The sequence below is a fragment of the Tenebrio molitor genome, chromosome 8, assembly GCF_963966145.1.
Source record: "Tenebrio molitor chromosome 8, icTenMoli1.1, whole genome shotgun sequence".
Taxonomy (NCBI): Eukaryota; Metazoa; Arthropoda; class Insecta; order Coleoptera; family Tenebrionidae; genus Tenebrio; species Tenebrio molitor.
In genome coordinates this window covers 8019796-8091884 of record NC_091053.1, presented here as the reverse complement: position 1 = coordinate 8091884, position 72089 = coordinate 8019796, and the positions used below count along the sequence as shown (strand labels likewise).

The 72089-nt window shown below is 37.8% G+C and overlaps 4 protein-coding genes and 2 long non-coding RNA genes across 6 annotated transcripts in view; all 6 read left to right on the top strand.

Moving 5' to 3' along the window:
* The first annotated feature begins 11747 nt into the window (after positions 1–11747).
* Positions 11748–14548, top strand: LOC138137017 (golgin subfamily A member 6-like protein 22). Its single transcript, XM_069056318.1, has 4 exons — positions 11748–12359; positions 12584–13510; positions 13569–14176; positions 14230–14548. The coding sequence occupies exons 1-4, from the start codon at positions 11748–11750 to the stop codon at positions 14546–14548; spliced, it is 2466 nt and encodes an 821-aa protein (XP_068912419.1).
* Positions 14549–14589: 41 nt separating this feature from the next.
* Positions 14590–18148, top strand: LOC138137016 (RNA-binding protein 25-like). The gene is made up of 2 exons (XM_069056317.1): positions 14590–15645; positions 18047–18148. Exons 1-2 carry the CDS (start codon positions 14590–14592, stop codon positions 18146–18148), a joined length of 1158 nt encoding a protein of 385 aa, XP_068912418.1.
* A 16776-nt stretch (positions 18149–34924) lies between these two features.
* Positions 34925–35770, top strand: LOC138136191 (uncharacterized). Its single transcript, XR_011161201.1, has 4 exons — positions 34925–35281; positions 35334–35433; positions 35487–35597; positions 35649–35770. It is a non-coding gene; the product is annotated as an uncharacterized lncRNA (long non-coding RNA).
* Positions 35771–53055: 17285 nt separating this feature from the next.
* LOC138137014 (uncharacterized) lies at positions 53056–54542 on the top strand. The gene is made up of 4 exons (XM_069056315.1): positions 53056–53095; positions 53144–53337; positions 54280–54432; positions 54483–54542. Exons 1-4 carry the CDS (start codon positions 53056–53058, stop codon positions 54540–54542), a joined length of 447 nt encoding a protein of 148 aa, XP_068912416.1.
* Positions 54543–65975: 11433 nt separating this feature from the next.
* On the top strand, positions 65976–67475 carry LOC138137464 (uncharacterized). Its single transcript, XR_011161752.1, has 5 exons — positions 65976–66418; positions 66471–66570; positions 66624–66734; positions 66786–66938; positions 66988–67475. It is a non-coding gene; the product is annotated as an uncharacterized lncRNA (long non-coding RNA).
* A 3567-nt stretch (positions 67476–71042) lies between these two features.
* Positions 71043–72089, top strand: part of LOC138137013 (uncharacterized) — a 1220-nt gene continuing 173 nt past the window's right edge. The window contains exons 1-2 of the mRNA XM_069056314.1: positions 71043–71056; positions 71701–72089. The exon at positions 71701–72089 is cut by the window's right edge and continues 173 nt beyond it. Coding sequence (XP_068912415.1) covers positions 71043–71056; positions 71701–72089 — 403 coding nt within the window. The remainder of the gene's footprint in view (positions 71057–71700) is intronic.

Genomic DNA, 72089 nt, shown 5'->3' with positions numbered 1-72089 from the left:
TCGCAGGGCGATTCGTAGCCAGATCGTTCGCAGGGCGATTCGTAGCCAGATCGTTCGCAGGGCGATTCGTAGCCAGATCGTTCGCAGGGCGATTCGTAGCCAGATCGTTCGCAGGGCGATTCGTAGCCAGATCGTTCGCAGGGCGATTCGTAGCCAGATCGTTCGCAGGGCGATTCGTAGCCAGATCGTTCGCAGAGGCGACCATTTTGGAGAACATCGTTCGCAGAGGCGATCGTTTATTTTGAGCACCGTATCGCCAAGGTCACACCGCAAGTCAAAAGGACGCTATTCGAGGAGACAACAGACCCGTCATAAAGCTAAGTCGCCATATTTTTTTTACCGCGGCATTGCAAAATTTAGGAACGCCTCGAATTTCTCGCTTCTCGCTTTCATAATTTTTGTATGTTCACTAAATTTTTTTGAAACTTTGCAAATGTTTAGAATTTTTTTGTAAGAACCTTTTCATTCAATCTCCAGTGTCAACTTAAAGAAATTTCAGTCAAATTTAACGTTTCGGAACTTCACCGATTTAAACTTTCCTATCAGGATCAATTTTAATTTTTTGTCAAGGTGACACCCCAATCTTGACCTTGGGTTTCATTAAGTTTACATTTAATAATTAGCTCGATCAGAAGGAAGTCTAAGTTCGGGAGGTTCCTCATCAGGAATCAAAACATCTTTTATTTCGTCGAAGAATATCATGTTTAGTTTAAGATTCGGTCACATGTGAAAGAAAAGCTTTTCTGGTTACGACCAAAGTAGATATTAAGGCCACCAAAAAGTACTGGTTCCGCATCTTTCAATTTTCATCTAGTAGTTACAAGCGAACCATTATCGCATTCGTGTGAACCAGTACCGAACCACCAAATACTGTTCTGTGGATAATTTTGCAGTAACCGAATAAACCAAAATTTGTTTAACGATCAGAAAGCGTTTGCTTTTACTTACCTTCGACGAGTAAGATCTGAGCACTTGTCCCGGCAGCTGGGCAAGCAACAACCAGCTCAAGACAATAGCTGCCTGGCGCCCATTTTTTAAAAATCCGAACCCACGCCCTCTGCCCCGAAAAACCCCCTGGGAGCCCGGAGCTGTCACTGGCCAACTTTTGGTCACACAAATTTTGACGCCCAGAACGTGGGGCTCGATTTTTTGGAGCAACCACAAATTTTCGTTTATCGTTCATCTTCATTGAGGCTCAGTCACTTTTTTCAATCGGAGCAAAGGGAGTTGGTAAAGGTTTATTGAAAGTTGAATTTTTTGATTGTGTGTTAATGAGAAGCGGAAATTTAGCGGCGAATTCATTGTTTGAGTAGCGGTCTTATCTTGTACCCTCGACGACAAAAACCTTTTCTCGGAATCGACTATCGTGTTGCGCGCTGTTTTTTGGTAGTGTTTTGACCGGCGTTTTTATTGCGTTACCGACCCGTGGAATCGCGGTGAGTCTTCGTCAAAATGGACGAACAATTCAAGGTCAAGCATTTACTAGCTGACGAGCTGACGTATGAATTGCGTATACGCGGCATCACGACTAGCCGAAACCAGGACGATAAGAGGAAACTGTTAGCGAGAGCTCTGTCCAAAGAACTAGGTCGACCGGACGAATACTTTCTGTCACTTCATGACGCAGAGTATGATCACGACACCGAGGTCCAGGCCATTGAGGACACCCTTGAGAGCATACGCACGATTTTGACAGAATTTGAAGGAACGGCGGAAGACATGATCTTCAAACGGTTGAAGACCCGTCTAACGCACCTTTCATTTCGCATTCGGCGAATGAGACGCGAGCGAGATGCGGAGTATAGAAATGAGGCGTACGCGACATGTTTGTTGCTCGAAGCTGATCTTCACGACAAGGCAGCAGAAGCGAGCCCGGTTACGGTGGAAGCGCCACCAGTCGTCGCGACTACTCCCATTTACGTGCACCCTCACGCGAGATCTCCGGAACCGAAACTAGTGCCAATTCACACCTGGGGCGTATCTTTCAACGGGGAGGAAAATGGAATGACGGTGAACCAGTTCTTGGAACGGGTAGAGGAACTGTCGGTAGCGCGAAACGCAACCAACAGGGACCTTTTTAACGCGGCCATTGATCTCTTTAGCGGCAAAGCGCTGATTTGGTATCGTTCTGTTCGGAGCAGATTGAGCGATTGGGACGAAGTGGTTCAGTTGTTGAAACAGGAATTTCTTCCACCGGATTTCGATGAATTGTTGTGGGACGAAATCAAGGGCAGGCTTCAGGGCAAAAGCGAGTCGATAACCATTTACGTTGCGGTTATGGAGACGCTTTTTGCTAGACTTAGTCGACCACCGGCGGAGATAACCAAGGTAAAGACGATTCGGAGGAATTTGCTTCCATGTTACCTTAACCAGCTTAGCATCACCGAAGTTGTCACCGTACCGGAGTTGATTAAGTTGTGCAAAAAAGTGGAGGAGTTATCGGCTTTGCGGCAGAAACATCGCGCTGCACCCAAGTCATCTTGCGTGTTGGAGCCAGAGTTGGCATATGTTCGGGCGAGCGAACCCGCGAAAGCGAGTCCACGCGCCATCGTCGTGAAGGAACCCTCAGGCAATTCAGCCAGACGGAGTGAACCCGCGAGTTCGTCCTCCAGGTCGTTCAAGTGCTGGAATTGTCAACAGCCGAATCATTCGTTCATGAACTGTCGACTGAAAAGAAAGCAGTTTTGCTACCGTTGTGGGGAGCCAGACGTCACCTTGGCGACCTGCAAAAAGTGTAATCCGTCGGGAAACGCGCAGTAGGGACGCGGCAGACTTGCGGCCGTGCTACGTTCCTAAAACATCCCAAGGCCGATGTAAACGCATCGATCATCGCGAAACGTACGGACACCCAGTGGAACGCTTGGTTAGACGAAGTCAAAGAGTTTTGCAAGCCTTCTCGGGCAAATTCCGCTTCCATTTTCGTCAGCAAAACCAATGACAATAGGCCATTTATCAGACTGCGTCTAAACAATAAGGAAACTGAAGGACTCGTGGATTCCGGTTCGAATTGCACTATAGTTGGTGGAAAAGGAGCCGATTTAATTCATTTTTGCGCAGGTGGAAAAACTTTCCCATCTCGGCTGAAAACCATCAGAACTGCCGACGGAAAACAACATCCGGTAACCAAAGCTATCGAACTAGAAGCAGTGTTAGACTCGTCGAGACGGCGAATTCGTGTCTACTACGTGCCAGATCTTCAGCATAGCGTCATATTAGGGTGCGACTTTTGTAGATTATTCGGACTCAAGATAGATTTCGCGGGTCACAAAATTGAAGTTGCGTCGGATATCGTAAGAGTACCAGAATGTGACGCGGTGACGGAGTGTGGCGCGGATCGGCATGAGATCACCGAGATCATCCGGAAAAATTTAGATTTGTTGAGCAACGACGGAAAGTTAGGGAGGACACACAAAATGACAGTCACAATCGACACGGGAGAAGCATTGCCGATCAAACAACGTCCGTATTGGTGGTCTCCGTACATGCTTGCGGAAGTCAACAAAGAAATTGACCGCATGCTCGAGAACAATGTCATATCGCCTTCTGACAGTCCGTGGTCTTCTCCAATTTTGTTAGTAAAGAAATCTTCCGGTGAATACCGACTTTGCTTTGACGGTCGCAGGCTCAATGCCGTGACAAAACGTGACAGTTACCCATTACCGCGTGTCGACAGGATTCTCAGTATGTTGCGAGGAGCAAAGTACATCAGTTCGATCGATCTCAAGAACGCTTTTTGGCAAATCCCGTTAGATTCAGAGTCTAGACCGAAGACAGCTTTTGCGATTCCCGGCAGAGGTCTTTTTCATTTTAACGTATTACCGTTCGGACTGACAAACGCAGCCCAGAGGCAGCAGTGTCTCATGGACAGAATTTTCGGACCTGAACTAGAACCTCACGTCTTTGTTTACCTGGACGATCTAATCATTATCGCCCCGACATTCGAGAAACACGTACAAGTTTTGAGGGAGGTGATACGACGTCTTCGAGACGCGAAACTCACCGTGAATGCGAAAAAGTGTCAACTTTTCCGCTCAAGTTTGAAATATTTGGGTTTCACTGTCGATGAACATGGTCTAGGTACCGATCCAGACAAAGTAGCGGCCATGGTGAGCTATCCAGTCCCGAAGACTAGTACCGAAATCAAACGTTTCGTAGGCATGTGTTCTTGGTATAGGCGTTTCATCCCTCATTTTTCGACCCTCATGTCCCCGATAAACGCGTTACTTACCGGAAAGCGAAAGCGACAGAAAACGGAGTGGACTCCTGAAGCTCAGGAAGCTTTTCAGAAAATCAAGGATGCACTTGTTTCAGCACCCGTATTGTCAAGTCCTGATTTCTCGAAACCTTTCGTGATCCAAACTGACGCTTCAAACACCGGTCTAGGAGCAGTTTTAACGCAAGATTTAGACGGAGATGAGAGAGTGATCGCGTACGCCAGCCGTTCGCTAACAAAAGCCGAGCGAAATTATAGCGTTACGGAACGAGAATGTTTAGCCGTTTTGTTCGCGTTGGAAAAGTTCAGACCTTACGTTGAGGGCACCCATTTCACGATCGTGACGGACCATTATTCATTGCTCTGGTTAAACCGAATGAAGGACCCAGCAGGCAAGTTAGCGCGATGGAGTGTCAAGCTCAATCAATTTTCATTCGATTTGGTCCATCGTAAGGGCAAGCTCAATGTAGTACCGGACGCACTATCGAGACTACCTGCAGAAATTGCTGCGGTAGACATTGACAGCTTTCTCGGCGTGAACTTGAATGATTTGGACGAGTCGTACACGCGACTTCGCGACAACATAATCGCCAATCCTCAAAGAAATCCATCATGGAAAGTCGAGAACGGTTTCGTGTATCGATTCGTACCGAACAAAATTGTACTACCCGGCAACGTCCCGGAGTGGAAGCTTTTAGTACCGCGAAATCAAAGAACAAAAATTTTAGAATCATGTCATGATGCACCGACATCAGCTCATTTCGGGTACTACAAGACACTTTCAAGGTTATCCATCAATCACTTTTGGCCGAAAATGCGTCGTTCCGTCATTCGTTACGTTCGAAACTGCAAGGTTTGCAATGAGCAAAAAGCACCGAACACCGCTCGCGCAGGGCTTATGGGAAAAGAAAAAAAGGTTCAGTTTCCGTGGCAAATGATTTCCGTTGATTTGATTGGTCCATTACCGACGTCCACGAAAGGATATTCGTATCTCTTAGTGATCGTAGATTGGTTCACGAAGTACGTTGTACTATTTCCGTTACGAAAAGCTACGAGCTCAAAAGTTACAGAATGTATCGAGAACGGAATTTTTCTTGTGTATGGTGTACCGCAATTCATTTTGGTCGACAACGGCAAGCAGTTTGTCGGAAACGAATTTGTAAAGACTTGCGAGAACTACAAAGTTCAAAAGATCTGGTTCACAGCCAAGTATCACCCTCAGAGCAACCCTGTGGAGCGATACAACCGCACAGTTGGCACTGCCATACGAAGTTACGTCAAAGGCGCTCACAAAAAGTGGGATGCCGAGGTGGCAAAGATCGGGTACGCGATTCGCACAGCGGTCAACGAAGTAACCGGATTCAGTCCAGCATTTCTCAATTTTGGTAGGGTAGTACCCTGTACCGGTGAATTTTACGGCAAAGTAGCGGAAAATCCGGAAACCTTGACGACAGCTGATCGCGAAGATCACGCGAAAAATTTAGAACACCTCAAGACCATCTTGCAGGATGTAACCCAGCACCTTCACAAAGCGCACGAACGCAACGAACGCTCGTACAATCTTCGGAAGCGCGACGCTGAATTTTTTGTAGGCGACAAAGTTTGGAAACGCAACAAAGTACTTTCCAGCGCTGCGAAAGACTTTGCGCAAAAATTAGCGCCACGCTACGTGCTGTGCACGATAACGAGAAAACTATCGAAACTCGCGTACGCTCTCGAAGATGAGAACCGCGCAGATCTAGGTGTTTGGCACATGAAAGATTTGAAAGAATTCAGAGGATCTCTGGCAGAAGCCGAAGAACCGTAGCGAGCTTTGCATTTCACTTTTTCGTACCGTTCAATTTTTCGATTAATTCTTTTGTCCTCTTTTGGAATGTTGACGACAGTAAAATTTTACCGTGGAGTTTGTTCAGGAAAAGTTTATTTAAGAACCCCAAATTATGACATTTAACCGGACTTGACTTACATCATACCGCAGTACTCAAGTACTAATTGACATTGAGATTCAGTTTTCAATCGTTTGATACGCGCAGATATCGACAAGCCATTTTCGTGGCGAAACCAAAACTTTTCCAGTGATCAAATTTTGACGTTTTTTTTTGTGAAGACTTCATCTTCGTTTTTTTGTAAAAAGTAAAAGGCAACTGAGTTACCTTTTCCTTTTTCTTTTTGAGGAGGGGGGTAGTGTAGCGTTACGAAACGCCACAATGGCGATTGGCCGGAGTAGGAGGCCACGAGGTCCTACTTATGCTCGCGGGGCTAATAGATCGCAGTTCGAAGACCCGGAACTAGCAGTTAACGCACGGCATTTGGCAGCGCGACGCGCCCACCCTGCCTTCAAGTTTTTTACGTCGCTCATTCCGGAAGCGGAAAGTTTCAAATCAGAGTCATTTGTGCCAGCCACCACGGGGGGGCTGGAAGAACACATGTTACCCCCGCAAATGTCAGGCTGAGGTGGCCTCACGCCTCTAGGTTGGCGAGCTGCAACCTATCTTTCAGAACCCCACTTTCACTTTCTCTTTCTCTTCACTTTCTCTTCTTCTCTTCTCAGCGATAGGTGACCGTACGGCAATGTTGGGTCCCTTTTCCTCTTTAGTAACTTGCCGGAAAGTCATCTCCTTCTTTTCAACCCCATCTTTCTTCCTGTCCTTTTTTTGACCTGCGAGTTACGGCAATTAACATCAGGATAGACGTGCACGACTTACCGACACAATACCGTCCAAAATCTGAATTCTCCCGCTCGGTATAATTTCGAGGTAAACAAACCGACGCCATGACGGTCCACCTGTCATGACACGCGCACGTGTAGTACCACCGGAAATGCACATTTTTGATTGCGCAGTACCACGCAAGCGCAGCCCGCCTTATAGCACAACTGAATAAGGTCGAGAATCGCGCGCGTGACGATTTTCGCGATTTATGGGACTGCGGTACCGAGATTAAAAATGCGGAAGTCGGACACTTCGTCGAGAGCCGTCGAAGCGACGCCAGCGAAGCGCCTTTTAGAGTTCGTGGTCGAGTGACCCCTCGCACTATAGAGGTAATTATCGTTCAATTTTGAATTCATTTCACTAAGACCATGTATTAGGGGTGGTTCGATCCAGTTTAGAGTCAATCCCGTTTGGATGAATTGATCCAGTACCGTATCGCAACTTTAGAGTACCGAAAATTTTTGAGTAAAGGAGTGCCGGAAGGACTTCGATTTAGCGCCAAGAACCCCCTTTTCCGCTGAAAGGTAATTACCGAATCTTCCGATTTTCACAACACTAACGACAATTCGTTAGGGGTCGTTCGCAGGGCGATTCGTAGCCAGATCGTTCGCAGGGCGATTCGTAGCCAGATCGTTCGCAGGGCGATTCGTAGCCAGATCGTTCGCAGGGCGATTCGTAGCCAGATCGTTCGCAGGGCGATTCGTAGCCAGATCGTTCGCAGGGCGATTCGTAGCCAGATCGTTCGCAGGGCGATTCGTAGCCAGATCGTTCGCAGAGGCGACCATTTTGGAGAACATCGTTCGCAGAGGCGATCGTTTATTTTGAGCACCGTATCGCCAAGGTCACACCGCAAGTCAAAAGGACGCTATTCGAGGAGACAACAGACCCGTCATAAAGCTAAGTCGCCATATTTTTTTACCGCGGCATTGCAAAATTTAGGAACGCCTCGAATTTCTCGCTTCTCGCTTTCATAATTTTTGTATGTTCACTAAATTTTTTTGAAACTTTGCAAATGTTTAGAATTTTTTTGTAAGAACCTTTTCATTCAATCTCCAGTGTCAACTTAAAGAAATTTCAGTCAAATTTAACGTTTCGGAACTTCACCGATTTAAACTTTCCTATCAGGATCAATTTTAATTTTTTGTCAAGGTGACACCCCAATCTTGACCTTGGGTTTCATTAAGTTTACATTTAATAATTAGCTCGATCAGAAGGAAGTCTAAGTTCGGGAGGTTCCTCATCAGGAATCAAAACATCTTTTATTTCGTCGAAGAATATCATGTTTAGTTTAAGATTCGGTCACATGTGAAAGAAAAGCTTTTCTGGTTACGACCAAAGTAGATATTAAGGCCACCAAAAAGTACTGGTTCCGCATCTTTCAATTTTCATCTAGTAGTTACAAGCGAACCATTATCGCATTCGTGTGAACCAGTACCGAACCACCAAATACTGTTCTGTGGATAATTTTGCAGTAACCGAATAAACCAAAATTTGTTTAACGATCAGAAAGCGTTTGCTTTTACTTACCTTCGACGAGTAAGATCTGAGCACTTGTCCCGGCAGCTGGGCAAGCAACAACCAGCTCAAGACAATAGCTGCCTGGCGCCCATTTTTTAAAAATCCGAACCCACGCCCTCTGCCCCGAAAAACCCCCTGGGAGCCCGGAGCTGTCACTGGCCAACTTTTGGTCACAATACTTTGTTTTTTCTTTAACATATTTGCTTGAATTTGAACTTTTTGTTAATTTAAAACGCTTTAAAATTTTCAACACAACTGTGTGTAAATTTTCAGTTTTTTAGTTTCTTTTAAAATACTAAACATTCGTTTAGAATTTAAAAAAGTAGGTAAGTATTTTATGAAAATAAAAATATATTTTATGTCATGTTAAGAAGACACAAAAATGATTGAAAAACAAAAACTACTTCTTCCTAATAGATAAAAAGCTTAATAATCGTTTTCCACAATGATCTTTATTAAAGTTTTAGATGTTTCATTGTCATAATTTACTTATTTATTGTCATAATCCATTTCTTCATTGTCAGCAGCTACGTAAATGAAATCAGACAACCCAACATAACCTCATCTCATCAGTCAAACAGTCATCATATCCTATAATCTTCAACATTATAAGCGGGAAATTTAAATTTTAAAAATGACTGGTCAAATTCGTCAAGTCATTGACAATTATTGACCGGTCAAATGGGTCATTGACTAAGTCAATTACCGGACCTCACAACACTATTTATCATTATAAAGTAGCGTTTGAGACTACAAATTGTCTACGCCCATGCATTGAATGCCTATTTGTATAGAATTCCGCTACGACATGACCGATAATTTGTTTTCTTTTTGATCACCTTATACAGGTGATTTATAATAGGTGTAAAAAAACTTTGACATCGTGTTCAGGAAGTCATTTTAAGAAAAAAATGTTACTTGAATATAGGTCCTATTTTGTTTATTTACTTAGAGAACTATATCAGATTTAAATTTTATTGAAATAATTATGATTCCGGTCAACAGGCGATAAGTTTTTTCTTTGCTATTTTTTATTGCGATTATTTTGAAATGTAAAGTTAAAACAACATGGAAAGTGATTTCAATGGGTGTGAAATAGGGTGTTAGAAAATTGTAAAAAAAAATAATGCTTTTAGAAAAATTATAAATAAATTCTGGGAGTTTACTCCGAACTGTGCTAGTGATTAAAGTTTCTACATGGACTTCCATAACACCCTGTATCTTGAAATCAAATAGCCAGTGTGACAGTAGAGGAAGATCAAATGGACATCGTTAAGATTATACGAGGAGTGAGACAGGGTTGCCTATTATCGCCACTATCTTTTAATATTTATTCAGAAAACATATTCAGACAAATCCTGGACAATGCACAAGAAGGAATTCTGGTAGGTGGACAGCAAAAAAAAACATACCGAAAGGAAAAGAGTAAAAATGTATTCATTAAAATGGCATCAATCTTTAAAAGTCGAGATTTAACCATGAATACAATACTTAGAATGTTACGCTGCTATGTGTTTTCCTTTTTACTGTTATACAAACATGAACGCTAATAGAAGGAACGATAAAAAGATTGAAGCACTTGAGATGTGGCTTTACAGACGAATACTGAGGGTATCATGGATAGAGCATGTAACTAATGCTGAAATCCTTAGACTCCTTAGAGAATGTTAAAAAAAAAGCTTAATATTGGGTGGTTTTTTTAAATTTCACCTCGTAGTAGGCGTTGAAGAGTCGATTGTGAACACACTACTCATGCAAAACGTAAGATTTAAAAAGCTGATCCGTGATCTGTAACCTGTATAGTGCGTTCACAATCGACTCTTCAACGCCTACTATGAGGGCGAAATTTAAAAATACACCCGATACAATGAAAACAGATAAAATCTCTTAAAGTGCATATTACAAAAAAAGTAAAAAGAAAGAGAAGCGTCGGAAGGAGAAAAATTTCATGGCTGAAAAAAGAACCTGGTTTTCCATGACAACCACAGAACTCTTCTGAGCAGTTGTAAACAAAGTTACATTAGCCAATACAGTCGCCAACGTCTGGAACAGATGAAGAAGAAAAATCTGCAGCTCATATCTCATGCTCGAAAAAATGCCTATTTAACTTAAGGTCACTAAATCAACACACTACGTGTTAAGGTAGGGCCATTACATTCCTGGCGTGAGTTTATTGTGGAACAAAGATAATAAATGGAAATGTCGTAAATGCGACGAGGAACACATCAGTTTCAGGGAATTTAGTTTGGCAAAATGACAACAGTCTTTAGTGACACTTCAAAATTTTCAAACGTGACTCTGTTTTGTTTATTCCCAGATTGAGTTTATTGTGCGACAAGGATAGATATATAAAATCACTAATGGCGCTACCTTAACACGTAGCGTATTGATTTAGTGACGTTAATTTAACTAGTTTCCGTCATTGTTTTTAAAAATTATGCGCATGAGAGTAATTCATAGTAATAAATTAACTCATCCAGGGTTATGTGATTCCCCAATGGAAATTTTATTTTCGTTTCCTTCACCACTAGAAGATATTTCCTGTTCATTCTTGTTAATTTCACTTCTGCTTCATTACACCTCATTTTTTGAAACCAAAATGTCGATTTTATCGCCTGAAATGGAAATGTTTACTTTTCTCATTCTGAGGTACTGGCGACAGAGACCCTCGACAAATACAAATACAACAAATAAACCAGGTGGTTTGAGGGTGCGACAAAAATATGCACAAATATTGGAGAATAAATGCGGGTTCATACTATGCCGATCGGCATACTGTTCTAGTATACTTTAGTAAAATATCATCTGGACAAAGCAAATATCGACAGTACATTAAAATTTCTCAACTTAAAAGGAACAAAAACGTTTGTTTAGAAAAGTAATGACATTTTCACATGTTGGACGTTAAACCTGACAACAGTGATAGCTACAAAGTTTTATAAGTTGCAACATGCATAAAATAAAACAAAATTTGATCAGCGAAGCAAGCAAGCAAGAGATCAGCGAAGCAAGGTAGGAAGAGGCGGAGCGGTGTGGGGAGGAAGGAAACACCCAAGAAGAGAAGGTTAAACAAACGGAAAACGGCGACATCTAGGAGGTAAAGAGCAAGCCTATGAGCGAGGGAAGCAGAAACCGTTCTTTTAGCCAAGGAAGGGGGGAGGCGTCCCAGGAAGACAAGAAAAAAAAGGAAAAGAACGGGAAAAGGAAAGACAGGAAGACAAGAAGAGGAGGAGGAGGAAGAGGTATTTGGGACAAGTAAAAAAACCGCAAGGTCACCGGAAGTGGAGAAGAAATTAGGCAGGGAAATGGAAAAGATATTGGAAAAGCTGGAGGAAGTGAAAAGGGAAATTACAGAGGAAATAAAGGAGCTGAGAAAAGAGAATCAAGATGTCAAGAGAGAAATAGAACAACTAAGGGAAGAATTTAAGAATAAAGAAAAGAAATGGGAGGAGGAGAAAAACAGCATGTCGGAGAGAGTAGCATGGCTGGAAACGAAAATGGAGAATGAAGAAAGAAGAAGAAGGAAAAATAACATAGTGATAACGGGATGGAGAAGTGAGGGAAGTAGCAAGCAACAGAGCAGAGAGGAAGTAGAAAAGTTTATAAAAGAAAACATAGGGGAAGCGAAAGTTAAAGATTGCTACAACATAAACAAGGACCAAATACTAGTGCAAATGGAAGAGTGGAGTGGGAAAGAGAAGGTAATGAAGCAGAAAGGAAAATTGAGAGGAAATAGGGCAACAGAGAAAATATTTATTGACAACGACCTCACAAAGAAGGAGAGGGAAATACAGAAAAAAATACGAGCCATCGCCAGAGAAGAAAGGAGACAAGGGAAAGATCTAAAAGTTGGGTACATGAAAATAACCATAGAGGGGGTGCAGATGAGATGGAATGAAGAAAAGGGGAGACTGGAGGTTTTTCAGTAGATGTAGGAAGAGGAGATGGAGGAAAGGGAGACAACGGAAATGGACAAAGGATAAAGAAAAGGGTAGATGGACAAAAAAAAGGGAAAACGGAAGGAAAGCACAAAGGGGAACAAGAGAAACAAGGTACGAAAGGAGCAAAAGTATTATATTGGAACGTAGCGGGATTAAGAAAAAGAGGGGATGAATTTTGGGACTATGTACGACAATTCGAGGTAGTGGGACTGGTGGAGACTTGGGTGGAGAAACAGAGCTGGGAAAAAGTAGAAAGGACGCTACCGAAAGAATACAAATGGGAAGGACAATGGGCAAAAAGAGGAAGAAAAAGAGGAAGAGCGGCAGGGGGAATAATAACAGGGGTGAAGTTGGGAATTGAAGAGAAACAAAAAGAAAAGGGGGAAGAAGAAGGATACATGGAAAGAAACGTTCATATAGATAACGAATGGTGGAAAATAGTAACAGTATATAGCAAGGAGATGAGGAAAACAACAAGACGGGTCGAGAACACAATGAAGATGGACAGGGAAGAATGCATGCTGTTAGGGGGTGATTTTAACGGGAGAATTGGAGAGAGAGGAGCCAGAAATTGGGAAGAAGAGAAAGGGGATGGGAGAAGAAAAACGAAAGACAAAGTGGAAAATGCAGAGGGGAAGAGGCTGATAGAGTGGATAGAAGAAAATGGATGGGAAGTGCTGAACGGGAATAAACGAGGGGATGAGGAAGGGGAAGTGACATACGTAGGCAGCAGGGGGGAAACAGTCATAGACTACGCAATAGTAAATGAGGCAGCATGGGAGAGAGTGAAAGAGTTCAAAGTGGGAGAAAGAGTGGACTCCGACCATCTCCCTCTAGAAATTACCATAGAGGGATCGAACCAAGAAGAAAAGGAAAAGGGAGAAATGAGAGAGGAGGAGAAGAAGGTGATAGTAAAAGTGTGGAGTGAACATGGAGTGAAAGAGTACAGGAGGAGACTGGAGGAAGCAACATTTAAGGAGCAGGAAATAGAGAAGATGGTGACAGAGCTAAAGGAAGTGATCGAGAAAGCGACGAAGAAAAAGGAGGTGATAGTGAGGGGAGCAAAAGGGGCAGGAAAGAAAAATGGATGGTGGGACAGAGAATGTGAGCAAGCAAAGAGGGAAGTGGTAAAGGCGTTGAGAGGATGGAGGAGGAACAAAATTGAGAGAAGCAGATTCCTAGAAGCGAAAAGAAGATACAGAGAGAGAGAGATGTAGAGAGAAGAAGAAGCAGAAGAGGGAAAGGGAGGAGAAAGAGATAAAAGAAATAAGAACAAAGAGGGAGGTGTGGAAATACATAAACAGAGAGAGGAAGAAAAAGGAACCAGTGAGCGAGAAAATAACAATACAAGAATGGGAAGAGTACTTCATGAAACTGCTGGAAGGGAGGAAAGAAGAAGGAAAGGTGGGAACACAAAGGAAAGAGAAGCAGACGGTGATGGAGGAAACAGAAATCACAGCGGAGGAGGTGGGAAAACACATAAGATACTTGAAAAAGAGAAAGGCACCGGGATGGGACGGGGTGCAAAATGAAGCGTGGATGTATGGGACTGAAAGAATGGTAGAGAGAATGGTGGAACTGATGAATGGGGTATGGAGAGGAGAGGGATTCCCGGAGGACTGGAGAGAAGGCGTAATCTGCCCAATTTTTAAAAAAGGCGAGAAAAATAGAGCGGAAAACTACCGAGGAATAACTCTCCTGAACACGGGGTATAAGTTGTATGCGTCTGTTTTGAGCGAAAGGATGAAGAGGGAAATCGAGGAAAAGGGAGTGTTGCCGGATAGTCAGGCAGGGTTCAGAAAGGGAAGGGGTACTGTGGACAATGTGTACATCCTGGACCATTTAGCAAGGAACGAATTGAGGAAGAAAGGGGGAGGATGTACGCATTGTTCATAGACTTCAAGGCGGCGTTCGACAAGGTTGACAGAGTGAAAATGTTTGAATGTATGAGAGAAAGAGGAATAAGTGAATGGCTGGTGCGCAAGGTCGAGGAGATATATGCGAGAACGAGGAACAAGGTGAAGGTGGGAGAGAAAGAGGGCGAATGGTTTGAGACAACAAAGGGAGTGAGACAGGGCTGCCCGCTCAGTCCCCTGCTGTTCACGATATACGTAGCGGATGTGGACGAAATGTTGAAGAAAGCGCAGGCGGGGGGGGGGTTGTAGTGGGTAGGGAGAAAGTATGGAGCCTGGCGTTTGCGGACGACATGGTTATTGTGGCAAAGAGTGAGAGAGAGATGAAAGAAATGATGAGGAACCTGGAAAAGTATGTGAGAAAGAAAAAGCTGGAAGTGAATGTAGAGAAGACAAAAATGATGGTGTTCAGCAAGAGAAAGAGGAAGAATGAGGAGAGCGAGTGGAAGTGGGAAGAAAGCAAGATAGAAAGAGTGAGCGAGTTTAAGTACCTGGGCTACACCTTCAACGAGAGAGCCACAGTCAGGGCGCAAGTGAGAGAGGTAGTGAGGAAGGCGAACAAGGTAGTTGGATGTGTGTGGGGAATAGGAGAGAGAATGTGGGGAGGCGAGTTCGGGAGGAGAATGATGATGTTCGAGAGCATGGTGGAGAGCGTGCTGATGTACGGAGCAGAGATATGGGGATGGAAGGAACGGGAGGAGGTGGAGAGGGTGCAAGAGAAATATTTGAGATGGGTGCTAGGAGTGGACAGAGAAACACCAGGGTACATAGTGAGGGAAGAGTGCAAGAGGAGCAAGCTGAGAGTAAAAGCGGGAAAGAGAGCGGCAAAGTTCGAGGACAGAATGGGCGGAAGGGAAGAATGCAGGATACTGACTGAGTGCTATAGAGAAAAGAAAAAGAACGCGGATGAGAAGGAGAGAGAGAAGTACTGTAGGAGGAACGGGTATGCCAGAGAGAAAGTGGAAAGAATGAGAGCGGAAGGAAGATGGATGTGTGCGGAGCTGAGCGAGAGGGACAGAGATACGGACAAGCAAGAGAGAAGGGAGAGAATCAGAGAAGCGAGGTACAACAGGGAGTATGAAAGGTGCCTGACAGAGGATGTTCCGGTGTATCTGGGGAGAGAGAGCACGAAAGAAAGGAAAATGATGGCGAGATTTAGATGTGGGAACGAAGAGAGAGAAAACAAGTACTGGATGGAGGAGGAGGAAAGAATGTGCAGGATGTGCCGTGAGGAGAGAGAGACGATCGAGCACATGTGGAGAGGATGCGGTGAAATGAGAGAAAGGGAGGAAAAGGAACGGGGAGAAATACTGAACGAAGACGGAAGAGAGATAGGATGGATGAAAGAGGTATGGAAGAGGAGGGAAAGGATAGAGAAGGAGAGGGGTGGGGAATAAAAGAAAATGTGGTTAATTTAAAAAAAAAAAGAAAAAAGAATGATTTTGGAATTGTAAGTTTATTTAGAACTGTGTAAAGTATAGGAATCCTTTAAAGCCCGTAGGGTAAAATAAAGTAAAGTAGTAGTAGTAATAGTAAAACAAAATTTGTCACAAAACATTTTTCATCAGATTCTTATTTAGAGACCCAATATTTTCTAGAGCAGCTTAATGTCGGCAGTAAATTAATTAATGAATAATAAATATCCTTACGTGCATAATTTAAGTAGCGTTACCAAATTATTAAGTGTAATTCTTTTTTGGCAAATCAATATTCAACAAAATGTATATATTTAGCTGAATCGAATTGCGAGTAAACATGTCTGCTTAGCAATAGACATCAGTTCTAGACCCAATAAGTCTCAAAATCACCAAACATTCTTTGCTTCGAAAGTAAATATATATTTTATTTATAGTGAACAATTTAAGACGAGTTAAAGGTGGCAAGCTAACAATATTAATCATTTTCACGTCATTTGTAGAAACGATCAAAATGTCTGGCTTCAAAGGTAAAAGCTTTAAATCTTTTAAATAGAAATTTGACTTTCTTAACCAGCACTAAATTTCAGACCTTGATGATCCTTTTGCCAACATAAGAAGGATATGTATTGACTTTGGTTACAGTAAAGTTATAAAATGTGTCAACGTTTTTTGTACAATTTTTCACACTTTGGTCATATTGCTTGAAATTTACTACACAGTCGATAATTTTAGTGTAAAGTTGGTAGCAACATATGGACTATCAATAGCTGTTTTTGTTTATGTAACCTTTCACACCTCAATCACCTTTGTTAAAATCTCATTATTAAATTTCCAGATGATATCTACGATAATTCTGTCAGAAATGATCGAAAGCAACCTTTTGGACGTTATTCAATTCGTCGATTCATTTCCGTTGAGAGACGTTCTCGGTCCAGAGGTACGATCATTTGTAACTCCTTTCAAAAATTCTACAAGAATAAACCTTCGCTTTCACATTATTTGTGGAACCGCTACAGTCATTGGCGTTTTATTCTGTCACTGCTTCTCTATCATATCTTTTATTGGTCACTCCCTTTCTTGATTTATAACACGATCCGTCCTTGTCTTATACTTTTATATACAACAACGGAGATGTGCCTTCAAGTCTCATTGATTAATCAACGGATTTTGCAAGACTGTGTTGACGAAGTAGATTTTGACAAATTGAAAATTGTACAGCAAATTTCTTGTCAAAATAAAATTTTCAGAACGTTATGCTCTTGCATCGACCATCATGTCTTAATAACTAGGTATAGCACTAACACAATCGAGATATTTTTAACTAACTGTCATTTATTCAGGATGTTCAAGAAATTACTTGCTACTCTAAAGTTGCCTATGGTAATACTTTTATGGTTAACCGTTCCCGTTTTCATTATTATGATATTCGTCGATCTGTACGTATATTATCTGTTAAATGAAAACAACAAGTAGAATCACAAACGATGTTTTAGGCTTTCGAAGCTGCAAGCACCATCTGGAAGTTACGTCTAAGTATGTTGAATGTCTTTGTCACTATGATTGCTTTCACTATTTCTCAAGCTGGACAGAATTTGTTTGATGAGGTATGGGTAAGAATAAACTTTAAAAAATCTATCACCGACAAACCAAATTGTGAAATCTATAAAATTAACAGACGGTTAAAAGTACAAACCGCCTAAGATTTGTTTTTTGATTTTGAACTGACCATAAAATTTAATAATCCTGTTAACACATAAACGGGACTCCAACAAATATTTTTTCCTTTACGGTTTTAGCCTAGTGGCACTTTTGATATCTTAACTCAATGTTCGTGGTTCAACTGGAATGCTAAAAATAAGCAAATTTTGCTAATTTTTATGACAAATTGTCTGAAACCTTTTTCGCTGGCGTTTGCTGGAATCGTTATAAACTACAATTGAACTCTTTTTGTAAGAATGATAAAGATAATTTTGTATACCTAACAGTATCATGTTTTGTTACAGATATTACGCCCTAGTTTTGTATAACTTACAAAACTTTAATTGATCACTTTCAATGAAGAATTCCTACTAATTGTCACGTTTTTGTTTGCAATTAAATTATATTACTAATTATTATCACAATTTACAGATGTAATTAGTTAAAAATTAAATTAGAAAAATAGTTTAAAAAATGTGTTAAATGCTATAAGGGTATAAGGTCTATAATAAAGAAACCGAAAAATTATCGAACCGATCTCTTGATAATAAATAACTATTTTTAGTAAAATACCTGCTACAAAATACCATCCTTCTATATTATGTGATGAACTGATGAAGCAGTTTATCCGCAGGACCGAACTAAGACTAGGTTTCCGACGCAAGGATTACTGGCGCCAGAAACATACCAGTTTAACGGCACCAATACTGGTGGAACAGTACGCGTCTTCAAATAAATTCGGAAATAGAGGAGGCTGTGGATTTTATTATGAAGTTGGCAACATCCAATTTTTAAAGACAGTACAGCAGTGACATTTCACAACACAAGACACGTGTTTATTCTGATCGTGACATAAAAATTTACAAAGGAAACGCAAAATTCTAAATGTTGTTCTTCAGTTTGAATGCACAAATGAACTCGGCGCTTATGTCAGCGGACACACCTCTAATAGCCTCAGTTCTTTGATAATATGACGTGTGTTTCTAAAAATTGTATTTTTGAGGTGTGGATAAATAGAATATTCCATTATTGTAAAATCTGGAGACCTTGCAAGAAATTACACGACTCGGGTGTCAAATAATTCTTTCACGTAAGTAATTATTTCACGACCGGAATGTACTGTAGCATTATCTTGCTGAAAACATCCTTTGGTTTATCGTCATGTAACTTATTGAGAAAAGGTTCTAATAAGTCATTGCGATATCTTGCAGCAATTACGGTTTGGCTAAAAAATATTGGTCCGATGATTCGCCTTCTTCAAACCGCTAACCCAACACCAATATTATGTGGATATAAAAGAGTTTCTGCAAGTTCATGGGGACTTTCTGCGGAAGATATTTTCATGTTTTGTTTATTCAAACATCGTGAAAGGTGAAACCACATCTCATCTGAAGACATTCAACAATTGGGAAAACGCATTCTCGCCAAGACAATCTTCTTTAAAATAACTTTCAAAAGTTTTCTTATTTATTATTCGTTCCTAGGAGTTGTCGCGGAGGCCTCACCCGTATCCACCGTACTCAGTAGCTGTGGTCCGGGACAGAGCACAAAATGAATCCACGCCACCCACTAATGGGGATATGGATTGTTGACAAGACAATTAACACGTGGAAAGAGTTCCTCATGACTTTGATGGCAACTTTCTTTTTCACCATTCTTAATATTATTCCAGGCTTGACTGAGAGATTTCATGAGCATTCACGAGGTACCAATTTAACAGGGGAGACAATTCAAATCTTAATAGAATCACATAGTTTGCATCTCAACTCCTTTTAATGTTGTTCATGTTTATAAATTTATTTATTTGTTCAGCTTACTCATTTATATTGGGTGCCCCAAAATTCGCGGAACAACTTAGCAGTACGTTGTTGAGTAGTCATTAAAATATCAGGTAAAAATGTTTAAAAATATCAATCTTCTTTTTGGTAGAAGATATGGACCGATTCGTTACACTAAATATGGCAACATTTGATAACATTCTATGTATCTCAATAGTCTGCAAATATTTCCTTTTTGTTGTATCCATGGAAATGAGAGGGAAAAATCAAAGCCATGTTGCCATACGCTATTTGAGGTAAATCGAACATAAAATTACTATAGTTGGAAATGTTGGAAATAATGAAGAAAATAATTGCAAACCTGATCACAATTGTTCACAATTATTATGCCACTGGCTAATTAAAGACAAATAGTCAAAATCTTTTTTAATATTTAAAATAAATGAGATCAAAGGTGTACCCTTTGAACCCCCATATTTTCAAATTTAAGAGAGGTAGAATTTTTTAATTATTTTTGTCATTGTTTTCTAACATGAATTGACAAAGCCTCATTGAGTTGTTCCGCGAATTTTGGGGCACCCAGTAACTCGTATTAGTCAAATTTCAATTCACGGACCTCAAGTGAAATTTCCTACACTGGGGATATTAATTATAAGTTCACTAAAAGTAACTAACATTCATTAGAAGTGCAACAGACACCACACTAATCACAACATCTCTAAAACTAACCAATTTTTACTTTTTTTCAAGTTGAATCTGTTTTTTGATATTTGTTTGACATTTTTTTCGTCTTTTGATAAAGGATAACATTGCATATAGTAATTGGTGAAATCAGAAAAAAATAAACTTTTCAAAAACGCTACGTTTAACGTGCTATTAAAAAATAACAAGTTGTTCCTATGTCTCAAAAACAAATGAAGATACAAAATTGAAAAAATACAAATAACGCAAACTTGTCGTTCTCTATTACGTTGAAGTATTCGTGATTATTATAGTGGAACCAGAAATATAGTGATTTTATGAGGGATGGAGTACATTAACTTGAGAGGATCAGTTATGGCACGGCAATAAACTTCTGGGACTCGTCGCGCGACTGGGCTCTACCTACCTTTGTCTCCGATGGTCCATTTTCAGACAGCTCAAAAATATCTATTATAGAAGATTTATAACTCTCTTCAAGTAGGTAATAAAAGTGACCCCAAAATTGTAAAAGAAATTATCGACCAGAGTCCATAAAATCACTATATTTCTGGTTCCACTATAACTAAGTTACGAAGTTAAGCAGTATTTATCTTGAATATTATATTTTCTAGGTCAGTTTTTACCAACAGTAAACGATCGCAATAATAAATTATCAATGAATTGGTCTTGTCTGTGTTTTAAAAGATTAATGGCTAATAACTCTGCCTATATCTATATACAGGTGCGTCCTAAAAAACGCCGCAAGCCATATCTCCATTATTTATGGCTCGAATTAAATGAAACAAAAACTGAAATAAATCATTTTAAAAACACTATATGGACGATGTAGACATTTTTTTTTTCAATAAGTCATTCAAGGTCAGATGATAGTCAACTTTGTTTTTTCAAATAGCTTGGTATATTTTTTTATTCTGATTTTGAAAGAGATTATTTTTATGAATCCAACGATGTGGCAAAGACAGTTTTTTCGAGTTGGAAATACCCTCACCTTCGCAGCTTCACCCCTATTTCATCCTCTGAGTATATCGTCACCTTCGCAGCTTGACACCCACAAAAAGCAACCCCTATTATCATTTTTAAGCCTGTTAAGCACAAAAAAAGTTTTTTCGAGTTGGAAATCGCGTTTGCATGATATGTTCAGGTGTCATAGTTACATTTGGTTGTTTATAAAAGTAGCAATTTCGCAAAATGTGTTTGAATGATTGTGTTTTACGGGAAGATGTCTTAAATGAAGCAGGACAAGCTTCAAATACCTTAATACCAGAAAAATCAAAAGGCAGGTATCTGAAATCAAACGAGACAATCAAACACTAGGAGGATCTAAATAAGGTTACAACTGAAAATAAAAGTGTTATGTTGGCGTATTTTCATGAATTGGTAAGTGATCATAGTGTTAGTTTCTTATCGTATTGATCTTTTTGTTTATATCGGGTGTCCCAGAACTCGCGCGTCAGCCGTAAACCACAAATTCTGTTCTTCCATCTGATATAAGATTTTCAAGATTTTTTTTCTTAAACCATTTAGTTTTTAAATTACAGCAATTTTAAGATAGCCAATCACAGAAGAATGATTAGTAAAGTGTATCAGGTGAATTATTCCGTGTACTGTTGTTGCCAGGTAACAAAATTAATGTTAAAAAGTCAATATTTGTCTGGTCAACTATGCAAACGTTTTATACTAACGTCAAAGTGACATTAATTAGTACATTTGAAAAGTGTCGATTTTTGGACGGCAACACAGTAAGAAATATTCACTCCCGAAGAATACACCGAAATGATGATAATCTACGGGGAAAGTGGCAGGAATTCTAAAGCGGCCCCAAGGTTGTATCGTGAACGCTTTCCACATCGTCGGCATCCTAGTTCGGATATATTTTTAGGTTTAGTGAACAGAACAAGAACCATTGGTTTTTTGGTTCCCGATAGAAAACGAGTTGGTGGTGTTGACCGCACTCCTGATACGGAAGGAGTCGTACTTCAATCATTTACGGAAGATGGAACGAGAAGTATTAGAAATGTGGCCGACATCCTGAATCAATCAAAAAATACTGTTGAAAACATTTTAAAAGGTAACCACATGCACCCGAATCATTACACCAAAGTTCAACGTCTATTATCGGAAGATTATGCACCTCGATTGGAACTCCAGGAACACGAAAAGAATACAGGCTTTCTTGCAAATGTGTTACTTACGGATGAATCCTATTTTTGCCACAAAGGGACTTTTAATAGTCACAATCTTCACGTATGGTCAGGAGAAAATCCACAATTTGAACATTTACATTAAAAATGTACTTTTCGTTTAATGTTGTCTCCGTTTTCTGTTAAATGTCAAAGTGACAGAATTTCATAAAAGTTGTCCAAACATTTCATCACAGTTTTTTAGCAGCAACATCTAAAGTCATTTCCTCGGAAACGCATACATTTAGTAGAGTTACCTTCGGGAAGGCGTGTGTGATTGGTTATCTTAAAATCGTTTTCATTTCGAAACTAACATGCTTTTGGCGTTTTTTGTTGTGGAATCCTTGTCGGATTAAATATTACAATTAGCAGTTAACGGCTGACGCGCGAGTTCTGGGACACGTTGTATAGTCGAAGAAAAAAGTAGTCTACAGTAAAGTTTTAATTATTCTTCGTAAAAAGACAAACTTCATTATGAAATTACTGCGTTCATCACAATACATGAAAGTAGAAACATAATTTTAAAACATTCTGAAACTTGCGGGCGAAGCCGCGGATAAAAGCTAGTTAAATATAAATTAAAGTTGAAGTACAGAGCCGTTAACAAACGAAGATTTTCTATTTTAAATCAATAACAAATGTATTAAATATCTAGTTGAAACGAAGTAAGGTAAGAAGTACATGTCTGGTTAGCAACAAACATCAGTAAGTACCATGTTAAATCTCAAGATAACTGAAACAACTTGCTATAATGGTAAAAAAATTAATGCTGATTCGAATTTCTCAATCCCTTAAATTTCAGATTCTGATGATCCTTTCGTTCTTATGAGAAAACTATTTCTTGACTTTGGCTACAATAAAGTCGTAAAATGTGCCAACGTCTTTTATGTTCGTATCCCACCTCCATCCGGCGGCACGGCAATTTTGCCGGAGTACATAGTGCAGTGCTTATCAACATAATTACCGGCGTCTCGCCTCCACATTTTGACTTTTTTGTGTTTTATGTTCTGTGTCAATGTTAAGGAATTTCCTCACGATGTGACATGAGTATAATAATATACCTTTTTGAATTTCAACCACCAATGTGTTCTCTAAGTCCAAAATTTTTAAATTTTTAAAAAGAGATTGCGGTACTATTCCTGTTGCTGAAATTATAAATGGTAAAATCGAAATTTTTTCTAAACACCAAAGATTTCTCATAGCAACGGAGAGTTCTAAATATTTATTAATTTTTGTATTATATGTCTGTGTTATATTGTGTGAATTTGGAACAGCCATATCGAAAAGATATGCTTGCTTTTGTTGTTTATTTAAAATAATAATGTCTGGTCTGTTATGCTGAATGTGAATGTCAGTTAAAACTGTGCGATCAAAATATAATTTGTAATTGTCATTTTCTAAACAACTTTCTGGTTTATAAATGTAATGTGGTTGTGTATCCTTTAATAAATTGAATTTAACTGCTAAATTCATGTGTATAATTTTTGCGAATATATCATGACGTTTTTTATATTCGCTTTGAGCCAAAACGGTGCAAGAAGAAATGATGTGTTCAATGGTTTCCCCTTCGGTTCCGCAAATCCTACATTTATCGATGATCGATTGTAAACCGCATATGTGTTTTTTATAATTTCTTTTATTTATAACACGATCTTGTATTGCAAAAATAAAACCCTCAGTCTCAGGATGAATATTTGATTTTTTAAGCCATGCCTGAGAAGCTTGAATATTAATTTCTGGCTGTTCTAGCTCTTTAAAATATCTCCCATGTAAAGACTTTTGTTTTATATTTGCTATAGTGTCAGGTATATTTGGCTCAACAATATCTGAAATTATATTATCACTTAAATTTAAAGGTGTGTAACCTTTATCCGCTGAAACCAAAGCATTAAAAAAAGTGTTATCACGAGCTCTATTGAGAAAATAATTTTTTAGTGAAGCAATTTGATTTTGTTGTAGAATTTCGAGATTTGAAAAACCCCTACCACCATTTTCGCGTGGTAAATTAAATCTTTCAATAGCAGATTTGGGGTGATGTTTACAGAATTTTGTAAAGAGAACTCTAGTTTGAATATTTATATTCTGTAAATTAGTTTTGGACCATTTTATAACACCAAAAGAATAGGTCAACAATGGGACAGCATATGTATTAACTGCTTTAATTAAATTATTACCGTTTAATTTTGATTTTAAAATAGATTTAATTCTTAAATAAAATTGTTTTTCTAAATTTTCTTTTATATAATTGTTTATTCTTTTATCGGTGTTATGTCCATTGTGCAACTATTTTAGTAGTGTGTTTCACAATGTGTCCATTTGGTGGTACCCATGACGAATGGAGCCTGGCCGAAAATACTTTCTATGAATATTTAAAACCGTGTTCGAAAATGTTCTACCATCTGCACTACTGATCTATGTTTTTCTTGGTGTTCAGCTCGTTTCGTCTCTGTTCTACTATTTTCTACGACGCAGCTGTCATACACTCTCAAATCATTTTAATTAATCGTCGAATTTTGCAAGTGTGTGGCGATAATCCCGGTTTTGACAAGTTTAATATTGAAGAACGAATTCATTATCAAAATGAAATTTTCAAAACGTTGTGTTGTTGCATCGAACATCACGTCACCGTAACAAGGTTAGGTGGTGTAAATTTTGAAGATTTATTAATCTCGTACAATTTTACAGAGTGTTTAACAAACTGCTCGATAATGTGAAGATGGCTATAATTATGTTTTCCTTTTTGAGTACCTTCGTTACCATTTCTATCTTGTTTTTCATCTTGTGTGTAAGTTGTCTGAAAATAAAGCAGAACAACAAAAACCATGAAAATGTTTCAGACATTTGAAAATACAAGCGCCATTTTGAAATTGCGCCTAAGTGTTTTGACTATCGTCAACGTTCTCATTATTGCAACCTATTGTCAAGCCGGTCAGAAAATATTTAATGAGGTATGGTTAAGATACAGGATTCTACCCAGTAACTTTCAGATTATTTTAGAGTGGTCGCGTTTTTGATACGTTAACCCAATGTTCGTGGTACAACTGGGATGCCAGAAATAAACAGATCTTACTCATTTTTATGGCTAATTCTCTAAAACCTTCTACTTTAGTGTTTGCTGGAATTGTTGTTGACTACAAATTAGCTGTTTCCGTAAGTAACAAAACATTTCAAAATAAGATACGTAGGTAATATAATCTTCTTACAGATATTTCGATCAGCTTGTAGTTATGCTCTTGTTTTGTATAACTTAAGAAAATTAAGGTAATTTATTACCAGGTTTTGCTTGTTATTAACATTATTATTTATTATTATTAAGCTGCACATACCTGGTTAAGTAGTAAGGTCCCACCACTGGTGGTGTAATTAACATTTAACTATTTAATGACACTTATTTAATTACCCTTCACTTCACTGTGTAAGATTATCTATAGATACTGTTATGTTTTAAATTTCATTTAAAACCTAATCCATGTGCAATATTCAACCACTGCGGGCACGTCCCGGAGACGTAGTTTTTTCAAAAATCTCACGTGAGAGGAGCGAAAGTCAAAAAGGGGAGTTTGGGGTTCAGAGAAAGTGGAAGACGGGCGATAGGCAGTGAAGACGTGGTGGGGTCCTAAGAAAGCGGCCCAGTCAAGAGGGTTGACGCCAGGAAGACCGTTGTCCTCACACTCAACACTTCCGGGAAGCCAAACGCACTAGTGGCGGATTTTGTTTCGGTCAGCCCCAACCACCCGAGCACCATTGCTCCGAAAAGCCGCCCTACTACCAAGAAAGGAAAGGGACTGCAGCCTCCATCCGGACGTCGAGACGCCGCTGGTGAGATCTTTTCGTTGAGGAACGTTAAGGGATTCGCCCAGAGACACCGGCCTTGTAGCAGCAGTTCATCCGTACTAGTACCCATTCCTTTATTTTTACTTTCCTTGCTAACGAGTAATCTTAAGATTTTAAATCGTACTTCGAACGTAACACTACATATCACCCTAGATGTATTGCTGAATTTCTATAATTGCATCTGAAGTAGTGGTTTATCTAGGTAGAAAAGCACAACCTATTTTATTAAAGGAGCCTCTCTTCGTCCTCATCTTCATTTTCGGCTACCACAATTTCTCATTCTTGTGTTTAGTTCAACAGATATTAAACTTTTTACAAATTTTTTTAACTTTTTTGGCCTGCTTTTAATCTTAAAGAGCCAAAGCTTTGTAGTGTTTCACTTATTTATTAGTCAAATTTCAATTCACTGGCCGCAAGTTATATTTCATTGAATCAAAACTTAAATATCTACTGCAAAGTATATTAAATTGCACAATTTACAGACTTATTCATAAGTTTTGTTTGGTACTAAACACCACCAATGAACGATCACTTGTTAAATAAAATTTAAGTGAAGTGTGTTCAATCGTTTCATTTAAAACTCTTCTAAAGGTGCGACCTCTCGTAGTATCCCTGTTACGGTAAGAGTGCAAAAAGGGTCAATGTGAACATCCACCGGCTTATGTGTACATTGACCATAGTCCAGTCAATAGAGACATAAAAATGGCTCCACCTTGCAAAAGGTACAGAAAAGTTTATACTTGACAGGTATTTTCTATTAGGCATATTATTAATATTGCCGAGTTTGCGACCTTCGGGGTTGCCGCTCGCCTCGCCATACTGGAGAATAGGTGTGGAAAATCACATTTCTGCGATTATTTCATTATCCGTGCGAGATATGTCTATCTAAGTTATTACAGAAAATGTAGAGCATACAATTATCAACATTTTTTGTTCTTTATGTTTTTTTGTCAGATCAATAGTTTCGTAGTTGCAGCGAATAGAATTTGTGTACTTTTTATTCTTTTGCACACCACCACAGAGGTAGAGCAATTGGGTGCGTTTTTTTTTTACGTAGTGGTGGGCATAGTCCACGATGCAGTAGAAGTTTACTGTTTTACTCTTTTTGATCTCTTTGTAACGTAGACAGATTCCAATGATCTGGATCGATCGGTATAGATGAGCTGAATTCATCAGAGTTTATGAATTCGGGAATTCCTCTTGAGAATTTTCCTCTTGTTCCTTGTTCCTCTTGATCCTCATCAGGATCATTTGGCGTTTACCTGTTTAATTAATCATTAGTATACACGTTGGAGTCCGATATGCCCGTAGACAGAGAAACAATAAATGCTCCATTTCTACAGGCTGTAACTACGAAACTATTGATCTGACAAAAAAAAACGTAAAGAACAAAAATTTTAGAGAATTGTATTTTCTACATTTTTTGTAAGTAGTTAGATATACGTATCTCACACGGATAATGAAATAATCACAGGCGTTCCAGAATCTGAAGATCAAGACGAACAAATACCTGAAATCTATGAATTTCTATTTTGGCAAACGCCAGATGATCCTGATGATGATGATGAAGACCCTGAGGAACAAGAGGAAACCTCTCAAGAGGAATTCCCGAATTCATAAACTTTGATGAATTCAGCTCATCTATACCGTTCGATCCAGATCATTCGGGTCCATCTACGTTACAAAGAGATCAAAAAGAGTAAACCAGTAAACTTCTACTGCATCGTGGACTATGCCCAATGGGGACACCACGTCAAAAAAAAAACGCACCCTATTGCTCTACCTCTGTGGTGGTGTGGAAAAGAATAGAAAGTACAAAAATAAAAGAAATTCTCGATTTCTACACGCTGTAACTACGAAACTATTGATCTGACAAAAAAAACATAAAGAACAAAAAATGTAGAGAATTGCATGCTCTATATTTTCTATAATAACTTAGATAGAGGTATCTCGCACGGATAATGAAATAATCGCAAAAATGTGATTTTGCACCTCTATTCTCCAATATGGCGGGGCGAGCGGCAACCCCCCAAGGTCGCAAACTCAACAATATTAACAATATGCCTGATAGAAGATACCTGCCAAGTATAAACTTTTCTGTACCTTTTGCAAGGTAAAACTCCCTATTGATTGGACTACCAGCCGAACCGGCGTGCGTAAATTATCTCTTATATGCACTTTGACCGGTAAAGGTGTTCAGTGTCCTAGTACTTCTGGGAAATGTTTATTCCACTATTTAGTGAACTGTAGCAGGCTTCCGCAGGTTGATTAATTTTAAGTACTCAAATAAAAATGTCATTGTTACTAAGATGATATAGGTTTATACCGTGCGATCGAATAAAAAAAAATCAGAGTAGGCGAAAATGGTGGTTTGGACCAATCCAAGCATCAGAATAGCACAATCCACGTAACTCGATTTTTTTTTATTCGATCGCACGTTACCTTCAATGTATGTAATTAGATATAAAATATGGTTTCTTAAAAAACAACAGAATAACAAATTAAAATAGAAAACAAACTAAACACAAGAAACAACAATATATTTAGTCCTTATTGCGACAGGGATTGCTACCGTGCCATTTAGAATTGTATAGTACCAGTGAAGTTTTACAGTGGCACTTATTTGTTTCGCATTTTCCCCTGCAACTGCATTTCTTAAAACCCTGCTCACCCGTTAACGAAATCATTAATACGATTTCCCAGTTAGTCTGGGTTGGAACAATAGGTTTTTCTTTTGACACTATGTTTCTTGTTTTCTAATTTTTACAAAAATTTCATACAAAGAGGAGTCGGAAAGGAGATGAACACCCAAACATCATACTCAACCTGAGAAATGTTACAATACCAACAGTAAATGAAGCCAATCCAGTTTTAATATTGTTTGTATTTTAAAATATGTATTAACGTCTAATAATTAAGTATGAATCAACGTTAGAGTGCAAAGTCGTTAACAGATGAAGATATTCTTTTCTGCAAATCAATAACAAATGCATTTATCATTTTATAAAAAGGATATTTCTGGGGTTGGAACGTAATATATTAATTAATTATTATCAATTAAGGTATTGTAATCTTTCGACTTCCTTGACTTTCCTCGATGATTTTTTTTTCTCCCTCATTTGGTGTATTGTTGGTTGCCGCATTCCCTCGGATGTTAGTTTTGCGGAAAAATACGAAACAAAAATAATGAGAAAAGGAATATTTATGGATCCTACGTTGTGTTTTATTTTTCATTTGGTTTAATTAGGTTCTAACGAGAGGCAGTACCTTCGGAAGGTTTTTCCAAATAGAATTAAAACGATTGAGCACACTTCACTTAAATTTTATTTAACAAATAATCGAGTGTGGTGGTAGAAATTTGACCCAATGAAATTTGACTCGCGGCCCACGAATTGAGATCTGACGCATGAATAAATGACTAAGCTGGGCAAATAAAGGAGTTTATGGCGCGAACAGCATTATACGAGTTTGAGGTGCGAACTATGTGATCCGATTTAGCTTACAATTATTTCCCCAATTAAATTTAACCCGACGCGATGCCCTGGAATCTCATAGATCACCCCGGTCTACTCCGGTGGTCGAAAATAAAAGGGAAAAAAGGTTCTAACAGGGCCAAAGGGTACCTCTCTTCACGTGTCAGCTGGCCTAGTTTGGTCGCTGGCCCCCTTGGGGGTGACGCGGCTAATTTTGTGCTCTTACGCCGGACCACAGCTTATTGAGTGCGACGGACACTGGCGGTAGCTTCCCGAACTCGAGACTCCAAAACATACATTATGAATGAAAATGTTTTATAATGATTTTATACTAGTTCCCCTTGACGAGAGCACGTTTCTCCAATCGGTAAATGCGGAAGACACTCGCGCCTTCTGGAGCGAGGTTTTTTGGAGGGCACGACCGTCGCAAAAGGAGACTGAGGAGTCAGTGGTAGACGGGCAGTTCCAGTGTGAAGGTGTGAAGACGTGATGGGGTCCCAGAAGTAGGTCGGGGTCCTGTGTGGACCGACGCCTAGCGCCGAGGGCGGATTGGGGGGCCCCTCAATGAAAAAAGGGACACAGTGGTTGTCGCCGTCGCCTAGTGCGGATAGTTTCTTCCCCTGATCGCTGGGACGCCGTCCCTACTCACCGAGGAAGCGCCTCCACAACCCCACACCGAAGGGAGGATCTTCGTCTCCTGCTTTCCAGTGGGATAAGGAGGAACTCGGTAAATGTTACCCCTAGACATTCATTTTTTGAACATGTGTTGTTCGTCCCGATGATATCGTGACCTCGGCAGGAATCGAGTCGTTATCGGGAAGGACAACTTTTTGTGTCCTTATCTTGCTTCGCCTCTGCTGTTTTTCGTTTTTGTAACAGGACGGCGGCGGCGAGGGTCGGGGCCTGAAGAAGATCTCCCGGAGTAGTCCGGTTGGATCCTCCGCGGATCGCGGCCGGGGTCGAGGTCAGAGCCGGCGGGCCAGGGTACAGGATCCAGCTCGGCAGGTGGTGCGGTGGTGGTCCCCCTTTCCGGGACCTACTTCGAAGACGAGGACAAGGGGTGACTAGTGGAGAGACGCGAGTGAAAAAGGACCACCGTGAGGTGCAGTGTAGATTTAATGGTAGTGTAATGTGTAGGTTAAGGCTAGGTTGTAAGTTAGGGTAAGTTTTAGGTTTAAGTTTAGTGGTCTAAGTCTTTGTAAATAGCTCTCGACGAGAGAAATGTAACCCAGAAATTAATAAAGAATTTTATTAACGTAACAGTACTGTTATGTTTTAAATTTCAACCAAAACCTAATCCATGTGCAATATTCAAACACCGCGCGCACGTCTCGGAAAAGTAGTTTTTTCAAAAACCCCACGTGAGAGGAGCGAAGGCCAAAAAGGGGCGGTCAGAGTTTGGAGCTTAGAGAGAGTGGAAGACGGAAGACTATCTTGTCTTGTGTGTTTCCCTTGTATTTTTATTTTTTCTTCGAAGACAGGGCGAAGATCATAAAAACCTCCCGCGGATCGCGGCCGCCGTAATCGATGTTTTTGTCGGCACAATAATTCTTAAAAGTTACTGCATTACTCAAGTAAAATTTGCCGGCATTTTTGGAAAACGGTACGCGTCCGGGACAAACCTTAGCTCAAGGGCAACATGTGTTCAGGGAAAAAGAAACATTGCAAAAATCACTAGTTCGACAATTTGGGGAGTCCAGATAAAATCAGGGAGAGAAGCACCAATTTAATGGTTAATTAACTGTATTTAGCATTTTCAAATTTGTGTCATATTTGTAATAAAAGGGCGAGAATTTCAAATTAGAAACAGAGTGCTTTATGGTAGAAAATAACTAAAATCGTTTGCACTTGTAGTTAGAAACGTAACAAAGCAAAGTAGAAAGGGAGTCGGTAGGAAAACAGGGACAACACGGTAACGGTAAAGCCAGGTAGTTGTAGAAATCAGAGGTGTGAGTGAAAGAGAGAGAATGAAAATTACGAAGTAATTATTAATTAGAACAGTTTTGGGGAATCAAACCAATGTAGAGCAATTTTTAGAAGTAGCAGAACAACGGAACTTAGTTGCACGAAATGGCACTTGCGTAACAGCGTTTCAAGCCCAACTTAGGTTTCAAAATAAGGTTAATTTGTTGGTTTGTTTTGTCTGTTTGTTTCATTTTAATTCTGTTCGTTTCATTTTAATTCTGTTTGTTTCATTTTAATTATGTTTGTTTCATTTTAATTCTGTTTGTTTCATTTTAATTCTGTTTGTTTCATTTAAATTCTGTTTAATTCTTTGTGCTGATTTTTATTATTGTATAGAGTCGGTAATTCACTGTTCCTGTTAATTCTGTTTGTTCCATTTTTTAGATTGTGTTTGTTTCTTGATGTTGAGGTTTATTATTGTATAGAGTCAGTAATTTAGTGTTCTTTTTCACAGTTCTAATTCAACAACCAATTATGTACATTCGGTCTGGTCCTAACAAAAGTCTAAATTTAAACATTTAAAATAATGGTGGAAAACGAAAACTGTAATGTCAAAAGTTCTAGAGATATCGAAAGGGTGTCGCGGTCGGCGTAAAGTAGAACCGAGCGGATTGGTCACTTTGGTCAAGTAGGGGTTGCGAAAGTGGGGTGCGCCAGAAATGATAAAACCGAATGCGGAACGGGAAAGAAGGCTTTTTTGATTCACTCGGGGTTTGATCTCCAAAGTAGCCGAAGGTACGTTCAGTACTTCCAGCAGCCATTTTGTGACCACGTGCTTTACATTTACAAGGTAAATTATCTCTCTAATTCTTATACATTATTTGTAGTCGCGATTTAATTAGTCAAACAGCATTTAGTCCTTTATCGTTCTAAAGTAAAGATTATATAATTTTCTTTGAGTTTTTGATGACCACGTGACTCTTTAGAATCTTCTTGTGTATGTATGTGACCTTTTTGCATTTATCGATTGGGGAAACGTGCTCTCGTCAAGGGGAACTAGTATAAAATAATTATAAAGCATTTTCATTCATTATGTATGTGTTGGAGTCTCGGGTTCGGGAAGCTACCGCCAGTGTCCGTCGCACTCAATTAGCTGTGGTCTAGCGTAAGAGCACAAAATTAGCCGCGTCACCCCCAAGGGGGCCAGCGACCAAACTAGGCCAGCTGACACGTGAAGAGAGGTACCCTTTGGCCCTGTTAGAACCTTTTACCCTTTTATTTTCGACCACCGGAGTAGACCAGGGTGATCTATGAGATTCCAGGGCATCGCGTCGGGTTCAATTTAGTTGTGGAAACAAATCAAATCTAAATCGGATCACATAGTTCGCATCTCAAACTCTTAAAATGCTATTCGCGCCATAGACTCCTATATTTGCCCAGCATAGTAATTTAATCGAGAGTCAGATCTCAATTCATGGGCCGCGAGTCAAATTTCATAGGGTCAAATTTCCACCAATTTCTGTTATTAAACTTATTTATTTATTTCTAGAATTTGTTGGGGCCAAACACCACCACACTCGATTATTTGTTCAATAAAATTTAAGTCATCGTTTTAATTCTATTTGGAAAACACCTTCCGAAGGTACGGCCTCTCGTTAGAACCTAATTAAACAAAATAAAAAATAAAACACAACGTAGGACCATAAATATTTCTTTTCTCATAATTTTTGTTTCGTATTTCTCCGCAAAAACTTAATCCGAGGGAATGCGGCAACCAACAATACACCAAATGAGGGAGGAAAATTTCATCGAGGATTATCAAGGAAGTCAAAACGTTTCAATATTTATTATTTTTGTGTTATATGTCTGTGTTATATTATGTGAATTTGGAATAGCTATATCTAAAAGATATGCTTGCTTTTGTTGTTTATTTAAAATAATAATGTCTGGTCTGTTGTGGTTAATATGAATGTCAGTTAAAACTGTGCGATGAAAATATAATTTGTAATTTTCAATTTCCAAACAACTTTCTGGTTTATAACTATAGTGTGGTTGTGTATTCTTTAATAAATTGAATTTAACAGCTAAATTCATGTGTATAATTTTAGCGAATATGTCGTGACGTTTCTTATATTCGCTTTGAGCCAAAACGGTGCAAGAAGAAATGATGTGTTCAATTGTTTCCCCTTCAGTTCCGCAAATCCTACATTTATCAATGATCGATTGCAAACCGGATATGTGTTTTTTATAATTTCTTGTATTTATAACACGATCTTGTATTGCAAATATAAAACCCTCCGTCTCAGGGTGAATATTTGATTTCTTAAACCATGCATGAGAAGCCTGAATGTTAATTTCTGGTTGTTCCAGTTCTTTAAAGTATCTCCCATGTAAAGACTTCTGTTTTATATTTGCTATAGTGTTAGGTATATTTGGCTCAACAATATCTGAAATTATATTATTACTAGTAATATCCCGAGTGCATGTCAAATTGTCGATAATTTGCTCGAGTGCGCGGAGGCCGCGGAGCGCACGAAAGAAAATTATCGACAATTTGACATGCACGAGTGGATATTTTGGCAGACTATTTCCTGAGAAAAATTTACATGATAAGTAAGTACAAATAAACGTAATTCTTTTTAAAATATAAAATTAATACCAAATGATTTTTTAATTAGGACTACGCGAAAATTTGGCATTAGTGCAAATTATGGATAATTGCACTAGTGCAGTATTATCGCTGTAATTCGATAGCTATTGGCTAAAATATTCGAGCTTTTTGATTGGCTTAAATTTTTCGAAGGAAATAGTCACTTAAATTTAACCTTTATCGTCTGAAACCAAAGCATTAAAAAAGCTGTTATCACGAGCTCTATTGAGGAAATAATTTTTTAGTGAAGCAATTTGATTGTGTTGCAGTATTTCTGGATTTGAAAAACCCCTACCACCGGTTAAGGTCGTCTGTAGTTTATATTCAAGTCATATTTGCTCTGGTCTGGTCTTCTATTAAAAATTTAACACTTCGTGAACTCATCTTTAAAACACATCAAGGTTTAGGTCATGATCATTATCGCCATGAGCAAATCAATACCTGTTAAATACATAAAAGATCTCAAACGCCAACAGCAAATAGAGTTGCTTTCAGTTGTCAGTAAAATGTCTCAAGTAACTGGGTCTAGTGGTAAATTTTCCTGATAAATCGATCTAGTTTCTTATATCGTGCTCAAATTTTAGGCTATGATGATCCATTTCTTTACTTGGGAAAAATATTTATTCATTTTGGTTATCATAAAATTACAAAATGGGTTGGCGGGTTTTTCTTTATGTTTTATTCGTTCACCTTCCTGCTTCAGATTTGCTTCATCGTTAACAGCTTCAGTATAGATATGATGACAACGTACGGACCCTTTCTTCTAATATTAGCTGATGTAAGTAAGATCACTCAAGAGTTCAGCTTTTCTAACATTCGCAAATAGGTGTTAATGTTAATGGCGTCTGCCATTGTTATGGAAGATGAGATCTTGAAAATATTCGACGAATCGGTTAGTGCAGTGTGGTCAACAGATAGCGTCGGTCCTGAAGTGCAACACTTCATTAAGAAAAAATCTGCTCAAATAAACTATATGTATTTTTCAATTTACGCGGTTGTGTTGCTCTTCAGTACATGTATGTTTCCAATTTTTGGCGATCACCACGAGTGGATTGTTTGTGAAGACGCTTTCGACCACTACTTGGGAGTTTCGTCAAAAATGTTCAATCAGCTGTTCTTTTGGTCCTCACCAGTAATGTCTTACGTAACGTTACGATTCACCGGAGCCTTGTTGTGCGGAATAGAAGGACTGAGTTTGCAAATCTTTTTAATTAATCAACGGATTTTGCAAATTTCTGATGATCATCCCGATTATGACAAACTCAAAGTTGGACAAAAAATTCTCTGGCAAAATAAGATTTTCCACACTTTGCTTTCTTGCATCAAACACCACATCTTCGTAGTAACGTGTGATGATGATAAACATTCATAATTATTTTACAAACTATTATTATTACAGGACTTTTAAAAAACTGCTAGGAATTGTGAAATCAATATTCATCAGAGTTATGATAACAGGTGTACTTGCTGCCATCGCATTGATTTTCGTCATCATGCTTGTGCGTCAACTTATGGTAGTCCAGAAACAAATAAATTAATAACGGTGTTTCAGGTTTTTGAAAATGCGAGTACCATTATGAAATTGCGTTTATGTGCGTTCTCCACTATTGCAACTATTATCATTGTTCTTTATTGTCAAGCCGGCCAGAAAATTTCTGATCAGGTACCATTAGCAGATTTATATAGGAATACGTCTTATTCTTATTATTTCCAGATGGAAGGAATCTTTGATACTTTAATCCAATGTTCGTGGCACAACTGGAATGCCAAAAATAAACAGATTTTACTAATTTTTATGGAGAATTCTTTGAAACCTTCTTCATTAGGATTTGCTGGATACACTGCCGACTATAAACTAGCTGTTTCTGTAAGTAGCACTAACAAATTTTCAAGAGATAATTTAAATATTGTTGCAGATAATGCGCACTAGTTTCAGTTACGCAGTTGTCATGCATAATTTAGGAATACTGAGTGACCGCTCTAATTAACGTTAAATTAACAGAACACGTCGCTCACTGCAATATTCCGTTGGATATAGAATGCAATATATTAGGCATTTATTAAATTTCACAGATATAGCTCACATAATTCAGTATTTATGCACTTGCTAGTTCCTTTATTAGCGTGTGGTAGGCGCTGCTGAATAAGTCGCGACACCAGAAGTTTCCGTCATCGCTTCTGATTGGTTCCACATAGTTTGGGTGTATTTCGGTAAATCGCGTTTTGTTATACATTGTGAAAACCACGATTATAAATAAGGCTTAAATGGAACCTGACGCGATAACCCTGGAATCTCGTATATCAGCCTGATCTACTCTGGTGGTTGAAAATAAAAGAAAAAAAAGAAAAAAAACAGGCCTAAAGGGTACCTCTCTTCACGTGTCAGCTGGCCTAGTTTGGTCAGTGTCCCACTAATGGTTGACGCGGCTAATTTTGTGCTCCTACGCCGGACCACAGCTAATTAAGAGCGATGGACACTGGCGGTAGCTTCCCGAACTCGAGGGCCCCAAGGAACGAATAATGAATGAAAATGTTTTATAATCTGATAATTATTAAAATGAAAGAAATTTGTAATTCACATTTGCCGCGAAAAGTTTCTGCCAATTTTGTCAATTGTTAACCTAACTAAGAAACTTTGTCTGTCGTGTTCGTATCGTGTTAGTGTGCACACGTGTTTTGTTGTCATCTTGTCATTGTTGAAATTGTAAAACGGCAAACATTAAATTTCCCATTATTTTCGGTAATCTGTGATTATTTATCGATCCCGGATCCTCATCTCAACAAGAATTATAAATTATTATTGTGGGTTAGGTATCTGCGTAGAGTTACGAGTATGTCTGACCGGAGCTTGTGATGCGATGAATTCACCAATTTGTCAATGAGAGATATCGAAGATTTGGGCTCTGCTATCGTAGGAAAAGTGCAGGATATTAGAAATTACAAATCGCGATCATTCACCATTTTGGGAAAGTTTTACATTAAAATTTGCTGAAAGTACATCGGATAGAATGGATAGCATTATAGACTTTACTAATATTATCGAAACTTCAAGTACCAATAACAAGGGAAATAGAAATTACTAGTGCCTTAAAATTTGAAGATTATGACTGCAGGAAAAGAAAAATAAATAAGTAAGTTTTTGTTCGATTTTTTTTTTGTGATCCGCTTGAAGATAGTAGTTTCTTTGACGAGTTTGTGTGTAAATTGGGCCACGTTTCACTCGCGTTTTAAAATGGCCCACGCGTGCCAAAAAGGGCCCAATTTACACACGATTTGAATACAACGTTTTTTTGTTCGACGAGCCCCTTAAAGGCTCCAAATCGCTTAAAACCTTACGAATATTACTACCAAGTAATAGTGCAGTGCTAATCAACATAATTACTGGCGTCTCGTCTCCACATTTTGACTTTGTTGTGTTTTATTATGTTCTGTGTCAATGTTGAGGAACTTCCTCACGATATGACATGAGTATAATAATATTCCTTTTTGAATTTCAACTACCAATGTGTTCCCTAAATCCAGAATTTTTAAATTTTTAAAAAGAGATTGCGGTACTATTCCCGTTGCTGAAATTATAAGTGGTAAAATCGAATTTTTTTCTAAACACCAAAGATTTCTCATAGCAACGGAGACCTCTAAATATTTATTAATTTTTGTATTTGTATTTTTTCTTTATACCATACTGTTATTAGGATTTATCAGTACTCAATGCTTGATTGATATAACACCAATAACAGTCTAGGCCGTTATTCAAAATTATCAGACCGAGGCCGTTACTTTTGCTGCCGTTGCTACCGTTACGGCACAAATGACAACTAAATTTAATTTGTGAAGTAAAGAGAAATGTCAGTCTTACAAATAAATCATAAAATTAACCCCTGTTGCCATTTAAAAAAAATCTAATTAGCTTTGTATCTCGAAAACAAATGATGGTATAAAGCTGAAAAAATTGCAAAGAATATAATTTAAATGCTCTTAACTCCATACCAAATCTCAAGGATTTCCAAGAAACCATTCTCGAGATATTTAACTGTTGCGATATTTTGTAGCGACCCTGTATACCCTGTAATACAGGTGTCACAGCTAAGACTTTCGAGCCTAATATCTCGGTTGTGCCAACGGATTTTTATGAAATTTAAAATACAGATATTTTAGACAGCGAAGGTTCAATTAGTTATAATAAAATAACCTTAAGTTAAAAAATGTAATTTTAACACATGCTTCCTTTATTGAAAATTAGGCGCGATTATTATTAGATTGTTAAACATTAAAAAATAGGGGTCTACACAAACAATTAAGTAAATCACTTGTCTGATTCAACGAAAAGATTAGATTTTGTTATTAAAAATGTAATGTAAAATTTGAAGGTATTTAAGCAGTTACCTTTTGAAACAATTGATGAAAGATTGCCAAGCAACGTTTTGTACACCCTTTAAAATCTGTCAAAATTGAGCGCGCTTTATTAGAAACGTCAAATTGTGTAAATTTATCGAAAATACTCTAAAAATAGACTACAATGGCAGAAATTTCAATATTGTTGAAAAAGGAAACAATTTTTGTCAATGGAGAGTGTCGTTAGAACTTCAATGACACAGTTGGTTTTCTCGTGGAACACTATCCAAATGTAGGCTTTACAAAATGTAAGGTTAAGAGAGTCGTCAATTTATTTGAAGACACAGGAAGCGTACGTGAACTAAATTACCTTGTTACAATATCCCGACCGTGTTTTAGTCCTTTATGGAAGAATTAAAGCATCCAGTATAATAATTAATAAATTACGTCCAAATGTTGTCTGTAACTTTGTAAATGTTTGTAAGGTTAGCAAGATAAACGTCAAATTTGTCACCTGCGTTTGTGCGAAAAGGGGTGACCAAAATTCGGCGATAGTGCGCGTTTGTTTCATACGCGTCTACGTTTTTGCATCTGCAGCTACGTTTAACACAGTTTTTTGCTTTTTTCTTGCAAACCAGACGTCTTTCGAGGACGAGTTTCTCCCAACAGCATTTTTTATTGACGATCAATTTTTTGATATAAATCTTAAGTGACTCAACATTTTAAAAAGGCATGTAAAAGTTACGTTTTTAAGACTTGGGTAATTGCATTAATGGGATTTTATTCTTCAGCGTCTAAAATATCTGCATTTTAAATTTCACAAAAATCTTTTGAAAAATAACCGAGTTATTAGGCTCGAAAGTCTTAGCTGAGACAGCCTGTATATATTGTGTCCATTGTTCTATACGGAAGACTATTTGCTTGTTAGTAGAAGACATTGCTTTTGTAAGATTTTTCTAAATATTACCAATAATATAAAGTTTTTAATTGACCAATTTTCTGCTGGTGATAAGTAGTGTAGTGACCCAGTTTAAAATTTAAATTTAAATTTCCGGTACCGCCACAACAGCGCGCCAAATGTGAAGGTACTAGCGGCTAGACTAGGAACTACGAGCGGAAATATAGCGGGGGTTGAAGCTCGCTCGCGCGGATGGTTGAAGGGTGGTAGGTCACTTTTGTTTGGTTTTTCGAAACGAACACACCTTGCGAAGAGCGATCCAGTTTCTCAAATTTGTAAGTTAAATCTGACTTAATTTCACTTCCGTCCCGAGTAGATATTTGTGTCCCCGTGAGGAATTCGACGTTTTTTTCATTCACTTGGGTAATTTATTCCACGTTCGTTGGCTTTTTGTTTTTGTTTTTGGGACCAGGACCACGTGGTAAGGGTATGTTGTAGATTTCATTTTGTTGCATGCTGTTTCTCTAAGAAGCGCCCATTTGTTAATTTTAAGCGTTATCCCTAAGTTTCTCCCGGGAGGTTCATTTTTTTTCAATCTTGTAATTTCGGAAATTAGTAGCCGTCGTCCGGACCGCGTGCGTCCATTTTGTTTTTCTTTCACTAACATTTTCTAACGGCACTCGACCCGCCATATTTTTGTTTAGTATTGCCAGCGAGTATTGTATTCCTTTTAAAAGCGCTTTTATTTTTATCGTTATTTAACTTCGCGTTTTGTTCTCTTTTATTTTCTCATCGTTTAATGTTACGCTTTGTTCGATAGAATTAAGCTCTGGTTATTCCTTCGTGCTGTTGCTAGATTTCGGAAAAGTTAAAGTAAAATGTTGTAAGTGCGCCCCTGTGGGAGCTAGGTGACAATCAGGAAGTCGTGGGGTTGTTTAGTAAATTTCTGTGGAAGCTACGGTTATTTAGAGCCGTTAGCGGGGACGGACCTTAGTTTTTGCGGGAGCGGCGTCGGGATGTTTTCGTGAAGCTTCCGTCGACGGTTATAGAGACTTTGGGGTTTTGTCCGGAAACGGTTGGTTGGGGACGGCGGACCTAGGTCTTTGCGGCTGCGGTCTAGGAATGCTACTCGTACGACCCCGAAACGCTCTGTCACTCTTGCTGGGTCGGTGAAATAGTCCGACGTTCATTAATACCCCAGATCATTTTTGCGGTGGTGTTACTCATGTCAACGGCGCTTTCGAATTCGACTCGTGCTAACACACTCGTCAAATTCATATCCCAGCGCCGTTGACACCACCACAAAAATAATCGGCATAACATTGACTACTCGTCGTATTACTACTGATTATTTTTTGGTCTTCACTATTAATTTGAAATCTTCGGATGTTGGGGATGTATTTGTCTTTGAATTGTTTAAATAAATAAAATACTTTACGAAGAAATGTATATCTGTTGAAGGACACTATCACTACTATCAGTCACTTTGCGATAAGAAGAAGATTATTATGTTTAGTTACATATTTAATTTATGAACATCATGAATTGATGAACTCGTCGACGCGGTCCCGTCATCCATCTCTGGACGTGCGGGATGGTTTCACCAGGCCTGGCCTCTTCACGAAACGGCACCCCTATTCTAACCGCACCAAGGTTCACTGCTTCACCCTACGGCTTCTTGGTTCGATCGTACCGCAAAAAATTTTCGCTTGGAAACGCGCGAGCGCCTTCCGCAAAGAGCAGTTGGGGGAAAACGCTCGAATTTGCGCGAACTGTTCAAATTTTTAAAACACAACAGTACATAGTTTTCTTTTTCTTCATAAAGAATAGAAAACCTAGATATCAAAACATTAAAGAAATTTTCGAAAAATGTCATAAAATCTTTATCATTTTTTTCGCTTCCAAATCTCCATTTTATTGGGGGATACGGTTGAATTCCCACTAACTTAAGGTCCTCTCGCCACTGTGGGAACATGTAATGGCAGCGTAGTTTTCTCATTAGCTCTGGAGACCCAGTTAATCAATCAATCAATAATACATTTATTCAATTTTCATGTGATACATTTTTGTTGGCAGGGTTGGATGTTTGGTGGTGGGCTACTAAAGCACTAAAGCTTAACGCCTTTTCAGCCTTTGGAGTTATAGGTATCAAGGGTGTTATAAGGTTGATAACGCGCGAGGTCGGCAAAGTGAAACCCGAGTGCCTCTAGCCCGAGGGGTGTACGCCGACCGAGGACGTATGATTATAACACCCGTGGTGCCTTCAACGTTTAATGTCCGACTAACTTCGTGTGTTTTTGTTAATTTATGCCAATCAGTCAAAATTTGGTCGTAACTAAACAACCTTATAACGCCCTAGAGCCTGTTATCTGAAGGTAATGCCCTAGGGGATTATTTCTCTAATAACGTATCAGAAAACTGTGTCATTATCGTTCAATAACAACAAAGTCGGCCATTAAATATTTTATTTCTTACTTATATGTCAATAATACCTTAGTTACGGTAACCATTATGACACTCCTAATTTCCTAGGGATATTAAGAATCCATAATTCCCTGTCCCTTTGCACCTTCAGTATTATTACTGAAATACTTCTTTTCAGTTCTTTTTTTTACATACCTAGGATGATGTATTTTTAAAATAAAAAACCTACCAGATCTTGAAATTACGCCAGTAATGTAATTCCACCTATATACATATTTGCTTTCTGGATGGTTCTCCTTCAGCCACTGTTGAAATCTGTCATATTCCTTCTTATACAAAACTTGCGAGTTGGTGCTAAACTTCACAATAATAATAATGGGAGATTGTAATGCAAAAGTTGATATAGGGTGGACTGAAGAATATACATATTGGACCACATGGACTTGGTGAAAGAATGAAAGAGGACAACGATTAAGTGATTGTGCAGTGAAATACCAATTCATTGTGCTAAATATCTTCTTTAAACTTCCACCAAGGAGGCTGTATAAAAAAATAAATTAAAGAATAACAACACAACATGTGACATGCGAAAAATGAAAGATAAGACCGAAGAAATACTAACAGAGAATAAGTTAGCTGGAAGATTCATAGAATTAGAGAATACCTACCGTAAATGTAGAAGAAATAAATACATTAAATTACGCAGTAAAAAAAAATAAACAAGAAAATCGGAGAAAGATAAAATAGAAGAAAAAATCGTGGATGAACAATTATGCAATTGATGGAAAAAAAAGTTTTAAGAACATTGATTTTGAAAAATACTCGTATACTAGAATACAGAAGGCCATAAGGCAAAAAATTAGAGAGTAAAAGAAAAAAATGAGTGAAAAATGTACAGAAATATAAGGCATTCGCGATCTTTTTGGGACCGAGTTGGCTATGACCATCTAGTGATTTTGTTGGCAGTACCTCGGTAATAACTAAATTTCCCAATGGAAATTGGCACTTTTTGTGTTAGGTTAGGTTGTTTTCAGTTTAGGGTCATATTTTCTGAACGGATACATTGTGGCTGGATTTCTTAAATCTGATCTGTCCTTTTTAAATTAAATGAAATCGTTTAATAGAAATTTTTTATCGTATAAAATTGTTTTGACAATTTCGACTGTTCCTTTGACGGAAATTTAAATTATTTTTACACACTTAATAAATCATTTAGTTTCTCACAAATATTAAAATAATAAATCTGGCAATCTGGCGGCAAGAAAATGTCGAACAGACACTGACAGAAAAAAAATTGCATCTGTTGCATCACTGAGGCAGTTAGTCCAACATGAAAAGAAAAAATCATAGCCAACACGGTCCCAAAAAGATCGTGAATGCCTAATAGAATTTCTCCAAGAAAAATATATCAATTTCAAGGTACGTCACAAAGTTAAGGAAGCCACTGGAAAATATAGATCAAAAGCAACAAATGAACTTACAAGGTGATTAAAAAAAACAAATCAAGAGTGCTACCTCATCTTTTCTTTTATCGAAACGTTTGTCTTTAAAATTCTAATAGAAATGCTTTCTTTTCAACGGTAAAACTCATTTTACCACTAATTCTGCGATAATTGTTGCTTGTAAACGTTTGTAAACTTTGCCGAAATCGAAAAGTTGTTTTCTAGTTTAACACAGCACACTATTTAAAACTTACGAACGTAAAATGTTGCTTTTGTTTATTTTATAAATATTCTGCATTATCTGATAAATAATAATAGTAAAATGCACAACTATAATTCCAACGTCTAAAATTCATGAGGTATGATTTATTATTATAAAGTAGCGTTTGAGACTACAAATTGTCTACGCCCATGCATTGAATGCCTATTTGTATAGAATTCCGCTACGACATGACCGATAATTTGTTTTCTTTTTGATCACCTTATACAGGGTGATTTATAATAGGTGTAAAAAAACTTTGACATCGTGTTCAGGAAGTCATTTTAAGAAAAAAATGTTACTTGAATATAGGTCCTATTTTGTTTATTTACTTAGAAAACTACATCAGATTTAAATTTTATTGAAATAATTACGATTCCGGTCAACAGGCGATAAGTTTTTTGGGTAAAACTTGTAAAAAGTTTATCAAGCAAAAACTTTCCTATTTTTTATTGCGATTATTTTGAAATGGAAAGTTAAAACAAAATGGAAAGTGATTTCAATGTGCGGGGTGTCAAATAGGGTGTAGAAAATTGTAAAAAAAAATTAATGCTTTTAGAAAAATTATAAATAAATTCTGGGAGTTTACTCCGAACTGTGCTAGTGATTCTACATGGACTTCCATAGCACCCTGTATATTGAAATCAAATAGCCAGTGTGACAGTAGAGGAAGATCAAATGGACATCGTTAAGATTATACGAGGAGTGAGACAGGGTTGCCTATTATCGCCACTATCTTTTAATATTTATTCAGAAAACATATTCAGACAAATCCTGGACAATGCACAAGAAGGAATTCTGGTAGGTGGACAGCAAAAAATAACATACCGAAAGGAAAAGAGTAAAAATGTATTCATTAAAATGGCATCAATCTTTAAAAGTCGAGATTTAACCATGAATACAATACTTAGAATGTTACGCTGCTATGTGTTTTCCTTTTTACTGTTATACTAACATGAACGATAAAAAGATTGAAGCACTTGAGATGTGGTCTTACAGACGAATACTGAGGGTATCATGGATAGAGCATGTAACTAATGCTGAAATCCTTAGACTCCTTAGAGAATGTAAAAAAAAAACTTAATATCGGGTGGTTTTTTTAAATTTCACCTCGTAGTAGGCGTTGAAGAGTCGATTGTGAACACATATCGGCAGTCAATTAATTAATGAATAATAACCTTACGCGCATAATTTAAGTAGCGTTACCAAATTATTAAGTGTAATTCTCTTTTGGCAAATCAATATTCAAACAAAATGTATATATTTAGCTGAATCGAGTTGCGGGTAAACGGTTTGTATAGTCGAATCTGAAAATCTAGGGTGCTATCCTAAAATCGCAAAATTTGGTGCAATTTTTCCGTTAAAAAGACAATTCAAAAATCTAGTAGGTCTAACAAAAGATAATCACACAATATGGTCACTCCATAAAGATGAATCAACCAACAAAACAGTGTTTAACAATTAAACATTTAATTATTTTAGTGATTTTTAGTATTTTTAAGATAGAACCCTAGATTTTCAGATTCGGCTATACAAACCCTATACAGTTGGAAAGCTGGTCAAAAAAGTTTTCGACCAGTGCAATAATAAATGCAGGGTGCCATTTGAAAAAAATGATTTGACATTTTTAGTTTATTATATTTAAAAAATCACAGTAGGCATATGCGACTAAGCACGTTATGGAGTGAACACTTAACAGATGCGGCAAACATTCAGGAATCAAACAGTGTCAATTATTTCTGGTAAAAAAAGCGCCACTGGTTAAAAACGATGGCAGATAAGTAAAAACGACCTGTATAAATTCGATTAATAATTTAGCATAGAGTTCAAAAATAAAATCAAACTGGGTAGTTTCCATTTAAAAAAAATAACTTTAGTGTTTTTATAATATTGGGACACTCTGTATATATACCGCAATATTTTCCGAATATGCAGTAGAAGCGTAGCTATCATCTAGAAAAAAGAAAAAGTTGATATCTTTAATAACAAACAAGTTATGGAACTTTTTCGCAACTCTGGGACACCCTGTACATTTTATTTATAGTGAACAATTTAAGACGAATTAAACGTGGCAAGCTAACAATATTAATTATTTTCACGTCATATGTAGAAACGATCAAAATGTCCGGCTTCAAAGGTAAAAGCTTTAAATCTTTTAAATAGAAATTTGATTTTCTTAACCAGCACTAAATTTCAGACTTTGATGATCCTTTTGCCAACATAAGAAGGATATGTATTGACTTTGGTTACAGTAAAGTTATAAAATGTGTCAACGTTTTTTGTACAATTTTTCACACTTTGGTCATATTGCTTGAAATTTACTACACAGTCGATAATTTTAGTGTAAAGTTGGTAGCAACATATGGACTATCAATTGTTGTTTTTGTTTATGTAACCTTTCACACCTCAATCACCTTTGTTAAAATCTCATTATTAAATTTCCAGATGATATCTACGATAATTCTGTCAGAAATGATCGAAAGCAACCTTTTGGACGTTATTCAATTCGTCGATTCATTTCCGTTGAGAGACGTTCTCGGTCCAGAGGTACGATCATTTGTAACTCCTTTCAAAAACTCTACAAGAATAAACCTTCGCTTTTACATTATTTGTGGAACCGCTACAGTCATTGGCGTTTTATTCTGTCCATTCTGTGATAGTTACAAAGAGTGGATTCTCGCTGAAATTATTTTTAAAGAATATTTAAGTCCATGGTCGCTGCTTCTCTATCATATCTTTTATTGGTCACTCCCTTTCTTGATTTATAACACGATTCGTCCTTGTCTTATACTATTATATATAACAGCGGAGATGTGCCTTCAAGTCTCATTGATTAATCAACGGATTTTGCAAGACTGTGTTGACGACGTAGATTTTGACAAATTGAAAATTGCACAGCAAATTTCTTATCAAAATAAAATTTTCAGAACGTTATGCTCTTGCATCGACCATCATGTCTTAATAATTAGGTATACCACTAACACAATCCAGATATTTTTAACGAACTGTTCAAGAAATTACTTGCTACTCTAAAGTTGCCTATGGTTTTATGGTTAACCGTTCCCGTTTTCATTATTTTGATATTCGCCAATCTGTACGTATGTTATCTGTTAACTGAAAACAACAACAAGTAGAATCACAAATGATGTTTTAGGCTTTCGAAGCTGCAAGCACCATCTGGAAGTTACGTCTAAGTATGTTGAATGTCTTTGTCACTATGATTGCTTTCACTATTTCTCAAGCTGGACAGAATTTGTTTGATGAGGTATGGGTAAGAATAAACTTTAAAAATTCTATCACCGACAAACCAAATTGTGAAATTCATAAAATTAGCAGACAGTTAAATGTACAAACGCCTAAGATTTGTTTTTTGATTTTGAACTGACCATAAAATTTAATAATCCTGTTAACATATAAATGGGACTCCAACAAATATTTTTTCCTTTACGGTTTTAGACTAGTGGCACTTTTGATATGTTAACTCAATGTTCGTGGTACAACTGGAATGCTAAAAATAAGCAAATTTTGCTAATTTTTATGACAAATTGTCTGAAACCTTTCTCGCTGACGTTTGCTGGAATCATTATAAATTACAATTTAACTCTTTTTGTAAGTATGATAAAGATAATTTTTTAAAGGTATCTAACAGTATCATGTTTTGTTACAGATATTAAGCAATGGTTGTAGTTACGCCCTAGTTTTGTATAACTTACAAAACTTTAATTGATCATTTTCAATGAAGAATTCCCACTAATTGTCTTGTTTTTGTCTGCAATTAAATTATATTACTAATTATCCTCTCTCTTCATTGTACGTGTTGATACCGCGCTTCGCGATTAAGTCCCGATTTTGTAAATATTGTACATAAATGTAAATAAAGAACACGTAGGTTAAGTTAGTTAAGTTAGTTAAGTTAGATAAGTTAGGTTAAGTTTGTAAATATAGATAAGTTTCTTTTCTGTTGTGAGCCGGCCGGGGCGAGGTGTTGTCGACGAGGAGACCTGTCCTATAGTACGCGCGCGCGGCTGTTCCGCAGGCTTTATAGGCACAGGTGTTCTCTCGGCTGCGTCACCAAAGTTCCGGCCGGACCAATCAGGAGCCGTCCTTGCCGCCTCGGCCCTCAGCCGGGCGCATATAAATATGAGGGCTCATTTTTGTGAACGGGCCGATCTCCGAGCGCCTCACGCTTCACCAAGCACGCTACGTTGAACGCACACTTAACGGCAACAACACCATAGCTAAACAAACACTACACACTTCACATAAACTCCCGACAAAAAACGGACTTCTAAACCGCGTTCCAAAAAAACCCAAAGTCAAAACCAAACACCTCCCCACGGCCATACTCTCCTCAAAATACCCCGATCTTCCACCTGAACTCCAGCTACTCGTTGATGAGACACCTCTCTCGATGAGATGAAGCGGTCCACACTCCCAGCTCCCAAAGGACGAGCCCCCATCCCCTTTCCCAGTTCCCCACTAACATCTGTTTCAGGTCACCAAGCCCCCGCAGACCAAGTGGACACCAACGAGGAACCCAGCCACCGCCGAAACCGACCAAGGCCCAGGACCAGGTCCCAGACCAGGACCAGGACCAGGAACAAAAACCCAGAATTATATAGAGCCACCTAAAACCTTGCATTATATAGAGTCACTCAACATAGAACTTTTTTTTTTTTTTTGCATAACACTATTGATTCATTTTTATACTCATATTTTTTATTTATCTTTTTTTATTATATTTAAATTCTATCTTCTTTCTATTCTGCTGAAAAGGCCATCAGCCTCAGCGGCAGCTCCACCCTTATCTCACACTTAACACAATATTAATAATGACATGTAATTACACAAAAATCTGAATAAATGTATTTGAACGTGAACCTTTGTGAACGGGACTCCGGATCAGATCGTGAAGGAGGCTATAGTAAAATCTCTGAATCTTTTCGAGCTTTTTATTACCGAGAGGTCCCTGCGTTGGCACTATCGCCCAACCACCTCCCGCTTCGCAAAAAACCTGACATCGTCTTCTTCGACAAACCGAGGGGTCCCTGTGCTGGCATAATCGACCAGCCACCCCTCATACCAGCCGCCGTCAACAAGGGGTCCCTGCGCTGGCACCATCGTCCAGCCACCCCTCGTCTGACCGCTCCAGCTCGTCACCGTCGTCGCTTCTAGACGCTCGGTGGCCCCGAGTGGATTCCATCGTCCCGTGGCGCTTCGCCCCCTTGGAGCTTCGCCCCCCTTGGCGCGTCGTCCCCTTGGCGCCCCGCCCCTTGGCACTCCGCCCCGGTGACGAGGACGTCCCCCCGTAACAGTGTATAGGTGTCTAGAATATGTAATGCACAAGAGGTCGTCTGTTGATAGGGCACAGGATGTTCATCAGCATGATACTCGTCACAAAATACTTATACTTACCATGTCACAGACTTACGAAATCCATAAAGCAGTTTGAGTATCTATCACTTAAATTTTACAACGCCATCGAGAGAACAGTAAGAGAGCAGCCAACCAAAGTATTTTTAGCGATTGTTAAAAATTTTCTAGTAAACAACCCATTATATGATTACAGTGAATTTTTTAGCATTAGTAAACATTTAACTTTATAAGTAGTAGTTAACAAAAATTAATATTTTTATGGACGAAGTTAAACACCTGTGTGTACTTTCTGAATAAAATTATTATTATTAAAATTTACAGATGTAATTAGTTAAAAATTAAATTAAGAAAAATAGTTTAAAATGATTAGATTGACCTCAAAGCTAGCCTGTTTTCAAAATCGAAATATTGTAAATTCGTATTTATCTCCACAGCAACTAAACTAGGATGCGAAGCAGCAATTCATACCACACGAACCTTTGTTAATAACGATCAAAACCGTGGCAAAGTTCTTCTTAAATTAGATTTCAAAAATGCCTTTAACTCAGTCGAACGGGATTGTATTCTGAAAGAAGTCCAATGTCATACCCCACTTCTGTACCCTTATCTTTATCAATGCTATAGAAATCCTTCAACTTTATTTTTCGGTAATCATTTAATTTCTTCTTCTGTTGGAGCTCAGCAAGGAGATCCCTGCGGTCCCATGATTTTTAGTCTTGCGATTCAACCAATTATTTTATCTTTGGATTCTCAAATGAATATATGGTATTTAGATGATGGAACCTTAGCTGATTACCCAGAAGTAGTTTTATCCGACTTTAAAAAAGTTATAAATTTATCTCAGGAAATTGGCCTTGAATTAAACTTTAACAAATGCGAGATCTTTTGCTGTTCTGGAGACACAGATTTAAAAGTCATAAAGGAATTTCAAAATTTAGCACCAGGCATTAAAATCTGTGACCGAGAAAGTTTATCTCTTTTAGGCTCTCCAATCTTTGACCAAGGTTTCAAATACACCGTCGAAAAAACTATAATTACAGTTGAAAATCTTTTAAACAAAGCTGAACTCCTTAACAGACACGTGGCTTATACTTTAATCAAAAACTGTCTTTTCATACCAAAATTTAATTTTTTATTAAGAACAACTCCATTTTGGAAATTTTCTAATTATGTTAATTCAATTGATTCTTCTTTAAAGTCTTGTTTAGAGAGAATACTTAATTTACGTTTAACTGATTTACAATGGCGTCAGTCCACTTTACCGATTAGATTTGGTGGTCTGGGAATTCGTCGCATTTCCGATATTTGCCGCCCTGCTTTCCTATCTTCAATTAATGGGGTTAAAAAGCTTGTTTCTTTATTACTAAACTCAAAGGATAATGAGCTTAATATTCACCATTATGATGAAGCTTTAGCAGTCTGGGGTGTAGCAAATCAGAACGAAATACCAACAATTCCACAATTTCAGAAGAATTGGGATAATATTAATATCAAAGGAATAATTGCCAATGACTTAATCTTTAATTCACCTAGAGACTTGGCTCGTTTTAAAGCTTTGCAATGCAGAGAATCAGGATCTTGGTTACATGCAATACCTTCCCCTAATATTGGTACTCTTTTAGATAACACTTCCTTCCAAGTTTGTATTGGTTTAAGATTGGGTTGTAATCTTTGTACACCTCATATTTGCAAATGCAATGCGAAAGTTGACGAAATTGGCACCCACGGTCTAAGCTGTTTCAAAAGCAGTGGTAGATTTTCAAGACACACTGAAATTAATTCCATTATCAACCGGTCTTTAACTTCTATTCATGTGAATTCAACTTTAGAACCAAACGGACTGTCTCGGGATGACGGAAAACGCCCAGATGGGATGACTTTAGTACCGTGGATTAAAGGTCAACCTTTGGTTGGGACGTCACTGTTGTAGATACACTTGCAGACAGTTACGTATTGAAATCATCTGAAGTCTCAGGTTTTGCCGCTGAAATGGCTTGCAAACGCAAACATAGCAAATATAGTTCAATCATTTCGTCAAACTACGTGTTTAAAGGTTTAGCATTTGAAACCTTAGGCCCTTGGTGCAAAGAAGCCATCGATTTCATTAATGTCATCGGAAACCGACTTATCGCGGAATCAGGCGATTCAAAATCAAAGAAATTCCTTTTCGAGAGGATTTCCCTTGCCATTCAACGTGGAAACGCTGCAAGCATTCGGGGCACTTTTCCAGATTCCGCAATATTATCGGAAATTTTTGTATTATAAAACAAAAATGTTTATGTAATTATGTTATTAATATAAGCTCTGTTTAAAATGTGTTAAATACTATAAGGTCTATAATAAAGAAACCGAAAAATTATCGAAGAAATCTCTTGATAATAAATAACTATTTTTAGTACGACGCCGCTTATGTTAGCAGACACATCTCTAATAACCTCACAAAGTTTTTCGATAGTATGACGTGTGCTTCTAAAAATTGTATTTTTGAGGTGTGGATAAATAGAGTAGTCCATTATTGTAAGATCTGGAGACTTTGCAGGAAATTACACCACTCGGGTGTCAAAGAATTCTTTCACGTAAGTAATTGTTTCACGAGCGGAATGCACTGAAGCATTATCTTGCTGAAAACACCCTTCGGTTCATCGTCATGTAACTTATTGAGAAAGGGTTCTAATAAATCATTGCGATATCTTCCAGCAGTTACGGTTTGGTTAAAAAATATTGGTCCGATGATTCGCCTTCTCGAAACCACTATCCAAACACCAATATTATTATGTGGATATAAAAGAGTTTCTGCAAATTCATGGCGACTTTCTGCGGAAGATATTCTCATGTTTTGTTTATTCAAACATCCTGAAAGGTGAAACCACATCTCATCTGAAAACATTCAACGATTGGCAAAACGCATTCTCGCCAAGACAATCTTCTTTAAAATAACTTTCAAAAGTTTTCTTATTTATTATTCGTTCCTAGCTGTCGCGGAGGTCTCGCCAGTATCCACCGTACTCAGTAGCTGTGGTCCGGGGAGAACACAAAATGAATCCACCCCACCCACTAATGGGGATATGGATTGTTGACAAAACAATTAACACGTGGAAAGAGTTCCTTATGATTATGAGTATGACTTTGATGGCAACTTTCTTTTTCACCATTCCAGGCTTGACTGAGAGGTTTCATGAGCATTCACGAGGTACAAATTTAACAGGGGAGACAATTCAAATCTTAATAGAGTCACATAGTTTGCATCTCAACTTCTTTTAATGTTGTTCATATTTATAAATTTATTTATTTATTCAGCTTACTCATTTATATAGGGTGTGTCAAAAGTCACGGACAGCCTTTCATAGACTGGTTCAATGATGCCTACCAAGTGATATAAGCCTGTTTCCAAATGGTTTTCGGACATTTTTCCTCAAACTTTAACACCAAAGAAGAAGACTAATTTTAACATATGTACTTAATCGCTATAAGCACTAGGAGCTGTTCTTGACTTATTTTTTATTCGTTTCGAACACCTATTTTGTTTATAACACAGCTAATTTCAGTTGTGATAGGTTCTTATTCTAACATTTGAAAGTGTCTCAACGAACTTAGATAAAATAAAACTAACAACAGTAGTGGATACTCGAAAGTGAATACTTCCAAGTTCCAAGGAGCGTATTCGCGATTTTAACACACCCTGTATTGGTCAAATTTCAATTCACGGATCGCAAGTGAAATTTCCTACACTAAGGATTTTCATTATAAATTCAGTAAAAGTAACTAACATTCATTAGAAGTGCCACAGACACCACACTAATAACAACATCTCTAAAACCAGCCAGTTTTTTATTTTTTTCAAGTTGAATTTGATTTTTGATATTTGTTTGACATTTTTTGCGTCTTTCGATAAAGGATAAGATTGCACATGGTAATTAGTGAAATCAGAAAAAAATAAACTTTCAAAAACGCTACGTTTAACCTCTAGTGCTATTAAAAAATAACAAGTTGCTCGTATGTCTTAAAAACAAATGAAGATACAAAACTGAATAAAATACAAATAACGCAAACTGTTCAAGCTTGTCGTTCTCTGTTTCGTTGAAGTATTTGTGATTATTAACTAAGTTCCGCAGTTAAGCAGTATTTATCTTCAATATTATATTTTCTAGGACAGTTTTTACCAACAGTAAACGATCACAATAATAAATTATCAATTAATTGGTCTTGTCTGTGTTTTAAAAGATTAATGGCTAATAACTCTGCCTATATTAAATGTAAATTAAGGTTGAGGTACAGAGCCGTTAACCGAAGATTTTCTATTTTAGTAAATCAATAACAAATGTATTAACTATCTAGTTGAAACGAAGTAAGGTAAGGAGTACATGTCTGGTTACCAAAAGACATCAGTACCATGTCAAATCTCAAGATAACTAAAACAATTTGCTATAAAGGTAAAAAAAATAATACTGATTCGAATTTCTCAATCCCTTAAATTTCAGATTCTGATGATCCTTTCGTCCTTATAAGAAAACTATTTCTTGACTTTGGCTACAATAAAGTCATAAAATGTGCCAACCTCTTTTATATAATTTTTTATTCTTTTATCGCGTGTCTGGAAATTTACTTCATGATTGATAATTTCAGCGTAGAGTTGATTGCAAGATATGGACCACCACTCGTCGTTTTAATTTACGTAAGCATGTTCAAAAAATATCTAACTATAAGTATTTAAATTTTAAATTATCAGATTCTAGTTACCATGATTTTTACTATTATTCTTGAGAAAAGACTTTTGGAAATCGTTGAGGATATGGATACTTTATTTTGGTCGATAGACAGTGCCGGTCGAGAGACGCGATCCTTCATTTTGACAAAATCTAAACGAACAAATCTCTGGTTTTATGTCCATTGTGCAACTATTTTAGTAGTGTGTTTCACAATGTGTCCATTTTGTGGTACCCATGACGAATGGAGCCTGGCCGAAAATACTTTCTATGAATATTTAAAACCGTGTTCGAAAATTTTCTACCATCTGCACTACTGGTCTATGTTTTTCTTGGTGTTCAGCTCGTTTCGTCTCTGTTCTACTATTTTCTACGACGCAGCTGTCATACACTCTCAAATAATTTTAATTAATCGTCGAATTTTGCAAGTGTGTGGCGATAATCCCGGTTTTGACAAGTTGAACATTGAAGAACGAATTCATTATCAAAATGAAATTTTCAAAACGTTGTGTTGCTGCATCGAACATCACGTCACCGTAACAAGGTTAGGTAGTGATACATCTTGTAGATTTATTCAACACATAGGTACTATTTTACAGAATGTTCAACAAACTGCTCGATAGTGTGAAAATGGCTATAATTGTGTTTTCCTTTTTGAGTACTTTGGTTACCATTTCAATCTTGTTCTTCATCTTGTGTGTAAGTTGTCTGAAAATAAAGCAGAACAACAGAAACCATCAACATTTTTCAGACATTTGAAAATGCAAGCGCCATTTTGAAATTGCGCCTAAGTGTTTTGACTATCGTCAACGTCCTCATTATTGCAACTTATTGTCAAGCCGGTCAGAAAATATTTAATGAGGTATGGTTAAGATACAGGATTCTACCCAGTAACTTTCAGATTATTTTAGAGTGGTCGTGTTTTTGATACGTTAACCCAATGTTCGTGGTACAACTGGGATGCCAGAAATAAACAGATCTTACTCATTTTCATGGCTAATTCTATAAAACCTTCTACTTTAGTGTTTGCTGGAATTGTTGTTGACTACAAATTAGCTGTTTCCGTAAGTAACAAAACATTTCAAAATAAGATACCTAATATAATCTTTTACAGATATTTCGATCAGCTTGTAGTTATGCTCTTGTTTTGTATAACCTAAGAAAATTAAGGTAATTTATTACCAGGTTTTGCTTGTTATTAACATTATTAATTATTATTATCAAGCTGCATATACCTGCTTAAGTAGTAAGGGCCCACCAATGGTGGTGTAGTTAACATTTAACTATTTAATGACACTTATTAGTCATTTAATGACCCTGAACTTACACTTTTATTTTCTAAATTTTTTATCGATTAACGGATGAAATCAAATTTCATTTACTGTATTGATGGTTTAATAATAACAATAACTGTAATTCTGTCGTTGTGAACCACTTCACTGTATAAGATTATCTGTAGATACAGTTATGTTTTAAATTTCATTTAAAACCTAATCCATGTGCAATATTCAACCACTGCGGGCACGTCCCGGAGACGTAGTTTTTTCAAAAATCTCACGTGAGAGGTGCGAAAGTCAAAAAGGGGAAATTTGGGTTCTGAGAAAGTGAAAAACCGGCGATAGGCAGTGAAGACGTGATGGGGTCCTAAGAAAGGGGCCCACCATTGCTTCGAAAAGCCGCCCTACTACCAAGAAAGGAAAGGGACGTCGAGAGGCCGCTGGATGAGACCTTTCCCTTGAAGAACGTTAAGGGAATCGCCCAGGGACACCGACCTTGCAGCAGCAGTTTATCCGTACTAGTACCCATTTAGTTTTAAACTGTTTCATTCCTTTATTTTTACTTTCCTTGCTAACGAGTAATTTTAAAATTTTAAATCGTACTTCGAACGTAACACTACATATCACCCTAGATGTATTGCTGAATTTCTATAATTGCATCTGAAGTAGTGGTTTATCTAGGTCCAAAAGCACACCCTATTTTATTAAAGGAGCCTCAAACGGATAGCTTCTCTTCGTCCTCATCTTCATTTCCGGCGACCACAATTTCTCATTCTTGTGTTTAGTTTAACAGATATCTAACTTTTTACACATTTTTTTAACTTATTCGGCCTGCTTTTAATTTTAAAGAGCCAAAGCTTTGTGGTGTTTCACTTATTTATTAGTCAAATTTCAATTCACTGGCCGCAAGTTATATTTCATTGAATCAAAACTTAAATCAAATATCTACTAAAAAGTAAATTAAATTGCAAAATTCATAAGTTTTGTTTGGTACCAAACATCACCAATGTACGATCACTTGTTAAATAAAATTTAAGTGAAGTGTGTTTAATCGTTTCATTTAAAATTCTTACAAAGGTGCGACATCTCGTAGAATCCCCATTAAATAAAAAATAACTAGCCCAACACAACGTAGGAACAATAGGTTTTTCTTCTGACACTATGTTCCTTGTTTTATAATTTTTACAAAAATATCATTCAAAGAGGAATCGGAAAGGAAATGAACATACAAACATCATACTCAATCTGAGAAATGTTACAATACCAACAGTAAATGATGCCAATCCAATTTTAATACAAAACAAACACCTTGTTTGTAAGTTACTGGAAAGAATAATAACTCATTATTTGCTTCAGCATTTTCATGATAACAGTCATATTCCAACTTACCGGCACGGATTCCTGCCTAATCGATCCGTTATCACTAATCTTGTATCTTCACTTAATAGTTGGATTAAGATCTTGGATCAAAAAGGTTCTCTTGATGTCGTATATTTAGACTTTAGCAAGGCGTTTGACAAAGTTTCCCACATCCTGTTGCTGCACAAATTTCAAGCTCTTGGTGTGAGGGGTAGATGCATCGAATGGATAAAAGCGTTTTTGTCGGCGAGAACATTTGTGGTTCGTGTTGGTAGTCATTTTTTTTTAGAAACGAGTGTTGCCAGCGGCGTTCCCCAAGGCTCAGTTTTAGATCGAATATTATTCCTTGCTTATCCGTCTGATTTGTTACTGTCACAGCAAACTGGTTATTCAGCATATGCTGATCATCTTAAATTATTTGGTTGTCCAACAGACAAAGAGTGTGACCTACAGCACAAAATTAATGTACTTCACGAGTGGTTCATAAACTGGAAACTCCCACTTAATACAAACAAATGTACAGTGATGCATTTTGGCAAAAAAAAAAATCCAAAGATCACATATAAAATAGACAACACTGATCTTCCAATTGTAGCATCACAAGTTGATCTTGGAGTGACGGTAATGCAGGATATTTCTTGGACAGAGCAAACAAATAAAGCCGCTAGGAAAGCTGTTGGCACCTTATACCTTTTGAAGAGCCGGTGTCGATCAACCCGTGCAAACCATGTAGTGGAGTAAAATCGGACTGAAATTATGACTTTCAGTGATTCCAAGGTATAACTAAATGAGACCTATACTATCTTGTAGAGGACATTTTGGGGCATAAGGAATGGTCATCTATAACTTTTTTTAATAGGACCGAACTTTGAAAACGGCCTTTATACGTAGTTGAGGTGTAGTCCGAAAAACTACGTTTTTCCTAACATTTAACGTTGTGTTAATTCAACTATTGAAGCTATAATTTTGATTTTCTGTATAGTTGTAGTAAAAAGTACAGTGCTTCCAATAGTGAACCGGAAATTTCGCAAATATCGATAGTTTTGAAAAAAAATATTAATAAATGTAGATTAATCAAAAACGCGTACCATTTTTTCCAAATCGACAATTTTTTTTAGCATTTTCCCCCCGTTTATTATAAATCTTCTAAGCACAGGTTCTAACAATGGGCAGTATAATTTTGTTTTCGTAAAAATGCTTCCTGAGGGTCGTCATAGATATTTGTTAAATAGATGACTTTTAACTACTTGAAAATAATTTTTCGTGCCGCCGGCCGGAATTTGGTAAATTACAGATCTCGAAATCATCCAGAAACACAAGCATTGCCGGCCTAGTCCGGCTAAAAGTAGGGGTTTCGAGTTGTCATCGGTTTCGGTTGGCATTTGTTATCAGAATTCTATCAAACGTCAATGTTTGTTCTGTGGATGGCTCGTTAAAAATGTTTATCTAATCCCGTGGGATAAATGACACTTATCCCACTCATTTGAGTGGAATAAGGAACTTCATTACCGGACGCATTTCATTACTCCACTCAGAGGGATAAGTGAGCTTCATTACCCCACTCAGTGGGTTAAGTAAGTTATTATTCAACTGAGTGGTGTAATGAAACTGGTGGAAATAAATAAGATTTACCTTTTTTTTTTAATTCGGGGCGGTCTTAGATAAAATTTTGTACATAACACGTGGGCTAAAGCATATTACAGGAAACTCGTGTGATTACAAATGAACTCGGGCTAACGCCCTCGTTATCTGCAATCTTCACACTCGAATCCTGTAATATTGCTTTTATCCCACTAATTGTGTAAATAACTATTTTGTGTTGCCAACACAAAAAAAGTCCCTAATACCTATTATTAAAACAAGTACTTTAACTTCCATTTAACAAAAATCCGCAGAAGTCGGCATGAAAAATTTTGTGTATCACACGTCCAGAAACTGTTTTGCGAGCATTCGTACTTACAATACTCGTCTATCGACTCGTATTTGCAAACCACACTCATGCTCGCAAACGTGCAGTTTCTGGCCTTGTGATACAAATAACTATATTGTCACTTCTGTCAAGTTAATTAATATTTAGTATTAACATCTTTTACAATGGCTACATTTTCGAATAATGAACTTACAGACATTGTGTTAACTTATGGTGAAAGTCAAGGAAATGCAGCTTTAGCCCAACGCATGTACATGGAACGTTTTCCAAATCGTCGCATTCCAAATGTTCGCACATTTGTAAGAGTGGTACAGCGTCTTCGAGATCACGGATCTTTTAATGCTACAGCTTTTGATCGTGGACGACAACGTCCTGATCGAGTTGCAAACATTAAGGAGGCTGTTTTGAATAGTGTCGAGGCTCGCCCTGGATGCAGTACTCGCAGACTGACATTGCAACTTGAAGTATCGCATGCTACAATTTGGAGGATACTAAAAGAGCAACAGTTGTATCCCTAACACGTTAGAAAAGTGCAGTTCTTACAACCTGAAAATTTACCTCGCAGGCTACAATTTTGCGAATGGCTTCTTGCAAAATTGAACATGCAAGAACATTTTTTATCAAATGTGGTAACAACTGATGAGGCTGGATTTACCCGAGAAGGTATCTTTAATTTCCATAACACCCATATCTGGGCAGACGGAAACACTTACGCTGTCAGAGAAAATCATTTTCAAAATAAATTTTCAATCAATATTTGGGCCGGAATTATAAATGGACGACTCATTGGACCTCACATAATGCCACCACGTTTAAATGCAGTAGGATCTAAATTTCTTGAATAATGTCTTGTTTTAATTACTCGAAGAGTTACCTTTACAAATTCGCGCAAACATGTGGTATCTGCATGATGGTGCCTCATGTCACAATGCACGTATTGTACGCGATTGTCTGCAAGACAATTTTCCTGCACGTTGGATAGGACGAAATGGTCCTGTAGCCTGGCCTGCCCGATCACCAGACTTGATTCCATGCGACTTCTTTTTGTGGGGGTATATGAAGGAACTGGTATACTCGGCCCCAGTTGATACTATTGAAATTTTGCAAGAACGGGTGGATAAAGCTGCTGAAGTGATTCGTAATAACGGAGTCATGTTAGCAAGAGTGGAAGAATCATTTTGTCGGCGTCTTCAAGCTTGCATTCAGAATAACGGTGGCCACTTTGAACATTTACTGTGATCGATTTGTTTGGTGATTTTGTTCGGTTCATTAAAAAAAAAATTGAAACGAAACTGTTTTCATTTATATCTATTGGTTTACTGTTTTAAAACAACAACTATGATAGCAACATTTGTAACCGTTAATTAGTTGACATTTTTTTGTTTAGTCGGTTATCCCTGTCGACCAGGTAGCGTAGTCTCCAGTGGCGGGTAGCGAAATTGGCGGAAAACTTTATACAATTTTAACTCATTAACGAGAACGTTTACCAAAAAAATTATTTAGAAAAGTTGTTGCTCTCGATGAGTTTTATTACCACCTCAACTATATATAAATGCCGTTTTCAAAGTTCGGTCCTATTAAAAAAGTTGTGGGTGACCATTCCTTATACCCCAAAATGTCCTCCTAGTTATACCTTGGAATCACCTACCCTCAGAAATAAGCGAGCTAGATATGTGATTCTACTCCACTAGCACTGATGATATTCCACGGCTGGCCAATAACACAGGCCTACAAAACAAAACATTTTAATCGATGTTTTGATTTTGATAACTGATTTTGTATAACACTGGAGCCCAGATTTCAAAAATACAATTCATTTTTTTGTATCACGTCAGGTTTTTTCACAATTAACAAAAAAACTTAAGCAATTTACGAGTATTTAGTAAAATAAGATGTTAATAATTCTTGGTTAAAAATCTAACTACATTTTTTATTCCTTATGAGAATGGCATCTTTGACGCTTTGTGAGGAAACTTTAATTGATTGTCTGCTGTATGTTTTTTTTTTTGGTACATCTCTCTGTAACGTCCAGCAAAAGTCTACCATAATTGATACGCTCCATCTTTCTTAATATCATCTCTCCATTTGTTTTATATCTTGGTCAAAACGTTCCCCTTGTTCCCCGCTGACAACACCAAGATTTTTAAGAAAAAGGATTAAGTGCGAAAATAGGAAATGCATTTTCAAACTGATATTACATCCCAAGATGTGAAAATTTTTAAACATGATTCTTACAATATTTTCGTACTCTTCATCTTTGTGATATCCAAGCAATTTTTCTATGACGTTCTTAAATGTCGTTCAGGCATTCCTTTCAACAACATTCATAGAATTTCGAAAATCCTTACCTTTGCACAAAGATCTTATTTGAGGTCCTAACCTTTTTTAATTTGGCTGGTAACTTTGTACATTAATACTTGAAACATTGTCCATTTTTATCAAGAGCCTTTTCAAATTGCTTCATCAAACAGAGTTTGATATGCATTGGTGGTACCTACCTAATACTACTTTTTTAGGATAAAACTAAATTATTTTTTATAATTGCTTCCCGGTACAAGTCTAGTTCTTAAAGGCCACTTCTTTTGAGTCCAATGATTGTCTCGTGCCCGGCTGTCCCCCACTCGTAAATAAAATAAGGAAATTTCGAATATAGATATTGTTGTCCGATATTACAATATCGAAATTTTGAAATAATTCGTTAATAATTTAATAATTTAATAATTCGTTAATAATTCAATAATTTCTGAAACAGGTGTTCAACAGGGAGATCCTTTGGGTCCTGTTCTCTTTTGTCTTGCGCTTCATCCTGTGATTAAATCTTTAAAATCAGAATTTAATGTTTGGTATTTGGATGATGGAGTTTTAGCAGATGATCCTAGTATTGTTTTTAATGATTTTCAAAAAATTATTGAGTTATCTTCAAAAATAGGTTTATTACTTAATTATAAGAAATGTGAACTTCTAATAATTTCTGATAATACGACAATAAAGTCGAATTTATTAAATGATTTCAGTAATATAGCCCCTGGAATTTCACTTCAAGAGTTTGACAACATTTCTCTTTTGGGTTGCCCTTTAACGAATGGTGGTATCAGTAAATCAATTAAAGAAAAAATTAACACCTTCAAACGTTTTTCTAATGGTTTAAAATTTTTACCTTCTCATTCAACTTATTTTCTCTTAAAAAATTCTTTATCAATACCTCGAATGACTTACTTATTACGTTGTTCCCCTTGCTGGAGATCTAATGACGCTCTTATTGAATATCACACTTTTTTAAAAGAAACTTTAAAAGATATCTGTAATTGTAGTTTCAATGAAAATTCTTGGTCTCAATCTACTCTTCCAGTATCTTTGGGAGGTTTAGGATTCCGCAAGTTGACATCTTTATGTTACTCCTCTTTTCTAGGCTCCATACATGGAGTTGCAAAATTACTGCTTACAATTTTACCTGCCTATATCTCTCAATCGTCAGATACAGTCCTTGTTGAAGCTTTATGTCATTGGTCAAAATTAAGTAGGAAGGAACCAATTAATAGCGTTTCACAACGTGACTGGGATATGCAAATTTGTCTTCGCAATTTGGACACTTTATCGTCTAATACAGAAAATCTTCGAGATAAAGCACGTTTACTTGCTAAGTACTCAACAAAAAGAATCTGGTGCCTGGATGAATTGCTTACCTTCATCATCTCTTGGAACTCTTCTGGACGACTCATCTTTTCGTATAGCCGTTACATTACGAACGGGTCAACCTGTGTGCGAACCTCATACCTGTATTTGCGGCAAACCTGCAGATAAATTTGGTCATCATGGACTATCTGGTCGTAAAAGTACAGGAAGACATTCTCGCCATGGAAACATCAACGACATTATAAAAAGAGCTTTAGTATCAGCTGAAATTCCATCGATACTTGAACCTACAGGATGTTGCAGAAGTGACGGTAAACGGGCTGATGGTATGTCCCTCGTACCTTGGAAAGGTGGCAAGGCTTTCTTATGGGACGTTACGTGTAGAGATACTCTAGCAGCTACTTATATTCCTTTGACAAGCAAGAAGGCTGGTGATGCTGCTCGTTTGGGTGAAGATGCCAAGAGAATGAAGTATAAAGAACTTTTCTGCCGCTTTTGTTTTCTACCATTTTCTGTGGAAACTTTAGGCCCTTGGGGAGCAGATGCAAAAAAAATTATTACATTGTTAGGGAAGAAAATAAGCAGCATGTCAAATGACAATAAATCGAAATTATATCTTACCCAAAGAATAAGTTTGGCAATTCAACGGGGTAATGCTGCATCAGTTCTCGGGACAATTCCCCAATCACCCGATTTGGAAGAAATCTTTTATATTTTAAAATAAAAATATATTATGTAAGTATTCGTTCATTCTAGGTGAACATTACAATTTTAAGAAAAAACGATTTGTGAAAAAACTAGACGTGATAGCGCAAAACCAAAATCATTTTCCTTATCAGGGGGTCGAAATTGTTCAAAAACTGTCAATTTTATGCAATCATCGAAATCAGTGCAGACTTGTGTGATCCGAACATGCCCGAACGGAAAGTGAGAGGGGACGGGCGCGCGTTCCCTTCCAAATTCTCTTTACGGATTCAGAACCTATGTGGACATTTTATGCCACTGGGTTCCAAGTCTTAATGTTTTTATAGTCAATGACAATACGAAACAAAATAATGAGAGAAGAAATGTTTATGGATCCTACGTTATGTTTTGTTTATATACTCAATTTCATATAAATGTGCATCTAAGCAAGCCATGAAAATCTGAATTTCTGTCTTTGATTTTCAAAGTTGCTTGTCCTGCGCGAACCTTGATTACAATTTGTTAGTTTTTTGGTCCGTTTTAGCATTGCTGATTTCAAAAGTAGCGTTACGTTCTTTTACTGTCTTAGATACTTGTTTTTGTCTTTGTATTTTTACCAAATAAAAATTTATTGGTCATAACCTATAATGGATCTGTCATATGTGACTTTTGTAATGTAACTAAATTAAAGGTGCTTTTACACACGCATTTGATGAACATTTACATGAAATCAACCATAGTTTAGTTTACGGAGCCCGCACCTTTCGGAGGATTTCAAGAACAGACTAATTTGTATAGTAGGTTGTCTCGTTGCCATTTAAAACAATAGTTTGAATTTTTTCCCCCAGCAAAGGTTACTCGTGACGTCATCATAACGCACAAAACTTTTACGACAAAATCTTTCGATCACGCATTAGGGGTTCCCTCACTAGAACAAAACCCAAAAAATCACCCAATAAACCCCACGGAGCTTATACCTAAACCTTGGGTTCTATTCGAACACTCAACATTTCTTTTACGTCACAAGTTACTTTTCTCCTCGCCCCCCAATTTTCAACCAGGCAACCTACTATACAAATTAGTCACTTCTACCAACCTTGGAGGATTTCAAAATGGAATTTAAAACGACAGAACACACTTCACTTAAATTTCATTTAACAAATAATCGAGTGTGGTGGTGTTTGGTCCCAACAAACGGTATAAATAAATAAATGAACTTAATAAAGTCTTTTGATGGATGTGGAGTGAATGAAATTTGACTCACGGCCCGTGAATTCAATTATGACTAAGCTGGGCAAATACCGAAGTTTCTGACGCAAACAACACTGTAAGAGTTTGAGATGCGAACCATCTGATCCGGTTTAAATTTGAATTATTTCCCCAATCAAATTGAACCCAGTGCGATAACCGTGGAACCTCTCAGCCTACAGTGGTCTAATTTAGGTAAAACAAAAGGGCAAAGCTACTAACAGACTTACAATGGTGCCTCTTCATGTGTCAGCTGTCCTCTAAAGAGTCACTATCCATCTAAATTTGGCGATGGCTCTTTGTGCACTTATGCCGGACCACAGCTAACTGAGAGCGATGGACACTGGCGGTAGCTTCCCCCGACCGAAAAGGAGCTCCAAGTTACGAACGATTAATAAAGGTGTCTTAAATGACTTTAAAATGGGTCGCCTTGATGAGAACGCATTTCCCCAATCGATAAATGCAAGAAGATCACATACGAGTACGTCGGGATAAAGAATTTAATTCAAAACTCTAAAGAGTCACGTGGTGACCAAATTCTCATTAGTAATACAACGAGAGGGTACGAAATTGCCGGAAATTTTCGATCTCATTATACGAGTATTTGTTTCGACGACAATTTCCACAAGTGAGCGTAGCGAACGAGTGGAAATTGTCTAAGAAACAAATACGAGTAAAATGAGGAGAAAAATTTCCCGCAACTTCGTACCATCGAGTTGTATTCGGCATGACAATTCCACGAAGGAAAATTTCATTTTCAAGTTTTACACAATTTTTTAAATTTATACGTATTCTTATGACTCTCAAAGCGTTAGTTAATGTAGTATAAAACAACAAAAATTTTGCTGTCGACCAAAAATGAGTTTATCAAAATTCGAGGAAGGAGGAGAAAATTACAGCGATAATTTTTGGAAGGTGGAGATGATTACAGCGATAATTTTTCGATAATTTTAGGACCATGCTAAATTATCGGTGTAATTCGCTCCTAATTGGTCCAATGATTCAAAATACTACAAGCTGATTGGTTGAAATTTTCTGAGTGGAATTGTCAAAGAAATTAATATAAGTAGCTTGACTTTAGTACGATAAAGAAGTAGATGCTGTTTGACTAATTAGACCGCGACTACAATTACAATTAGATAAATAATTTACCTTGTAATTGTAAAGCACGTGGTCACAAAATGGCGACTGGAGGTACTGGAAGCCCCTCCCGCTGTATTGGAGTTCAAACCCCGAGTGAATAAAAAAAAGCCTCGTTTTCCGTTCCGCGTTCGGTTTTATCATTTTTCTCACACCCCAATTCTGCAACTCCTACTTGACCAAAACGACCAATCAGCGGGGTACGATTTTACTTGTTACTTTAGCCAAACTCGATATTTCTAGAACTTTCGATTTAACCGTTTCCGTTTCCCACCACAATTTGAAATGTTTAAATTTAGACTTTTATTAGGACCAGACTGAATGTACATAATTTGTTGTTGAATTGCAAATCTGAAAAAGGATACTAAATTACTGATTGTATACAATAATAAACATCAGCATTGTAATATCCCAGTTTGAATTTAAATTGCCGCCGCCAAAGGAGAAGTAGAGGGACGTCCGAAGATGACCGAGAAGATTCGACCGCGGGAAAGTGGGGGTCACTTTGCAATGTTTTTTTCCCTTGGGCACTTGTTCCCCTTGGGGTATGGTTTGTTCTGGACGCGTACCGTTTTCCAAGAAAAGTTCGGCAAATTTAATTTGAGGAATGCGGTACCACTTTTACCGGCAAAGACATTGAGAAAATAAAATTTTCATTCCGTTGAAATAATTTTAAAAATTAAAATTCTTAATTTAGCCAACCTATTCGGACCATTACAATAGTTAAAATTTTACGCTGGTTAAGGTCGTCTGTAGTTTACTTTTAAGTCATATTTGCTCTGGTCTGGTCTTCTAATTAAAAATTTAACACTCGTAAACTCATAAATGAAGCCTCTTTAAAACACAAGTTTTAGGTCATGATCATTATCGCCATGAGCAAATCAATAACTGTTAAATACATAAAAGATGTCAAACTCCAATAGCTTTCAGTTGCCAGTAAAATGCTTCAAGTAACTGGGTCTAGTGGTAAATTTTCCTGATAAAAGGATCTATTTTCTTATATCGTGCTCATATTTTAGGTTATAATGATCCATTCCTTTACTTGGGAAAAATATTTATTCATTTTGGTTATCATAAAATTACAAAATGGGTTGGCGGGTTTTTCTTTATGTTTTATTCGTTCACCTTCCTGCTTCAAATTTGCTTCATCTTTAACAACTTCAGTAGAGATATGATCACAACGTACGGACCCTTTCTTCTAATATTCGCTAATGTAAGTAAGGTCACTCAAGAGTTCAGCTTTTCTAACATTTGCAAATAGGTGTTAATGTTAATGGCGTCTGCCATTGTTATGGAAGATGAGATCTTGAAAATATTCGACGAATCGGTTAGTGCATTGTGGTCCACAGATAGCGTCGGTCCTGAAGTGCAACACTTCATTAAGAAAAAATCTGCTCAAATAAACTATATGTATTTTTCGATTTACGCAGTTGTGTTGCTCTCCAGTACATGTATGTTTCCAATTTTTGGCGATCACCACGAGTGGATTGTTTGTGAAGACGCTTTCGACCACTACTTGGGAGTTTCGTCAAAAATGTTCAATCAGCTGTTCTTTTGGTCCTCACCAGTAATGTCTTACGTAACGTTACGATTCACCGGAGCCTTGTTGTGCGGAATAGAAGGACTGAGTTTGCAAATCTTTTTAATTAATCAACGGATTTTGCAAATTTCTGATGATCATCCCGATTATGACAAACTCAAAGTTGGACAAAAAATTCTCTGGCAAAATAAGATTTTCCACACTTTGCTTTCTTGCATCAAACACCACTTCGTAGTAACGTGTGATGATGATAAACATTCATAATTATTTTACAAACTATTATTATTACAGGACTTTTAAAAAACTGCTAGGAATTGTGAAATCAATATTCATCAGAGTTATGATAACAGGTGTACTTGCTGCCATCGCATTGATTTTCGTCATCATGCTTGTGCGTCAACTTATGGTAGTCCAGAAACAAATAAATTAATAACGGTGTTTCAGGTTTTTGAAAATGCGAGTACCATTATGAAATTGCGTTTATGTGCGTTCTCCACTATTGCAACTATTATCATTGTTCTTTATTGTCAAGCCGGCCAGAAAATTTCTGATCAGGTACCATTAGCAGATTTATATAGGAATACGTCTTATTCTTATTATTTCCAGATGGAAGGAATCTTTGATACTTTAACCCAATGTTCGTGGCACAACTGGGATGCCAAAAATAAACAGATATTACTAATTTTTATGGAGAATTCTTTGAAACCTTTTTCATTAGGATTTGCTGGATACACTGCCGACTATAAACTAGCTGCTTCTGTAAGTAGCGCCAACAAATTTTCAAGAGATAATTTAAATATTGTTGCAGATAATGCGCACTAGTTTCAGTTACGGAGTTGTCGTGTATAATTTGGGAATACTGAGTGACCGCTCCAATTAACGTTAAATTAACAGAACACGTCGCTCACTGCAATATTCCGTTGGATATAGAATGCAAAATATTAGGCATTTATTAAATTTCACAGACATAGCTCACATAATTTAGCATTTTGCACTTGATAGTTTCTTTATTAGCGTGTGGTAGCCGCTGGTGAAGAAGTCGCGACACCAGAAGTTTCCGTCGTCGCTTCTGGTTATCTGGTTGGTGAATTTTTTCTCAAGACATCAACTGATTTTGCGGAGAAAAAATGCAAACTTCCTTCTCTTCTCAGCACCACATAGTTTGGATGTATTTCGGTAAATCGCGTTTTGTTATACTTTGTGAAAACCACGATTGTTCAGGCCGTTAGCCCTACCACTAACGCAAACCCTTGTTAGTTCTGTATCGCACTTGCAACTGAGAAATAAAACCAGAAACATTATTTCAATAAGTCTTTTTTTGCTTCACCAATTTTAAAAGCGCCAAACGATATCGCAAATCTGGTCCTTCGAGAAAATGCGGACATTTTGGTCCAAAACTAGCCGGATCAGTACCAGTGAAAATCATCACCCGTATGTGATAAATCAGTTACCCGTGTGTAAAAAAAAGTAGTGCAAAATCGCCCGTGTGTGATTTAGTTGATTACTGAGGTGTAGTCTCAAGTGCCTGAATCTTCAACACAAACAATCATCACCAACGATCAACAAGATCATCAAACAATCGTCATCGCCAATCCAGTCATCAATCAACGAGATCATCAGTCCAGGAACCAGTCCAGGTGTCTTCAATTTTGCTCATCGAAAGGTCTGTCCTTGTTTTCCTATTCCCGTACATGTTTTTTGCGTTATTTAAACAAGCTTCTTTCGCTTGTTCATATTAGAAAATCTAACGCTCGGTATACTTCGCAAGTATGGTTGGGCGCTTTGAACAGGGTTAAATAAATAGTAAAAAAAATGTCGGGCCTTGGCGATTTAACGTTAAACAGGCGGAATATTAAAAACGCGATTCGCAGGCTCCAAAATAGTATATCAGGCGCAGAAACAGACGTAAACGTTCTAGAAACAAGCTTAGAGTCGATATCAGATCTTTTCAAGGAGTATGACGCTGTTCAGTTCAAAATTAAAAACTTCAGCTCAAAAAAAAAGATGCCGACGAAGCACAGTTAGCTGAAGAAAGCGACAAAGAGCGCGGTGAAGTCAAAACTCAGTATCGGGCGATTGTGAGTAAAATAAAGTCACTTTTACGAAAGAATAAGTCGAGCGCTTCGGATTCAATTAACATAAAAGCACCCATCATACAAGGTCAAGAATCGTTGGATTGTATAAATTTGAAACATTTGCCACTACCAACTTTTACCGGGAAATATGGCGAATGGTTTACCTTTTACGAATCATTTAAGTGCCTCGTAGCAAACAATGCAAATATTTCTGAAATTCGCAAATTTCATTACTTAAGGGGTTGTTTGAAGGATGAGGCTTTGCGCGCCATAGAATCTTTATCAATTTCAGGGGATAATTATGTAAACGCGATCGAATTGTTGCGGAAACGGTTCGAAAACAAAAGAGGCAATTTTCATCACTGCCGAGCGGTGCTAGACCAATGTTCAAAAGTTTCCCTAATAACAATAACAGAGAGCATGTGTAAAAAGTTAAATTTACGAACATATTCCAGCAATGCGTGTATCACAGGTGTGAACGTTTCTGAAAATATCGCGCCCCGGCCGTTTCATTTGAAAAGTCAACGATTGAGCTACCTTCCGATATTATTTTAGCAGACCCTAATTTCAATGTTTCGCAAGAAATTAATCTTTTGATTGGAGCGGGGCTCTATTGGCAATTGTTAATTGGAGGGCCAACTCAGCTGCATAGAAATCAACCGTACTTTCAAGAGACGCAATTGGGTGAGCGGGGACTTAAATTTGAAAAATTCTGTCTCTAAATTTTCTTGTAATCTCGTTTCATCGGAAAGAAATTTAGAAAGACAGGTAGCAAAGCTTTGGGAGAGCGAGAATGTTGTATCCGAAAACGACGAATCGTTGGCATTAGAAACGCTAAATTGTGAAAACCATTTTGTCAAAAATACCTGCAGAACCCCTTCAGGTAAATTCATGTTAAAACTTCCCTTCAAGGAAATAATAAATCTTGGCGAATCTTGGACATTTGCATACAGACGCTTTCTCTCTTTAGAAAAGCGGTTTGAAAGGGATCATAAAATGTCAAACTCCTACAAGGAATTTATGACCGAGTACTTAAGCCTTAGACACATGGAGCTAGTCCCTCTCAAAGACCGCAACAGCCCAAATTCCTTTTATCTACCGCATTTGGCTGTTTACAAGCATACAGCGGAAGGTCAAAAAATAAGAGTCGTTTATGACTGTTCGGCGATATCTTCAAACGGATTAAGTCTAAACGACAATTTACTTACGGGGGGTAATTTGCAAGGCGGCTTTTTTGACATCTTGTGCAGATTTAGAACCTACAAAATTGCTATGTCCGCTGATATTACGAAAATGTACAGGATGATCGAAATTGACCCCGAAGATAGCAATTATCTTAGAATTCTCTGGAGAAATAACAGTAGCGAACCGATCAAAATTTATAAATTAAAACCATTAACATTTGGTCCCACGTGTGCGCCGTTTCTTGCTATACGTTGTTTGAAGCAATTAGCATCAGATATACAGGAAAATCATCCAATCTTGAGTGAAATCATAAATCGCGATTTTTATATGGACGATTTGCTAACGGGAAGCGACTCACTTGACGAAGCTTTACAAATAAAAAATGGAGTCACCAGTATACTTGCTTCAGCGGGTTTTGAATTATGTAAATGGAGTGCTAGCGATTCGCGATTGTTACCTTCAATTTCAGAAAATGTAGATTCAACCGTAAATTTCTCCAAAGATAGCGACGTCAAGGTGTTGGGTTTTTTTGGAACTGTGGTAATGACCAGTTAAAATATAAAGTCCAGTTCCCATCTGGTTGTAAGACGATTACAAAACGCAGCATTTTACCTATAGTAGCGAAAATTTTTGACCCCTTAGGGTTGATAAATCCAGTTGTTGTAAAGGCCAAAATCCTCCTACAGCAAATATGGCTGCTAAAACTCGATTGGGACAAACCCGTGCCCGAAGAAATCGCGACCAGTTGGAAGTTGTTCGTCGACGAACTGACAGAACTTAATAAATTTCGTATTCCGCGCAAGTTAATAATTTCTAATTTGCCAATCAATTTGATCGAGCTGCATGGTTTCGCGGACGCGTCGTCAAAAGCTTATGGCGCCGCTGTTTATGTCAAAGCAACCGATGTAGCAGGAAATTCTTCCGTAACGTTGTTATGCGCGAAAAGCAGAGTCGCGCCCATAAAAAAGGTCACTCTTCCACGTTTGGAGCTTAATGCCGCGGTGGTGCTATGTGCATTAATGAGCAAAATCAATGAAAGCCTAAATTTAGAAATCAAGGCCAAATTTTATTGGACTGACTCAACAATAATTTTGTGTTGGCTAGCTGAACCCGGCGGAAATTGGTCGACGTATGTCGGACATAGGGTGAATCAAATTCAAAGGTGTAGAATGGCAGCATGTCAAATCGAATGACAACCCGGCCGATATTGTCTCGCGCGGTATGCTTCCGCGGCAATTAAGGCAATCAGAACTGTGGTGGCATGGGCCACAATGGTTAAAATCCGATGCGAGCAAGTGGCCACCAAGTTGGCAAAACCCTCATAATAAGGAAGATCATTTGTTTCCCGAAAGAAAACTTAGTAAACCGGTTGACATAATAAACACAGAGCCCGAGTTGCCGGTGCTGCAAAAGTTTTCGTCGGTAAAAAAATTATGTAGAGTAATCGCGTATATTTTACGATTTGTAAATAATTTTAAAAATAAAACAAAAAATCAAAAGGCGCTCTCTTCTAGAGAATTCGCGGACGAAATTCAGTGCATGCAAAAATCCAAGAAACTCAAATGCCAACGGTAAGCTAAATTAGACCCATTCATTGACGAAAATGGGCTACTTAGGGTAGGTGGGCGATTAAAACACTCACTCTTAGCTTACGAGAGCAAGTTTCCAATTTTGCTACCGGAAAAACATCATGTAACCAAGTGGATCATCCGAGAAACCCACAAAGATGAACTACACGCTGGCAACGAAGCCACTCCAGCTGCCGTGCGTCAAAGATAGTGGCCAATATCGGGAAGAAATATTGTTCGCAAAGTCATACATTCATGCGTAAAGTGTAATCGCGCAAATCCAAAGCCAATATCCCAAAAAATGGGTGATTTACCGAAAGAGCGACTGCAGCCCTCGCGGCCATTTTCCACCTCCGGGGTAGATTATGCAGGGCCGTATTTAATAAAGTCAAACAAATTGCGCAACGCGGAAAAGGTCAAGTCGTACATCGCGCTCTTTGTCAGTTTCTCAACAAAAGCGGTCCACCTAGAGTTAGTCGGTGACTTGACCACTGAAAGCTTTTTAGCGGCGTTTAAACGGTTTACGTCGCGCAGAGGTCATGTTAGCGAAATATTTTCTGACAACGATACCAATTTTATTGGACCCGTGCGCGAATTTTTGAGATCCGAAAAATTCAAACAAAAAATTTCGAACGAATTTCTGAACACCTGTACTAAGTTTAACTTTATACCGGCAAAATCTCCGCATTTTAGGGGACTTTGGGAACGATGTGTTCAAAGCGTCAAACGTCACTTGCGTAGGATACTCGGCGACGCCTCAATCACTTACGAAGAATTTTATACCTTGCTTACGCGAATAGAAGCTTGTTTAAATTCACGTCCCTTGATCCCACTATCCCAAGATCCCAACGACCTGGAAGCGTTGACCCCTGGTCATTTTTTAATCGGAGCACCACTCACGGCTCCCTACGAAAGCGACGTAACGGATCGCAACACCAACGGCCTCACGAGGTGGCAACGGATCACCCAACTCCAGCAACACTTCTGGAAAATGTGGCAAAAAGAGTATCTGTCGCAGTTGCAGACCCGCCCCAGAGGCCAACAACATCAATATCCAAACGTCGACGTAGGGGCCTTGGTGA

Coding starts and splice junctions, on each gene's coding strand:
- LOC138137017 (XM_069056318.1), top strand. CDS start 11,748: ATGGAAAAGATATTGGAAAAGCTGGAGGAAGTGAAAAGGGAAATTACA. Junction 12,360..12,583: donor AAGAAAAGGGGAGACTGGAG/GTTTTTCAGTAG, acceptor CGACAATTCGAG/GTAGTGGGACTGGTGGAGAC. Junction 14,177..14,229: donor TTGCCGGATAGTCAGGCAGG/GTTCAGAAAGGG, acceptor TGGACCATTTAG/CAAGGAACGAATTGAGGAAG.
- LOC138137016 (XM_069056317.1), top strand. CDS start 14,590: ATGGTTATTGTGGCAAAGAGTGAGAGAGAGATGAAAGAAATGATGAGG. Junction 15,646..18,046: donor AGATAGGATGGATGAAAGAG/GTATGGAAGAGG, acceptor GTTTATCCGCAG/GACCGAACTAAGACTAGGTT.
- LOC138137014 (XM_069056315.1), top strand. CDS start 53,056: ATGTCAAATCTCAAGATAACTAAAACAATTTGCTATAAAG. Junction 53,338..54,279: donor CACTCGTCGTTTTAATTTAC/GTAAGCATGTTC, acceptor AGATTATTTTAG/AGTGGTCGTGTTTTTGATAC. Junction 54,433..54,482: donor ACTACAAATTAGCTGTTTCC/GTAAGTAACAAA, acceptor AATCTTTTACAG/ATATTTCGATCAGCTTGTAG.